This window comes from Pieris napi, chromosome 18, assembly GCF_905475465.1.
Source record: "Pieris napi chromosome 18, ilPieNapi1.2, whole genome shotgun sequence".
NCBI classification, from domain to species: Eukaryota; Metazoa; Arthropoda; class Insecta; order Lepidoptera; family Pieridae; genus Pieris; species Pieris napi.
In genome coordinates, this window is record NC_062251.1 from 4,148,912 (window position 1) to 4,221,000 (window position 72,089).

The following is a 72,089-nucleotide window of genomic DNA, read 5'->3' on the forward strand; positions in this document are numbered from 1 at the left end:
CCGCGAAAGTACAGGGAACGTTAGATAGGTATTTACATGGAGCAAAAAAGAACGATAAGCGTAAGATACAGTGGACAGACGAGGCTAGTAGGGCATTTGATTTGTGTAAAGAGAATTTAAAAAACGCCGCTACTTTATCGCATCCGATTGCAAACGCAGAATTAGCTTTAATGACCGACGCATCCGATTTCAGTATCGGCTCGGTGTTACAACAAAAGGAAAACAATACTTGGAGACCCCTAGGATACTTTTCTAAAAGGCTTACGGAATCCCAAAAGAAGTACTGCACATATGATAAGGAACTTTTGGCGATTTACTCAGGCATCGTTTATTTTAGAGACTTAATAGAAGGTAGGAATTTTACGGTGTATACAGACCATAAACCGTTAACATTCGCATTTAGTAAGTTAGGCTCAAACAAAGAATTACCTAGAAGGGCGCGACAGCTGTTATTTATTAGCGAATTTACAAATAACATTCAACACGTAATAGGTAGTGAGAACGCCGTTGCGGACGCATTGTCGAGGATAGAAGAGATAACATGTCCGAATCCGATACAATACGTAGACATCGCCCATGCGCAGGCCGATGACACTGAGTTAGCAAATTTATTGAGTACAAGTACCGGTAGTAGCATACAATTGAAACAAATGAACTTAAATAATTCCGATGATTTGATTTATTGCGAAACGTCTACTAAAAATATTCGTCCATACATTCCGAAAGAGTTTAGAAAGTCTATTTTTGATTATTTCCATGGGTTAGCGCATCCAGGGATAAAGGGATCGCGAACACTTATTTGTAAAAAAGCATTTTGGCCAAATATGAACAAGGATATAGGGATTTGGGCAAAGACATGTATTCAATGTCAAAAAAGTAAAATAGTGCGACACACGGTGTCTAAGTTAGGTACTTTCGAGGAAGGCGACCGTTTTGCACATTTGCATATCGATTTAATAGGACCACTACCCGTGACGGAACATGGCTATCGGTACTGCGTGACGATGATAGATCGGCGTACACGATGGCCTGAGATTTGTCCAGTTACAGATATGACGGCTGAGACTGTTGCAAAAGCAGTTTATGATAACTGGATCTGTAGGTACGGTTGCCCAATTTCTCTGACGTCAGACCAAGGCCGACAGTTTGAGAGCGAATTATTCATAGATTTAATGAAAATATTAGGCATTCGTAAAACACGCACTAGTCCTTATCATCCGCAGGCAAATGGTAAAATAGAAAGATGGCATAGGTCTTTAAAAGCGGCATTGATGGCGAGGTTAAATAATAACGCAGCTTGGTTCGCAGAATTACCTACGGTGATGCTAGGACTGCGAGCAGCGTGTCAGGCGGACAGCGGTTACATAAGCGCAGCGGAATTCACTCTAGGTCATTGTTTACGTTTACCTGGTGAATTTTGTAGCGATAGTATTACCAAAATAGAGAATCCACAAGCGTACATAATTAAATTGAGAGATATTTTAAATAGTATTAAACCTAAATCTAGAGATTTTAGTAATAAAAATATGTTTGTACATGCTGATTTAAGTTCCTGTTCACATGTTTTCTTGAGGATAGACGCAGTACGGAAACCTTTAGTACCACCTTATTGCGGACCCTACAAGGTATTGGAAAGGAATAAAAAGAATTTTAAGATTCTGATAAATGATAAAATTTCTTATGTTTCAATAGACCGTGTAAAGCCAGCGTATATCCTAGATGAGTTTAATAGCAACCAGGTTAGCGGAAACTTAGATCAGCATAAGCAGGTTAATGAACCTTTAAAAACGCGTAGTGGTAGAAGTGTTAAGCAACCCGTTAGGTTTATGTTTTGATTTGTAAGCAACATACTTAGTATTGCAAATTCCGCGATTGTTCAGCTAATTGCAAAACTAATTTGTATTTAGATTTAAAAGAAAAATATAGAATTCATTTATACTACGTATATAGTTATAACATTTACACTTTGTCATAGTTTTATTTAAAAGTTTCAGTAGTCAATTTTATTTTTATTTTTTTTTTTTTTTCATAAATTGCAACAATAATTATGAAATTCGTCAGTAGTCGGTTTATTTTGAGGCGAATGTAGGAGCTACAGCTCTCAAATAATGGTCGATTGTTCCTTCTCTTGGATCTGTAATTGCTTTGACAACATTGAGGACAAATGCCTTGACCTTCTTCGGAAGCTCTCCCTTAGTGGATTTGATCATGTGTATCCAGTCTACAGGATCCTTCGATCTGAGGACATCTTCCACTTCGTCCTGGTCGTCAGCTTCTTCATCCTGTTCCAGCTGATTCCCATCTGCTGTGTACACTTTGCTGAATGACACAACATTTGCATACACATATGCAAGACAGGCACTATTGGCGAAGATATCTGCAGCTCTTGCATCGGTCAAATGCCGAGCATTGCATGAGCGTTTTGATCTCATCATCGCTCCCACGAGATGCACCCACTCGAAGAAGTGTGGGTTCGCCGAGGCTGAATAAGCTGATTTCATTACTAACCCAAAATCTACATGGTATGGGAAGTAAGAGAAGTCATCTAGCAGCTCATCTTGGCTCGTCATCATTCGATCAATGTCCGTACCGATCTGCTCTATGAACACCCAGTCCATGAGGTCTGTGAGGCTCGACATTCCAAGATGTGATGTTATATAACCATACGACATCAGAGCTGCACAGTCCCGGTGGCGTGTACCTGTGGTACCGATCCTCAGGTTTGCCAAGGGGTTCTTGGGGAATCTATTAAAGAACATATCGTAGGATGCCACCAGAGCATTGAATGTTCGGTCGTTCTGCCACCCTAAGTAGATGTCTACCATTTCTCCTACTGACCCCGCCTCTTTACAGAGGGACCGCAACTGAGCATTAATCCGAGTAATCAGAGCCGTCTTGTACGCAGGGATACTTGTTCTTATAAGCCTGTAGATCCCCAGTACCGCTCCGGCCATCCAAGAATCATGTTCAGCGCCGACCTTGTCTACACCAGGAAAGTCTCTCTTGACGAGTTTTATCTTGGGTTCGATCAGGGAAATTGGAGAGATTTCGCTCCCTGATAGTCCTATGGATACTCCGTAGGAGCTCCAATCCTCTTGTAACGTATCCTTGATAGTGGATCCGTACAGGTACAGGAATGTACAGGCGACTCTAATATCTATTTTATTATCAATTATCGCCTTCCTGACCATTCCTCTAGCTAACTTAAGGTCATCTGTAACAAGCTCTATAGGGACCGGGGGTTTAGATTCAGGATTCGCCTCGAACCCATTGTGTGGATATTGTACATCAATCGTTGACTTGGGCGCTTTGGGCTCAACAACCCTTCTAGTTGAAACACGTACTAAGCTCATGATTAGAAATTCTATTTAAATCTGTGTTTGTGTTTATATGTATCTACTCATTTTTTTTTTAAGAAGGGGGTGTATGTAGTGGTGTAATTATTGTCTTTATAGAAATTTCGCAATTGTATAATTGTAATATTGTCTACGCATCATTATTTCGTAATTCCACTTGCACGTGGATCAATCAGTCGCCCTATAACCGCCATGTAAGTCAGAGGACAATAAAGCTAGTGAATTCTATTACGGTTTTCATTTGGTGTACCTCAAACACTAAAACCATTTCATGAAGAAGCCGCGCGTTTAGTTGCCCATATCGAGAAACGATTTCTTATCGTTGATCTGCCCAAACCACATTACGATGTGGCCAATAGACAATGAAACATTTCATGAAATGTAACCATTTCATCAAATTCTCGAACATTTCATGAATTGAGCTAATGTACGATATGGCCACGACATACACATACTTCACAGTTACCCTTTTTTTCAAGTATTTTTTTCATTTTTATTGGGCAAGATTTGGAAATGGCCAGGTGAGGGCCATTGCACTTGACACAACACAGGTTCTCTTTTTTATCGCAGTCTCTGAAATTATGCTCCCCAGCACATATCGAGCAACGTTGTTTACCATTACAAATTTTCGCAGGATTATTGAACTTAAAGCACCGGAAGCATTGCTGCAACGGCGGGACATATTCAAACACTCTTAAGGAAAATAGGTATTTTTAAGGAAGTGCCAGAGCATTCTGTCTATCACCATATTGAGACAGCAGGCCCGCCAGTGTATACGCGCGCAAGGAAGCTTCCACCTCACAGGTATGATTTAGTTAAAAAAGAATTCCAGCTGATGCAGGAGTTAGGGATATGCAGACCATCGAGTAGTCCGTGGGCCAGCCCACTACATGTAGTGCCTAAAAAGAACGGTGACATTCGACCTTGCGGGGACTATAGAATGCTTAATGCAATAACAAAACCGGACCGTTACCCGATACCTAGAGTTCAGGACTTTACCTATGGTTTACACAACAAAAAAGTTTTTTCAAAAATTGATATTTGTCGAGCGTATCATGTTATAAAAATTAGGCCGGAAGATATTGAAAAGACAGCGATTATTACCCCATTCGGACTTTTTGAGTTCCCAAGGATGACGTTTGGACTGCGTAATGCAGCACAAACATTCCAAAGGTTTATAAATAGTACGATATTAGCAGGCATAGAACATTTGAATAGTTTAGATGATAAGAATATAACCGGAGAATCATATGTATTCGGGTACCTTGATGACGTCATAATTGGATCAGATAACGAGCTAATACACCAAAAACATTTGCGACTGTTGTTCGAGCGTTTCAGTAAATATAGTATGTCAATTAACTTAGGAAAATGCGTTTTTGGTCAAACAAAAATAGATTTTTTAGGATACGAGGTCTCAGAAAAGGGTATTAGTCCGTTACATGACAAAGTTCAAGCTATCGAAAAGTACCCGAAGCCCGAAACTATTGTTGACCTTCGTAGGTTTCTCGGCATGTTAAACTTTTATAGGAATCACATACCGAATGCCGCGAAAGTACAGGGAACGTTAGATAGGTATTTACATGGAGCAAAAAAGAACGATAAGCGTAAGATACAGTGGACAGACGAGGCTAGTAGGGCATTTGATTTGTGTAAAGAGAATTTAAAAAACGCCGCTACTTTATCGCATCCGATTGCAAACGCAGAATTAGCTTTAATGACCGACGCATCCGATTTCAGTATCGGCTCGGTGTTACAACAAAAGGAAAACAATACTTGGAGACCCCTAGGATACTTTTCTAAAAGGCTTACGGAATCCCAAAAGAAGTACTGCACATATGATAAGGAACTTTTGGCGATTTACTCAGGCATCGTTTATTTTAGAGACTTAATAGAAGGTAGGAATTTTACGGTGTATACAGACCATAAACCGTTAACATTCGCATTTAGTAAGTTAGGCTCAAACAAAGAATTACCTAGAAGGGCGCGACAGCTGTTATTTATTAGCGAATTTACAAATAACATTCAACACGTAATAGGTAGTGAGAACGCCGTTGCGGACGCATTGTCGAGGATAGAAGAGATAACATGTCCGAATCCGATACAATACGTAGACATCGCCCATGCGCAGGCCGATGACACTGAGTTAGCAAATTTATTGAGTACAAGTACCGGTAGTAGCATACAATTGAAACAAATGAACTTAAATAATTCCGATGATTTGATTTATTGCGAAACGTCTACTAAAAATATTCGTCCATACATTCCGAAAGAGTTTAGAAAGTCTATTTTTGATTATTTCCATGGGTTAGCGCATCCAGGGATAAAGGGATCGCGAACACTTATTTGTAAAAAAGCATTTTGGCCAAATATGAACAAGGATATAGGGATTTGGGCAAAGACATGTATTCAATGTCAAAAAAGTAAAATAGTGCGACACACGGTGTCTAAGTTAGGTACTTTCGAGGAAGGCGACCGTTTTGCACATTTGCATATCGATTTAATAGGACCACTACCCGTGACGGAACATGGCTATCGGTACTGCGTGACGATGATAGATCGGCGTACACGATGGCCTGAGATTTGTCCAGTTACAGATATGACGGCTGAGACTGTTGCAAAAGCAGTTTATGATAACTGGATCTGTAGGTACGGTTGCCCAATTTCTCTGACGTCAGACCAAGGCCGACAGTTTGAGAGCGAATTATTCATAGATTTAATGAAAATATTAGGCATTCGTAAAACACGCACTAGTCCTTATCATCCGCAGGCAAATGGTAAAATAGAAAGATGGCATAGGTCTTTAAAAGCGGCATTGATGGCGAGGTTAAATAATAACGCAGCTTGGTTCGCAGAATTACCTACGGTGATGCTAGGACTGCGAGCAGCGTGTCAGGCGGACAGCGGTTACATAAGCGCAGCGGAATTCACTCTAGGTCATTGTTTACGTTTACCTGGTGAATTTTGTAGCGATAGTATTACCAAAAATAGAGAATCCACAAGCGTACATAATTAAATTGAGAGATATTTTAAATAGTATTAAACCTAAATCTAGAGATTTTAGTAATAAAAATATGTTTGTACATGCTGATTTAAGTTCCTGTTCACATGTTTTCTTGAGGATAGACGCAGTACGGAAACCTTTAGTACCACCTTATTGCGGACCCTACAAGGTATTGGAAAGGAATAAAAAGAATTTTAAGATTCTGATAAATGATAAAATTTCTTATGTTTCAATAGACCGTGTAAAGCCAGCGTATATCCTAGATGAGTTTAATAGCAACCAGGTTAGCGGAAACTTAGATCAGCATAAGCAGGTTAATGAACCTTTAAAAACGCGTAGTGGTAGAAGTGTTAAGCAACCCGTTAGGTTTATGTTTTGATTTGTAAGCAACATACTTAGTATTGCAAATTCCGCGATTGTTCAGCTAATTGCAAAACTAATTTGTATTTAGATTTAAAAGAAAAATATAGAATTCATTTATACTACGTATATAGTTATAACATTTACACTTTGTCATAGTTTTATTTAAAAGTTTCAGTAGTCAATTTTTTTTTTTTTTTTTTTTTTTTTTTTCTTAAATTGCAACAATAATTATGAAATTCGTCAGTAGTCGGTTTATTTTGAGGCGAATGTAGGAGCTACAGCTCTCAAATAATGGTCGATTGTTCCTTCTCTTGGATCTGTAATTGCTTTGACAACATTGAGGACAAATGCCTTGACCTTCTTCGGAAGCTCTCCCTTAGTGGATTTGATCATGTGTATCCAGTCTACAGGATCCTTCGATCTGAGGACATCTTCCACTTCGTCCTGGTCGTCAGCTTCTTCATCCTGTTCCAGCTGATTCCCATCTGCTGTGTACACTTTGCTGAATGACACAACATTTGCATACACATATGCAAGACAGGCACTATTGGCGAAGATATCTGCAGCTCTTGCATCGGTCAAATGCCGAGCATTGCATGAGCGTTTTGATCTCATCATCGCTCCCACGAGATGCACCCACTCGAAGAAGTGTGGGTTCGCCGAGGCTGAATAAGCTGATTTCATTACTAACCCAAAATCTACATGGTATGGGAAGTAAGAGAAGTCATCTAGCAGCTCATCTTGGCTCGTCATCATTCGATCAATGTCCGTACCGATCTGCTCTATGAACACCCAGTCCATGAGGTCTGTGAGGCTCGACATTCCAAGATGTGATGTTATATAACCATACGACATCAGAGCTGCACAGTCCCGGTGGCGTGTACCTGTGGTACCGATCCTCAGGTTTGCCAAGGGGTTCTTGGGGAATCTATTAAAGAACATATCGTAGGATGCCACCAGAGCATTGAATGTTCGGTCGTTCTGCCACCCTAAGTAGATGTCTACCATTTCTCCTACTGACCCCGCCTCTTTACAGAGGGACCGCAACTGAGCATTAATCCGAGTAATCAGAGCCGTCTTGTACGCAGGGATACTTGTTCTTATAAGCCTGTAGATCCCCAGTACCGCTCCGGCCATCCAAGAATCATGTTCAGCGCCGACCTTGTCTACACCAGGAAAGTCTCTCTTGACGAGTTTTATCTTGGGTTCGATCAGGGAAATTGGAGAGATTTCGCTCCCTGATAGTCCTATGGATACTCCGTAGGAGCTCCAATCCTCTTGTAACGTATCCTTGATAGTGGATCCGTACAGGTACAGGAATGTACAGGCGACTCTAATATCTATTTTATTATCAATTATCGCCTTCCTGACCATTCCTCTAGCTAACTTAAGGTCATCTGTAACAAGCTCTATAGGGACCGGGGGTTTAGATTCAGGATTCGCCTCGAACCCATTGTGTGGATATTGTACATCAATCGTTGACTTGGGCGCTTTGGGCTCAACAACCCTTCTAGTTGAAACACGTACTAAGCTCATGATTAGAAATTCTATTTAAATCTGTGTTTGTGTTTATATGTATCTACTCATTTTTTTTTTAAGAAGGGGGTGTATGTAGTGGTGTAATTATTGTCTTTATAGAAATTTCGCAATTGTATAATTGTAATATTGTCTACGCATCATTATTTCGTAATTCCACTTGCACGTGGATCAATCAGTCGCCCTATAACCGCCATGTAAGTCAGAGGACAATAAAGCTAGTGAATTCTATTACGGTTTTCATTTGGTGTACCTCAAACACTAAAACCATTTCATGAAGAAGCCGCGCGTTTAGTTGCCCATATCGAGAAACGATTTCTTATCGTTGATCTGCCCAAACCACATTACGATGTGGCCAATAGACAATGAAACATTTCATGAAATGTAACCATTTCATCAAATTCTCGAACATTTCATGAATTGAGCTAATGTACGATATGGCCACGACATACACATACTTCACAGTTACCCTTTTTTTCAAGTATTTTTTTCATTTTTATTGGGCAAGATTTGGAAATGGCCAGGTGAGGGCCATTGCACTTGACACAACACAGGTTCTCTTTTTTATCGCAGTCTCTGAAATTATGCTCCCCAGCACATATCGAGCAACGTTGTTTACCATTACAAATTTTCGCAGGATTATTGAACTTAAAGCACCGGAAGCATTGCTGCAACGGCGGGACATATTCAAACACTCTTAAGGAAAATAGGTCTTTCTGGATTGCCTTTTGTCTTGCACGAAGTAAAGAAAACTCATCATAGAATACCGTCCGGGCCGGGAGCCTTCCTGAGCTTGAGCCGCGCTGCTTGCCGCTTGACGGCGCTCGGCGAGAAGAACAGCACCTCTTCATCTGCCGGCGGAGGGGCGCCTAGCTGCTCGACGACGGCGTTCTCGACCTCTAACGCGCGTGCTAGGTCCGCCGCGGGGTTAGGGGAGAACTGCCGTTGCAGATGGTCTGCGAACAGCTCGGCGCGTCCCTCGGCGTCGTATAGCAGCGTGCCGTCCGGATGTCTTAACGGGCGGATGGGGCGCGCAGTTTAGCGCGCATGCGCGGACAGCGGGTCTGCTGCCAGCGTCTCCGCAGTGAGCGTTTTCGGCGAATGAGCGCCAGCAAACGAGGAGGCAGCTGCGAATATGTCGCCGGTAGAGGGCGCTCGGTGGTGGCCGCTTGGAGTGCATTCTGAAACATTAAGGTGATTGAAGTAGTAAATTCGTCAATTGACGCTGGGGTTTCAGGCGGGCAGCAGTCGTGCAGCAGTCGTCTACCCCGCAGGTTGGCTATCCGCGAATTCCACGCCGGGTGCTTCGCGTTTCAGTTGCCAGCAATGACGCATGGATGGGCGGCGGCGAGGAGCGCGCGGACATCGGCGGAAGCGTAGCGGTCGTACGGTGGGCCGTAGACCGCAAAGAAGCATGTAGGGCGACCTGCGAGCTGCAGCTCCACTCCCAGGGCCGAGCATTCGGTGACAGCCACGTCTGGCAGCAACCGGTGCGCTATGCGGCGCCTCACCATGACTGCTAGGCCACGGTAGGCGCGACCAATGACGTTGACGTGTTGTTGGCGGTAGACTTCGTACCCCGGAATGCGCAACCTGGCTTCAGCAGTGAGGTGCGTCTCGCTTACCAGGGCGACGTCGATGTCCTGAGAACTAAGTAAATGTTTTTTTTTTTTAAATAATATAAAAAAACACAATTAAAAAAAATAACAAAAATATGATTTTGTCTGAACTTATTTAATTCGAGTTATAAAGGATTTAATCTTTCTACTATTAATCAAATACAGTGGATTCCATTTATTACCTCAGTTGTAGCGGCCATTTAGCTCCAGCGACGTAAAATCCCTTGACATACTTTAGTATAAAATTCATATGGTTGTAGCGACTCTGGATGTAACGACGCATTCGTGTATAGCGACAGTTTATAAATCACATTCTTATCTATCGTTTACAATCACACAGATGGCCAGAAAATGTGGAGACTTTTACCTATTGTTTATAGTTTTTGGCTAAGTATGTATAGTCCATTGAATTGTTACATTTTGAGGGCCAAACTGAACATTTGTTAGAGGACGCAATTTTATTTATGGAATATGTAGGGGGGGTCAATACAAGCTTAAATCCCCAGTTTGTGGGGTTGGCGCCTTTGTTCCCGGCCGCCATCTTGGAAAAGGGTGCTTCGCGTTTCAGTTGCCAGCAATGACGCATGGATGGGCGGCGGCGAGGAGCGCGCGGACATCGGCGGAGGCGTAGCGGTCGAACGGTGGGCCGTAGACCGCAAAAAAGCCTGTAGGGCGACCTGCGAGCTGCAGCTCCACTCCCAGGGCCGAGCATTCGGTGACAGCCACGTCTGGCAGCAACCGGTGCGCTATGCGGCGCCTCACCATGACTGCTAGGCCACGGTAGGCGCGACCAATGACGTTGACGTGTTGTTGGCGGTAGACTTCGTACCCCGGAATGCGCAACCTGGCTTCAGCAGTGAGGTGCGTCTCGCTTACCAGGGCGACGTCGATGTCCTGAGAACTAAGTAAATTTTTTTTTAATAATATAAAAAAACACAATTAAAAAAAATAACAAAAATATGATTTTGTCTGAACTTATTTAATTCGAGTTATAAAGGATTTAATCTTCCTACTATTAATCAAATACAGTGGATTCCATTTATTACGACCTCAGTTGTAGCGGCCATTTAGCTCCAGCGACGTAAAATCCCTTGACATACTTTAGTATAAAATTCATATGGTTGTAGCGACTCTGAATGTAACGACGCATTCGTGTGTAGCGACAGTTTATAAATCACATTCTTATCTATCGTATACAATCACACAGATGGCCAGAAAATGTGGAGACCTTTACCTATTGTTTATAGTTATTGGCTAAGTATGTATAGTCCATTGAATTGTTACATTTTGAGGGCCAAACTGAACATTTGTTAGAGGTCGCAATTTTATTTATGGAATATGTAGGGGGGGTCAATACAAGCTTAAACCCCAAGTTTGTGGGGTTGGCGCCTTTGTCCCCCGGCCGCCATCTTGGAAAAGGGGTGAAAACACGTTTTTGGCTATATCTCTTAAATTTGTGGACACATATTTTGTAGCAAATCGCTATAGTAATATATTAAAAAAGTTATTTATTTACACAAATACAGTATTTACAATTTTCTTAACCTATAAAGTAATAGCTGGCACTTTCCTGGCTCAAAGAATAAGTCTCGCAATACAGCGAGGAAATGCTGCCAGCGTTAAAGGTACACTGCCACAGGGACCAAACTTTTTAAATTTGTTTTAATTTTCATTTTATTTATTTTTAATTATTTTTATATATTAAAATAGTAGTAAGAATTTTAATAATAAAGTATTAAAATAATATTAAGTAAAGTAAAAAAATAATTATAAATATCAATATATCAAAAAATACACTTTGGGTTGGTTTTGACGTCCGTTCCGTAAAACCACAGAATAAGTTAACTGAACTACTGTGCCATAGCATGATTATATTTCTTTAACTAAAGTTGAACAGGATATAATAAAAAGCTAACAATAATTTGTAATAATTTTATTAAGAATAACGTAAAATTTGGTTGTTACTTCAACGATAGTATCTCCTTTTAGATGCTGCGTCCAGTTGACCTCGCTTGATTGATCCAACATTTAAAGGAAAATTTAAAGGTACCGACGTTTATGCAAACATTCTTATTAAAGCGGGAAGATCTCGACTTTTCTGTTACTATTGATGTGAAATTGCTTCCTATTTTTTCTTATAACAAGTTTGTTTTCAAGGCAACGTCTCGTATGCCAGTATATACATACTTCACAGTTACCCTTTTTTTCAAGTATTTTTTTTCATTTTTATTGGGCAAGATTTGGAAATGGCCAGGTGAGGGCCATTGCAATTAAGAGCTAGTTCAGACATGGCGGAATCCGTGCGGATGCAAATCGCGCGGTTCTAAACGCAAGTGTTCAGACAGACGCGGATGTAAATGCGGAGTGCCGTAATCCGCATAGAGTGACAGCGTTCTAGTCCAATCATGGAAGTCGAAGAAGCAATATGTGTGTACTTGTTGCTCCGTAAAAAAGAAAGAAAGAAGAAACGGCAGTATTGGGTGCATCCAATATTACGTGATCGGCTCACCCATGGTCAGTTTCTGACTTTATATCCAAAATTAAGAAGTTTTGAACCAAAATTCTTTAATTATTTGAGAATGTCGATAAATTCATTTGATGAATTATTAGAAATGATCAGTGAACAAATTGCATCTAATGATACCCATATGAGGTCAAGCGTGGCCCCAGAAGAAAAACTCGTGATTACATTAAGGTAAGATATTTATTTTATACATCAGAATATATGTTTTGTACTATAGAAGACTGTGAGTCGTCAGTGCTATTGCATGATAAAGGCGATGGAGACTCTCCTGGTACGATTGTAGAATATCCTGTAAAATATCCTTGTGGGTTTGAATATTGTTGGTTTTGCCAAAATACTTCATTAGGCGTGTTCTGCTGGCTCGTGATATGAATAGGCGCTGGTAATTTCTGCCCTTTCTGTATTACCTGGAGTAATTCAATTTTAGTAGCCAAACGCTTATTTTCTGGAATTTTTTTTAACTCTTTATACAATGACATACAAAAAAGCTTATCATCATCATCTTGCTTTGACATACTTTCTTGTAATTGTCTCTGTATTTTATCCCTTGATTCAATGCTATTTTCTAATATGTCAGCCAATCGCTCTTCTGAAGTAATTTTAGTCTTCTTTCTTTTATTGGGTACTGGTTGTATTTCACGTGCATTAACAAAATTATCTTGGTTTTGGTCAATGTTTTGAATTCCTTCATTTTTGGCTTCATGTATGTTTGATGTCGTTTCTTTGTTTTCTACTGTCTTCTGAAGAAAAGAAAGCCGGTCAAAATACATGTATTTTGAACCTTTACATGCACCAGAACCAGAAGGAATTGATTTGCCTTTCTTGAATTCCTTATTATAAGCATCCCGTATATTCTTCCACTTTTTTTGTAAAGTTACACCTGGAACAGAAATCAGTATTTTTAACAAAATTGTAGACTTATAAATACAGGAGCGGTCAAATATTTGAAGACACTCAAAAATTTGAAAAATTTAAAATAAAATAATTGACACTCATTATTTTAAACTAGCTGGTGCCCGCGACTTATAATTAATAAATGAAAAGTTTGCAACTTTGTTAACAAAACGATACAGATCAAGATTATATTGTTTCAGATATCTGGGTACTGGTTGTTCCTTTGGAGAACTGCATTACAACTTTCGTCTTGGCAAATCTACAATTACAGGAATTGTCCGTGAAGTATGTGAAGCTCTGTGGGAAAAAGTCGCAAAAAATGTCATGCCTGAACCCAGCGAAGATATATGGAAGAAAATAGCTACAGATTTTGAAAAATATGCAAATTTCCCCAATTGCATTGGCGCCATAGATGGCAAGCATATAAGGATTACAAAACCCAATGATTCTGGATCTTTGTATTATAATTACAAAACTTTTTTTTCCATAGTGCTGTTGGCACTTTGTGATAGTAACTATTGTTTTTCTTTCATAGATATTGGATCATATGGAAAAAGTAGTGATTCTGCAATTTTTAAAAATTCGGTATTTTATAAAAGATTAATAGAAAAGTCATTACACATACCAAAACCTAAACCAATATCTAACACAGATCCTACGCCATTGCCATACGTCATAGTTGGCGATGAAGCGTTTGGTTTATCCGAAACTGTAATGCGACCCTATGCAGGTAGAGGGCTATCATACGAAAAAAATATATTTAATTACAGGTTATCAAGAGCTCGACGTTATATTGAATGCACTTTTGGAATTCTGGCAAACAAGTGGCGCATTTTTCATAGGCCTATAAACGTTAATATAGACTTTGCCGAAGACATAATAAAGGCCTGTTGTGTGCTACACAATTTTGTTAGAACTAGAGATGGTATACAGTTTGAAGATACTTTATATACTGGGCCAATGAGTAATCTTAATACATTACATGCAGGAAGGGGTACACCGTCATCATTAAATATTAGAGACAAATATGCTAATTACTTTGTAAATGAGGGTCGTGTAGAATGGCAAGACACAAAAATATAAAAACTTGAGAGGTGTCAAGGGACACCCGGATAGAACGAAGTTGACCTCACTGGAGGCGAGTACTAGAGGCGAGTAGCGAGGCGTGGTGTTTGCGTGCGTGAGAATCGTGAGATTTTTCCCGCGCCCGATACTTACCTCCAATCACAATAACAACATTTTTATATAGTTTAGTTATTTGGGGTGGACTGTCAATTACAAAATATGTAAACTACCCTGATAAATGTAAAATTAAATACATACTGACCAAAAAGAACCTTTTTTTCCAAAGAATCCTCATTTTCTCCAAAAATATCCACCAGCTCCTGCCAAGCTCCGTTTCTAATAATTTTATTGGAATATTCTGCACATTGGATGTCCCACAAAGCAGGTCTCTTTTCCACCTCATCGATGAATAGCTCGGTGTCGAAGCGATCCATTGTCACCGTCCGATACGCGCGGCTTCCGCAGAGCAACTGAACGCGCTCTAGGTACGTCAAGTAAATAGATCCGAGCGGCAACCGCGCGAATTCATTTTCTAGCGGTTGAGTGGCGGTAGCCGCGCGGTTTGTCAATCCGCGCGGACAGGTATGAACGAATTTATAGGCGCTAATGTAAATAAGATCCGCGCGGTCTAACCGCGCGATTTGCATCCGCACGGATTCCGCCATGTCTGAACTAGCTCTAACACAACACAGGTTCTCTTTTTTATCGCAGTCTCTGAAATTATACTCCCCAGCACATATCGAGCAACGTTGTTTACCATTACAAATTTTCGAAGGATGATTGAACATAAAGCACCGGAAGCATTGCTGCAACGGCGGGACATATTTAAACACCCTTAAGGAAAATAGGTATTTTTGGATTGCCTTTTGTCTTGCACGAAGTAAAGAAAACTCATCATATTCTCATGGGTTTCTTCTTGCTTTCCAACGAGAATGAGCTGTTCGTTTGTCACGTATTTTATGTATGAGCGACTTAGAATACCAGACTGGATATTTGTTAGGCACATACTGTTCAATTCCTCGGTGGAGAATTGAGTAAAATTTCTGGACAATTGTGTCAATGGTGTCACCTCTAAGTGACTCACTCCAATCTATGCCGTTCAGATATTCATTTATTTTACAGAAGTTAGCATTCGTGAAGTTTATCTTGTATCCTTTTTTAATTTACTACTAGGCGTGATAAATTCCGATATTTTGAGTTCCAGGCATGGATGGCTTGGGTCGTCTTTAACAAGATTATCAGACTTAGACACTTCAATGTATGTTTCACTAAATATTAGGGCTAGTACGTTGTCAGAGGAGTTTGTATGAAAATTGTACTGACTGAAGTCAAGATTACTGCATGATTCAACAAGATTTGAACCCGCATTTTGTAGATTTACAGTTCCACGCCTAAAGAAGGAGGGATCAAAGGTAGGAGACCAGCCTATGTGGGGTAAATTGAATAAATATTATATAGAAGGGAGTCTGTAAAGGCTGTAAGTCTTACAGACTGCAAATCGTCTGGTGGTATGTATACAATACATATATGTAGTTCGCGGTTTATTGCATTCTTTTGACGCGAGCGTTCTGGCGGGAATAGTCAACCAGGTACACTCAACACCGTCGCACGTCCACTCGGACATCTCTTGCGCATGCTGTGACTTTTTCGTGCATACCATAACACCGCCGCCCGATGTTTTAGTTGAATTTTTTAGAATTCCAAAAGGCCACTTTGACTATGCCGAGGTACCCGCCGGCAGGTTTCATTCGTTGTCTCGGGAAGATCATCAGTGGAGGCATACATAGGTTCCAGCAGCGTTAAAACATATTTCTACTGTAAAAGTCTGGCCGCGTTCTGCAGATGATAACGAGCCTACTTTAATGTCTAAATACTAAAAGGGCACTTGTCCCCTATTTATTTCTGAATGAAATTTTACAGGAGATAGAAATAACTGTATAGTTTTTGAAAGAATGAAGATACAAACTTGGTTTTTATGTATGCTATTGAGAACGTACATGACAACATAATCCATATTAAAAAGTTGCATATTTCTCTGTGAATGCTTAAAAACAGCCATAAAAATATCATGGACAAGTGACCTTTTAGTAATTAGGTATGTATTGTCATGGACATGTGCCCTTTTTACCACTTAAATACACACATCAGCAGAGATTGCAGTTGCACAAGGATGCTTGCCACGTTTATCTTGTGGAATTTCACCTTTCTCCAATAAATTGGCAATGCGGCAAATCCTTTTTTGGGTGACTTTATGAGCATTTATAAATGCTTTCTTGCATACTTTAATTCGCTTACGGTTTAGGAGCAAATAGTACTGAACAGTTTTTGATTTTAGCTTTCTGGTGGTTATCAAAGTGGACTCTCTACCTCTTTTAGACCTTTAGACCTAGGGAATGAATAAGGGACGACAATTTTTAATACAGTAGAACTCCAATTATTCGAATTAATGGGGACCGGGACCCATTCGGATAATCAAATATTCGGATAGTCGGATTTAAAAAAAAAAAAAAATTGCCATTGGAGAGAATAAAAGCTACGTTTTGATATTGCACAATTTTTTTATTGCCTTAAAAGATAAATAACCAAGCTTTTCTGCTAAGATTTTGGCTTTTTCACAAAGGATTGGACCTGAAATCGGATTTCCCATAGAACGTTGCTGCAAAAACCATTTAAACACGGCATCTTCCAAATTTTTGTTGGTTGCTGTCTTCATTGTTTTCCTGGAGGAACTTCCATCTTCATTTTCAAGCACCGAAACAAAGTTTAAAAGTGTTGACTTACTGTTTTTAATGTCAGAAATTGTTGCTTGTCCAACACCATAAAGGCGAGCACTCGCTTCACTAGTTTGTCGCTGAGCGACAAGAGCTATGAAAGATAACACTCGCTCGGCGATACTCGCCAAGCGATTAGAACTCACGCCGAACCACCGCCAACCAGTGGTCATTTCTCTACAGTGCGTATCTGAAAGTTTTTTTTTAATTTAATATGAATATCGAAAAATCATTTGAATTATCATTGTTATCTAGTTCAGACGACGATGATGATGAATTCTATGATAGGATTTGTGTAGTGGCTGCGGCAATTCTGAATAAACGTAAGGAAAAAATGAAGAAAAAAAAAAGAGTATGGATGGAAAATATTAATTATTTCAGAAAAGAATGCAGTGAATTCAAACTATTAACAAATTAACAAATCATGGCTTTCGCACATATTTTAGAATGACAAGAGACGAGTTTGAATATTTGCATAGTTTAATAGAAGATGACATTAAAAAAGAAAATACAAATTATAGAGAAGCTATTGGTACAAGAGAGCGTCTCGTCATTACATTAAGGTAAGGCTCCATCGCTTGGAGTGATTTCAGCGGCAGACATTGAATCTTGGATCTCTTCGTTTTGGCTACGAGTAGTATGTTCTCCAATTCCAATTTGCTGCACACCAGAACCGCTGGGTTCAGGTGAGGCAGAACCGTGTTCAGAAGAAAAATTTGTCTGACTCGTAGAAGGGCGAGAGTTGTAAGAATAATCGTTTGAGTAGTAACCGGTATATGAATAGTTTGTATTAGCAATATTGTCTTCAGCATCCATTACCAATTGAAACAACTTTCTTTTTATTGTTCTTTGATAATACTCCGGCATCTGCTTTGTACTATGATACATTGAATCAAAAAAAGCTTTTAAAGGATCACTTGATGTTAGTACTTCTTTACGTAACTCATCCCTCTGCGCAGTTCGTTTTGCTCGATTATCATCCATATCTTTTAAAAAATTTAACAAATCTTCGTCATTATGAATTATTTCATCCGTCTTTCTTTTTTTTGGAGCTGTTATCGTATCTGCTGAATCTCTACTAACATCTGTATTAGATGTTTCCTCGAAACTTGTCGAAATATCAGGATGTGGTGTAACATTTGTATCTCGTTCCGCATTTGTCATATATGGAAGCAAAAATTCCATGTGACTCATGTACTTCCAGGGTTTTATTTGTTTTTGTGACTGTCCACTTGTTGTCTTCTTGATTTTTTTTAATTTTTCACGGTGCGTGTCTCGCAAATTTTTCCATTTTAACTTTGCCTGTGTAACTGTAAATAAAACAAATAATTATAACACACCAGATCAAAATTAATTTTATGTTATTAACTAATATTATTTGGTATTTTTATTTATTTTCAGATATCTTATAACCGGAACTACATATACAGCATTGTCAAAAAGCTATAGAATAGGCCGTTCTGCGCTCTCCGAAATAATACCAGTAGTATGTGAATCTTTATGGATCAAGTTGCAGCCAAAAGTAATGAAGCTCCCTACTGAACCCGAATGGAAAGTTATAGCAAAAGACTTTTATGATTTGTGGAATTTCAATAATTGCCTTGGTGCAATTGATGGCAAGCACGTGGTAATTTTTTCGCCCCGTAAATCGGGATCACAGTACTTTAACTACAAAAAAACATTTTCGATTGTACTGTTAGCAATTGCTGATGCTCATGGAAGATTTAAACTCAAACTCAAACTCAAACTTTATTGCATTCCTTATGTACATAATTAATCAAAATAATGAATAAGGACCTTGGCTAGGCACAGCAATGTTTTAAAAGGGCATGCTTTATTATATTTCATTATATTCTTATACCCATTATATACCATTTATAATGATCGATGTTGGATTCACAGATAGTAATTTCTACAATGTGTTGCAAAACAATGGATTGAGATTACCCGCAGATGAACCCCTATATGAAGGAGGTTTGCCTCAGCCTTATGTTTTTATTGGTAACTGTGCATTTCCGTTGATGACACATTTATTAAAACCATATCCTGATCATGAAAGGTTGGATAAAGACCAGTTAATATTTAATTATAGACTGAGCAGAGCACGCCGAATGGTAGAAAGTGCGTTTGGTATGTTGGTGCACAAATGGCGTATCTTTTTTAGGCCATTAGATGTTAAAATAAGTACCGCCAAAAAAATTGTAAAGGCTGCGTGCGTTCTACATAACTATGTATTACAGAATGAAATCGAAAAGGCGCCTTCACAGTCAGTTTTTTCTGATAATATGTCAAGAAATTACTCCGAGGTATCTGAACAAAACTCCGCAGATTTTGAAGACGGCTTTTTTGTGAGAGAATATTTCATGGAATATTTTAATTCCGTTGGAACAGTTTCGTGGCAAAATAACCGTGTGCAAAATGTATTAGATTCTGATAGGATAACACATAACTTACATTAGACTCTGCAAAATGAATATTGATTTAACTATAGGTATATGTTGTGTTAGATGTATGTTAAATAAAAAACTTACCACTTTCTATATTTGTTTTCTTTAAAATGTCTTTCCAAGCTGCGTCCTTCACGTCTAATTGTTTATATGAAATCAGTTTTGTGTCCCAAAGACACGGATATTGTCGGACACATTCAATAAAAAACTCATCCATTTTTATTGGAAAATTGGGAACACGTGTATCGCGTATGAGGCCGCAAGACTGACTGGTGACTGTATGCTGGACTGCCGCGAGCGAGTGATGCGAGTAATCGCCCGCCTCACTCGCACACTCGCTTATAGCCGAGCTACACAAATATCGGAACTACGCACTCGCTCCCCGCGTCTCGCTAACTCGTTTCTAGTTCTAGCTCTACTCGTTACTCGTTAATCGTTGCCGGTGAGACAAGTGCCTAAGGCTACCGTACTAGGCGATGCTAGTCCTTTGTACGTTTGCTTCGTCTTACTACACAAGTAGATCCTACCGACTGCGCCAAATTTGTTATGAGGCAGTGACTAAAACTTGTTTTTTAAAACTAACAACTTTATTTAAAATTATGTTTACAATAAACTAACGTTGGAGTTGGAATATGGAATAGAAGTGACTTGAAAAGGATCGGGATTTGGTATTTAAAGGTTTGGGTAGGAGTAGGGATACATTAGGGGAACAAACAATGTCATTAGGTAATTAACTATAACTTATCACTACGTAAACAAATGGTTAAACTTATACAAGGCAAAGAAATAATAATTAGGTAAATAACAATTGAAAGATTAATAATATAGTGGGGACCACATAACACTCTATAATTTTCAGTTTGTCCGCTAACGATAGCACAACACGTTTTCTTTTCGAAGCCATGGTATAAAAACAATACAGTATTGTACACGCACAAACAAAAGTAAGCCGTAGCAAGTAGGGTTGCCAACTTTTTTTGACAAATAAAACGTATAACAGTGGTTTGGATAGGAAAAAAATAAAGTATTAGGAAGAAAAAAAAGTATATTTCAAATTTTATGTTTTTTTTGCTTTAAAAACGTATTTTTGTGTGCTTTTAGCACATGATAACAATTTCTTGTTATCTTTAAATGTTACAAAGCTTGTTTGACAATCAATATTTAAATTTAAATAGATAAACAATTCGTTTTTAATTAAATTTATTGATGCTCTATTTCTCTCTTCTCGCCACTTCAGATTCATTACAGAAAAAACTCTTTCAGTAAAAGCTGAAGTTGCAGGAACGGAGAGTAGGTAAGAAATAATTTTTTTTATATTTGGTAAGCTATCAGATGCATTTTTAAGTATATATTGCCATTTTTCTACTGTACTTTTCACTAAAAATTCTTTATCATCATTAGTGACTTTTCTTTGGATTTCTCTAAGTCTTATAGATTCGGAATACATATCGTCCATCTTAATATTTAATCTGTCTTGTAATTTGGCCTTTGTAATAACCATTTCAAAATGTTCAAATTTTACCTCATTTTTCAAAGACATGTTAGGAAGTATTGAAAGCCAGTTATCTTCGCTAAACTCAAACCATTTTATCATATATTTTAAGCTCATATCAATAAAAAGCGAAAAGTTACTGACAACTGTATTGAATGTTTCGGGTGATGACTTTTGAATTTTTTGTAATCTCATTTTTGATTCATAACCAAAGTACTTATCAGTTTTTCTTTGTTCTAATTCGTTTCTTAAATTATCCATAATATTATAGACATCTAGTATAGTTACATCATTTCCTTCCAGACGTTTTATCGTTTTATTAAAAATATTAAGCATGTGGCTTGTAAAGTGTAGATAAATTTCCACAACCTCCCTATCCTGATGATCACTTAGTTTTAATAATTCTTGTATAATTATTGCACAATTATCACCTAAACTTATAAAATAATTACATATTGGTTCCCAATTAAGTAAAAGGGTGTCAACGGCAGGAAGTAGTGATAACCACCGTGTACCAATATGACGTTTGATTTCGTGAAATTCACCATCAACCATAGTAACAAATTTTTTTAAATCATCTCGTCTACAAGCAGATACCGAAAAATGACTGTATATTTTCAAAACAATATTTTCTATGTCACAAATCAAGTAGCCCATAGCATGTTTCACTGTATTATGGATAATGTGTGCATGACAGTTGCCTTTTATAAGGTTTGGTACTTCTTTTTTAATATTTGTGTACAATGAGTGATGAATGCCAAAATTAGCATTGCAATTGTCTGCACTGAGACCTGATACTTGATTGAATGACAGGTTGTGGGAATCCATAGACTTCTTTATAGCTTCTAACATGCCATCAGCAGATTCATTAGAATTTTCGTAAAAATCGATCAGTTTATTTTGGATCCCTTCATTTATTGAAAAATATTGCACTACAAGAGGAAATAACTTAATATTTTTTTTATTTGATGCATCAGTCTGGAGACAGAAAAATACATCATCATGTAAATCATTTATTACACTTTCCACAGAATATGGACCTAACACTTCTATCACTAAAGCTTCCATTTTAGTTCTTCCCAAGCGTATTTTACTAGCTATTTTAGAATCTACAAATACAATTTTGTTTAATTTACTTAGACAATCCATGCTATTATAAGATAAATTATGCTTCACAGTGTGAAAAGTCAATGCTAATTCCGCTGCTATAATATTCTCATCATCACTAGATCCTTGACATCTTGATTTAGTATCTGATGTAAGGAAATTTTGTAATGCACCAGATGTTTTCTTCATTTCAGTTTTTATCTTATGCTTCTGAGTATTTTGATGTTGCTTAATCTGTAGAAAGAAAAAAACAAAAACTGGAACCTCCACCATATTAATCCATCACCATTTTCAAAATAATACTGAATCATGAATTCTTCAAATATTCTTCAATTGAATGACAAATATTAAAATGTCTATTAATATAATTTTATCCAAAAACAATAGGGATGTCTCCTGGGTTAAAACAACAAGATTCTAATTAGTCCGTCAGTTAGATTATAGAAAAATACTCGATACGTATTTTTTTATTTGTCCATACGAATAATATTGACAAAGATACAGCACATTCCTCTTCCCCTCGGACCGCGAAAGCGTTAAGACGTGTAAGCTTACGTAAAATATTTTATAAAAATTAAATATAATATCTTGTCCGCAAATTTGGTGAAGTACCAGGCGCCCATAACGCGCAAGAAGTCAATTAACTACGGGTGAGAAGGACAACAACAGTGAACGAAACAGTTTCGTGAGCTACGCTTTACTCTGCGTACGCGCCGATGCGACGCTAGAATAAAGCTGTGCGTGAGTCATATTAATTAATCGCTTAGTGCAATTTAAAGGCGAAAGCGGTAGCGGAGCAAAAAATAAGGGTCTGGCCCAAGTATAAATTCATATTCAATTTTGTGTTTTCCCAATTAGTGAATTTATAAGATGCCAAAAGTTCAACGCTCTCCTATGGCCAATAAATCACAAAGTGTTTCTGAGCCAAACGTCGACAAAATGGAAACTTTTCACACAGACCTTTACGGTGACAATGAACCACCGAGCTATGTTCAACAACGTCAAAAAAGGGCTAGAGAGCATGGATTTGAGGATGAATTATTAAGTTTTAAAAAAGAGATGAAAGATATGATTAAGTCATTGTTTGCGGAACAACAAAAAGAGCTTAAAAAAATAACGTCTGCCCAAGTAGAGATCAGAGAGAGTAATACCAACATAGAAAGTAGCCTTGCATTCCTCTCATCGCAACATGAAGACCTTAGGAAGAAAATAGAACAGCTTGAAGTACGTTTAAAGCAAGACAGAGAACAAATTATAATTTTAGAGGACAAGCTTGAGGAATTGCAGCGGGAACAACGTAAGGCTAATATTGAAATAAAAAATATGCCAAAACTACCCACAGAATCAAAGGAAGACTTAATAAACATGGTTGTAAGCTTATCAAAATCCCTGAATAGCGGTATTAAAAAAGATGATATCAAAGACATATACAGGCTAAAAGGGAAAAGAGATTCTAATAAAACGAATACTCCAATAATTGTTGAGTTATCATCCTCGATTCTTAAATCAGATTTACTAAAATCTTGTAAAACCTACAACATCAAAAATAAAGAAAAGCTACGAGCGAAGCATCTGGGAGCTACTAAAAATGAAGAAACTGCAGTGTTTATCTCCGAGCAGCTCACTGCGAAAGGCGCTAGACTACACTTTCTCGCTCGCGATCTAGCTAAATCAAAAGACTACAAGTTCTGTTGGACTTCTTACGGACGTGTTTACCTAAGAAAGAATGAAAACACCCCGGTAATTAAGGTCAAAAACGAATCACAGGTACACAGCCTCATGCAGGCATGACTCTTTAACTATTGTCCTTTTTTTGTAAAATTTTTTTCTTGTTATACCATTATTAAACAGTTTTTTCTAAAAAACAATAGTCACAAACCTTTACACTACATATACTATTTACACTCACGCACTGATACACTCACATATATTAAACACTATTCTAGTGCGATCTCACTTTATCTCATGGCTCATGGCTACAAACACGTCACAAGTGATTATAAACATTTATTCAATCTCGGCTTTACTGCGAATTTCTTATCCCAAGTAAATTATAATTTCTCGAAGTGTACGGAAAGTATCTGGTTACTCATTTATGGATAGTCAGACTACAATCATGTACGAATTAGATAACATACAAATAGCCCAATCTAATGTCCATACTATAAATGACTTTTCAAGACAGACAACCATACAAAAATCTGATTTCACGATAATATCACAAAATATAAGAAGCATTTACAATAATTTTGATGATCTTTTAATAACTTTATCTGAGTTCAAATTTCAAGCTGATGTAATAACACTGACCGAGGGATGGATCGATCCACACAAGCCTATACCCCAAATGGATAACTACACTCACTTCGTTACAAGCCGCCATCTAAATCGTAGTGATGGCGTAGTTGTCTACATAAAATGCAACCATAAAACTATCGTTCAAGAAATAAATTTAAAACATGCATCTTGCTTACAAGTCAAAGTAGGTAACTATACCATGTTGTGTATTTATCGCTCCCCGTCTAACCTTAACGCTGAAAATTTTATAGATTCATTAAATAGTCACTTAGTAACTTTACAAACTCAGAATAACATTATAATAACAGGAGACATCAACATAAATCTAATACAAAAATCCAGTGAAACATCTCAGGAGCGCTCGAACCGATTACATTACCTCAATATGCTAGCCATGCATGGCCTGCTCCCGGGTCATACACTGCCTACTCGAGATAGCAATTGCATAGATCATTTCATACTAAAACTTGATAGGTGCATAGGTACGTGTGCGTCTATTACCGTTATTGATTCTACAGTTACTGATCACAAAATGTTATTCTTAAAACTATCCTACCTCGCTAAGTCGAATTACAATACCTCGAAAATTAAATCTTCAATCAGCATGGAAGGCGCTTTAAGTTATTTAAAAAACAGCAACATAAATGATCTAATTTACTATAATAACCCTATAATCTTAACTAATAAATTAATATCTATTTTAAAGCAGTGTATTCAATCCAATACTATCACTAGAGCTATCCCGAATAAGGAACGCCTTATTAAACCATGGATTACCTTAGGAATTGTTAGATGTATTCGTAATAGAAATGCTATGCAAGCAAAACTCCGAGCTGATCCTCATAATGAAATTCTTAAAATTACATACAGGAGATATAGGAATTTCTGCAATAGTTTAATAAAGAAAGTCAAACGTAAATATGAAAAAGAAGACCTTGCTAAGAGTATAAAAAACCCGAAAACTTTGTGGAAGACAATAAATACCCTCACTTATCGTAACCAACCTAAAACGCAAAATCTAGAATTACTAAATTTAAATGTTTCTCCTCAAAATTCGGTTAATTTGGTAAACGATTATTTTTCAAACATTGGTAAAAACTTAGCTAAAGAGATAATTCCAGTTACGACGTTACATAATAGAACAGATGTGATTAGACCCAACTGTTCCCAGGTCTCGTCTTTTGTGCTTCTAGAAACTGACCCTCATGAAGTATACCTGACTATTGTGAGTCTCAAAACTGACAGTGCTCCTGGCTGGGATGGTATAAGCACCAAGTTTCTTAAATATACTAGGGAGCTAGTTGTGCCCATAATTACTCATTTGGTTAATCTCTGCTTCCGACAGGGAGTGTTTCCACCTGCGCTAAAACAAGCAATTATTACACCTGTGTACAAGAATGGTAACAGAGAAGATGTTTCAAATTATCGCCCAATCTCCGTTCTCACTGCCATATCAAAAGTACTTGAAAAATTAATTAATAAAAGACTAATTACCTACCTCCAGAAGTATAGTCTACTTTCAGACTCACAATTCGGTTTTAGACAGGGTCTGTCAACCGAAGATGCAGTTACCTCACTATCTTGTCATATTGTTAATGAAGTTGATAAAGGTAATAAATGTATCACAGTTTTTATCGACTTAAAAAAGGCATTTGATACGGTTTCTGTCCCTATTCTGGTGCAGAGACTAGAGAACATTGGTATTAGGGGTATTCCACTCACATTGTTCGCTGATTACCTCAGTGAACGAAAGCAAGCAGTTAAAATAGGTCAATACATCAGCGAACAATCTGACGTCACATATGGGGTCCCACAAGGTAGTGTTCTGGGGCCGACCTTATTCTTAATCTACATAAACAGCTTATGCGATTTAAGAATTGATAGTGGGAAAGTCTACTCCTACGCGGATGACACTGCTGTTGTCTTCACTGGGAAAACTATTGACTCGGTGCGTCGACATACAGAAATAGGGCTTTCCAAAATAGATAACTGGTTAAGAGAAAACTTATTATCATTAAACGTAAGTAAAACTAACTACATTTTCTTCACTAAATACAATAGCGCCCAACCTCAAACAGATCTAGAAATAAAAATACATAACTGTAGCACCAGAGTAAACTGTACATGTAAAACTATAAATAAAGTTCATCACACTAAATATCTAGGAGTGGTAGTTGATCAAAGAATGTCATGGCATGAGCACCTAGAACAAGTTATAAGTAGGATTCGAAAGCTTATTTGGACATTTAAAACTCTAAGGCACATCGCTGACAAACATCTACTAATACAGATATACACATCGCTGGCTCAGTCAATTTTAGTGTACTGTATCCCAGTTTGGGGGGGTGCTACAAAGATGAAGTTCCTGGAACTGGAGAGGGCACAAAGAATTTTACTAAAAGTAATGATGTTTAAGCCTTATAGATTTTCCACCTCTGATCTTTATGCCTCTTGTGGTGTCTTATCGGTCAGGCAACTGTACATTTTTTGCACTACCTTAAGATTGCACAAGTCTCTTAAATATGATGGTCGCAAACTGAGCAAAAGACGCAAATATACTGTTGCTCCTGTTGAGAGATCTAAATCAGTTTTTGCTATGAGACAATTTCAATGCCAAGCTGCTAAACTTTATAATAAATTAAATAAAATATTAAATATATACACATTGAATAAACATGAATGTAAAACGTCGCTACTTAACATCCTAGAAACATTTAGCTATGAAGACACTGAAGCCTTTGTAGGTAATCATGAATCATAATACACTAGTAAATAGTCAACTTCTACAATCAGTCATGAAAATTCATTCTCATAAACACACAAACACACACACACACATACACATACACACATATATCATTATTCACATTTTAACCTTAGATTATGTTTAGTAAATTGTAAAATTGTAATACTTAGCTTAGCTATACGTGTTAAATTAAATTATAATTAGTTAGTACACCTATGTAATGGAAGAGCGGGTTCTCCTAACACAAGTGCTTATGCGCTTAAAAGGAGGTCCCAATCACTTATCAGCTATTGTAAAATCTTTGAGATAACGAATAAAGATTTTTAATTTTTTTTTAATTTTTTTAACATTCAAATTCAGGAGTAGGGGCTCGTGACGTCACTCTTTCGTAAAAATTTTACGAAATAATGACGTAGCGCGAACTTTCGCCGCTCTGTAACTTTGTTATTTTAAGTTTTAGAAGCAAAAGAAAAAATACGTATCTACTATTTTCTGGCGTTCTAAAAGATGGACTAATTATTATTTTTTAGTCATCATCCCTATTATGTGAATGAGAATATAAACATTTCAGAATTCTGACAATTAGTATGAAAAATATATATATTTTTTATATTATTATAATAACAAGTAATAAGATTATTTTTAAAATAACTCATAGAATTTGAAACATTGAAACTAATTTCCCATGCTCATGCTTAAAAAATAATGTATAAATTGTCAATACAAACTAAATTTCAAAAATACATGCAACTATAACTGTTTTTAAAACTTTTCAGTACAAAGTCCTATCATATACAAACTGGTGACTTTTTTCTGTAAAGATGTAAGAAAACCTAATGAATTAGGTTAGGTAAGTAAGTTAAAAAATGTAAATAAAATAACTATACGAAAGGAGAGGCAACGTAGCTTTAACAATATTTGAACACATTTACAAATTTTCATACCTGTCCAATGCCAGCTGAACTGATTGTAAAATTCACGCCGCAGATAATACATTTTGCATTACTTTTATTTTGAAGATCACTTGTTAGCCAGTTGTATTGTTTTTCCCACTCAGGTTTATATTTTTGTAAAACTTTTGTTATTTTAGCTTTTTTAGGAGTCACTGGTGTGTCGCTATCAGAATTACTCGTCATTTTCAGCATTAATATTTACTCCTCATTTTCAGCATTAATATTTACTTTAAAATGCATTCTTCACTTATAAACAAAACTAACGGACCAGTTTTGTACAATTTCGTCGATAATGAAAGACATCTGTGACAAATGTCACAACTGACATCTAACATTTCGTTCAGTAATTACAAATTGTTTCCATTATCCGTTTTAAATATTTCGTTCAGCAATTATGAATCGTTAAGTACCCATAATGAGTATTTTGTTTTACGCACCACAGTAAAGGTTGACAATAAAGTATTTTTGCATACTTTATTTGTATGTAAAAGTATAAAGTATAATTACCAAAAATAAAGTAGGATACGTTATTATATAGTATGGTTGGCAACCCTAGTAGCAAGGTCAATAGCACACTGGCTAATCAAAACAAACAATGACAGGTGCGCCGTGACTGCAATGCGCCGGAACTTGTCTTAACTTGCCGTTGTGCCTACACACGCGGGGGGAAGTCAGTGTAGGCACATTTTTTTATTTTTTTTTTTTCGTGGGGAAATGCGTTACGCATACCCTCCCGCGGCACGGTTGACCTTGGTGGGGAAGGGTTATGTGGGACTCGCACAACAGTGCATACCCACTAAAACCCCACGGCGCCACCAGCAATCGCCCGGGGCAGGACACGGTAACAGCGTAGCCTTGTCCGCATCCAGCCACGCGATCAGCCGTTAGTATCACGGTCCTCTACGGCCATGAATGATGTGGAATGGACCTTGGCACAGCAAGGGCCATTCACATCGGCCAATTCACCCTGTTTATAAAGCTGGGGGAGGTCGGGCACGATGCTTGCAGGGATGCGTCAGCATCCCTTCTTTTCGACGCATGAACCCCTGTTCCCCCGCTGGAGCAACTGCGTGCCCAGGATTACACACGGGGTTGCACGGTGCAACGGCGGCGCTGTGGTCTCCTACGGCGACGCGGGTGGGCTGCAGGATCATCCTCCCTGGCCCTCTCCGCCTCTTCCTTTTGGTGCATGACGGCTTCACAGAATCTCTGGAAGATTTCCCACATGCCGTCACTGTCCGAGTTTGTAACTGCTACTCTCACAATGTTATCGAGAGTAGCGTCCTCGCCCTGTAGCACGCCCAGTAGAGGCCTCCTTTCCACCTCCCATGCTAGGCAATCCTTTAAGGTGTGGAGCGCATCATCAACTACACCAGCGTCACAATGGTGGCAGGTTGGTGCCTCCTCACGCCCGACTACCTTGTGCAAATAGCTGCCGAAACAGCCGTGTCCGGACAATATCTGCACGAGTCGGTAGCTGAGGCGGCCCCACCGCCTCCTCACCCATTTGTCGAGATGTGGTCTGAACGCGTTGATGGTGTAGAACCCAGCGCTCGCAGTAGCTAGTTCTTCCGCCCACTGTCTTATTGCTTCGTTTTCTTCGGAAATTTTCCACGACTTGATTGATCCGAGCGCTGGGTCATTACCATTGTGCCTGGCTTCGGCCCTCCTCCAATAAACTTCGCTTAAGGCATCCGCTTCGAGGTGCCAGGGTGTGGTGCCGGCTATAACACACGCTGCGTCATACGAAACCGTGCGGTACGCCCTCGCGACCCTAATTGCGATTACTCTCTGCGACTGCCTGAGGATGGTTTTGTTGTACCGGTTCAGCTTATCCGCCCATATTGGGCACCCGTACAATGCCTTCGCTCGCACTACATTAGCGTATAGGCGGCGACACTCTCCACCCGGCCCGCCAAGGTTTGGCATTATGCGTGAGAGCATACCTGCTGTGGAGTCAGTGTAGGCACAACGGCAAGTTAAGACAAGTCAAGTCAAGACTTGACGCGCAAACACTGGCTTCGCGGGGGGAAGAATAATAGCGCACTTCGGATAATCGGCGATTCGGATAGTCGGAGTTCGAATAATTGGAGTTCTACTGTATCATGTAAGAGGTCACTCTAAGACTTCACTAGTATTCTATACAAATTTTCCTCCGTAGCACCTTCTGCTGTTTTTTTATCATCGGAGCTGAATATTTTGCAAAGATGCCAAAACTTACTTACAATTTTATTTTCCTCGACGTGATAATATCTGACAATTTTACAACTAGCCTGACATCTGTGGATTCATCAGACATAACACTGAATTTTGTTAGTTTTTCAGCTGGAGACGATTTTTATCTTTCACCAATTACTTCGGTAGCTGTCATAGCTGTAGTTTTTGATCTTTTCATTTTACCATTTAGTAAATCTGACATATGATGTGCAGCTTGAAATGCAATTTTATGCTCAGCTAGAAAAGCAGCCAGCTTGTTTTCAGTCGCTATGACAACTTGATTTTTGGGCACAACTCTTTTAGTCACATAAGCAGACATGATATTACGCTGTTTTGTTTTGCTTGGTATTGCAGTCGTGGCTTTTATATGCTTTTGCCTTGAAGAGTGTATCTTCAAAACTCCGTATTCTGATACCATTTCGACGTCACAAACAGTGCACCTGGCTTTAAATAGGATTTTACCGGGGCATAACGTCTAAAAACGTTTAACGTCTAAAAGTCTAGTTTATGTGTGTGTGCGTATGTGCATTTGTGAGTGTATGTGTGTGTGAGTGTACGGGTCAGTGTGAGTGCGTGTGTGAGTGAGCTAAATTGTTACTAGTGTGGGCGAGAAAAACGTTCCATTTATAAAATTAAATTAGGGGTCGTAATAGATTTTCTGTGGTTTGGTAAGTAAGCGATTTGAGATATTCAGTTACTTCTTTTTTTACAATTGTATTTTGTGAGATGATAGATTTGAAGGTCTTTTTAGAAGATTTTAATTTAAATTGCAATTTGATTTATATCGTTTCTAAAATTCAATAATAACAGTACGTGTGCACGTCTACACCATACGGCGGTCCGTAACTTATTACGAAGTGTCAATTATGCAAATTAAGTATAAGATATTAAAACTAAATAACATAACACAAAACTATTCTATACAATTGGAAATTTTCCTACGAACGAAAAGTAAAAAAAAAAATTTGTCAACTGTGTTTGAAATAAATTTAAACAGGTATGGAAAAAGAACGATGAGAATTTCTAATTACCGTCTAAATCGTAAATCTAAGTACCGTCTTTCCTTACTGAGCACTCCAAGCTTTTTGGAGGCACTTTATTTATGATTTCATAATGTACTAAATAATCATGAACAATTACTATGTTATCTTTTCCTCAGGCGACAAATCTGTAGACTTTTTGGTTGACTTAAAAGGGGTCTTAATTCATCACACAAAGCTTGAGCTAACCTTTGAGAGCCGATACCGTTGTATAAATTCCGAATCATCTAGATTTAAAAAAGAATCACTTTGTCGTCGTATCTTCGGAGTTGTTTTATTCTGTATTTCCTCATTTTCCAATTCAATAAACTCAAAAATAAGAGTTATACCTGTCATCTAAGAAATTATAATAAAATTAATATTTTTATGAGTATTCCCTTTTTCTTCTTCAAATTTAAGAGCCGGGCTCTTGTCTGTGGATTAATCGCCAATCAGTGCGGTTCTGCTTCAGTGTCTTGACCGCCTGGTATGTCACGACCTCAGCTTTTTCCTTGATCTGGTGTATGTAAACTATTCTCGGCACGACCAAAAAGGGCAGTCTTCGCAGCCCATAGACACTCATTTTTAGTGGGTGCGTTGCCGGCCTTTGCGGGAGGAGTACACTCGCTTTTTAAACATGTGGAGGTCGCATTTCTGAGGGATGACCCCCACCGGGAGTCGATTCCACAGTTCGCTGGTCTTAAAGAAGTTGTCGTGTCGCACCAGTGTCCAATCATCTTCCCTCTCCGGTTTACTATGGTACTCAGCCGATTTCGTTTTTCTCCGACCATACGCAGCAAGAACCGAAAAGAAGACCAATGAACAGGTCATTGGTCTTCTTTTCGGTTAACATAATCTTTTTTTAGTTGATGGGATAACAAAACTATCCATAATAAATTAAAGTATGTATTATTTATAATAAAAATACCATATATTTAGAAGTTCTTTTCTTCCGTAACCAAAACATACACATTTCTGTTTGATATTTAAATTGAAATAATTCCGAAAAAATACGCTATAACAAAACTTCGGAGTTGTATTAATACATGTTTTAATTTAGTAAAATAGTCATTTGTTTTTTTTTTACAATAAGTGAAGAGTATATACAGGGTGTCCCAAAAGTCGACGTCAAGACGAAATATTCTCATAGGTAATGCCACACCAGTTATCAGAAAAATTTAAAAAAAAAATTAAGTCATGTATTTTTGAAGTTATGGAAATTTTCCTTTTATTCCAGAAAATGTACACCATGTGACAGTTTTTTCATTCCTGTTGTTACAAATATTTACTTTTTGCAAAAATTTTTTCTCTTACGTCATCCCGAATAGTGCTTTATGTAACCTATGATCCTAAACCCTGTGCCGATCACTCCAACTTGTAGGAAAATTTCATTTTATACCGTACCAAGTTTTCAAAATTAATTTTCGCACTAGTTCAATTGATCGTCCTGAAAAAAAAATGTACTACTCCAGTTTGGCAAGCAGCTTTAAAAGTTTGCGCATTTAATAAGAATTCTAACGTGGTATAACACTTACTTCATTATTTCTTAGATCGGCCATAAAAAATTTTTTTGTTAAACAATGTCTGTTTTTAAAAATTTCTCTGGAATTACAAAAAACGATTCTAGTGTACCCAAAGCGTTCCTAATAACCACAGCGTGGTTTAAAAAAGATGGAGAGAGACATTCCATAAAATGTGAGCGAGACAGATAGTGACGCTTATGGTATACGGACGCAAGTAAGTAAAATAGACAGTTTCTTTTTTATGATTAGATTTATTACTTTTTTTATAAAAGATGATCAAATTGCCGTCCTTCAGCTGCAATACCGGCTCGACATTAAAAGATCGTGAAATGAAGCGGGCAAATCGTCCATTATTCACAAATTCTACTGCTTCCGCTATTCTCTGTCTAAGCTCTTCTACATTTTGAATCGACTTGGAATAGACTTTTTCCTTTACTGCTCCCCAGTAAAAAAAATCAAGAGGATTTGAATCGGGTGAGCGGGCGGGCCACGAGATTGTACCACCCCACCCTATCCATCTGTCTGGATACTCCTCGTTAAGGTGGTTTCGAACTAAGCGGCTGTAATGCGCTGGACAACCATCTTGCTGGAACCACATATCTTGTAAAATAGTAAGCGGCACGTCCTCCAGCAAATTGGGCAAATGATTTTGTAAGAAATCTAAATAAATTTCAGCATTTAAAACTTCTGGTAATTCAAAAGGCCCTATGACTTTTCCGTTCAAAATTCCAGTCCACATGTAACTTTGAAACGGTACTGTGATCTGTCTGATCTCATCAATCGTGGATTTTCGACGTGCCACTCGTGCAGATTGTGTAGGTTCATGTAGCCGTTTTTTTTTAAAAGTTGATTCATCCGACCATAAAATTTTTCTAAGAATTGTGGGTCTTCTCGGTGTTTTTGAATTATTGTTTGGCAAAAAGCAACCCGAGGTTCATAATCTCGAGGTAATAAGGATTGTACTCGCTGTACATGAAATGGATGGAACTAATTTTTATGTAGTATTCGGTGAGCTGCACTTTTGGGCACACCTGTGCTGGCCTCAATTCCACGTACCGAACAACTTGGGTCCTCATCAACTGCTTCAAGGACAACTGCCTCGTAGGGTAGTGAAATTCTACCTTCACCGTGCTCTTGGTTTGGCAGTCGGCCCTCAGAGAATAGTAGACGGTGCACATTGGTAAAAACTCTGTGATCCGGATAGCGATCTGCATTAGGGTATCTCTCGCGATACCGTCTAGCGGCTTCACTGGCATTACATAAACATTCCCCATAAATGAGGTGCATGTTAGCATATTCCTGTGTAGTGTACGTAGCCATGGTATGGTACAAATACACAATAACACGTAAGTCCAGGGAAAAGTAAAGGTCGTCGTAGATCTCAAATGTAAAATCCAAATCACAAGCAAACAAGTCCGTAAACGAAGCCAAAGTAGTTAGAACACAAAATAACACCAGCGAATACGAAAAGATGCGTAGTAAACGAAGGAGCGTAGCAGCAAGTAGCGTCACTATCTGTCTCGCTCACACTTTACGCCATCTTATTTAAACCACGCTGTTGTTATTAGGAACGCTTTGGGTACACTAGAATCGTTTTTTGTAATTCCAGAGAAATTTTTAAAAACAGACATTGTTTAACAAAAAAATTTTTTATGGCCGATCTAAGAAATAATGAAGTAAGTGTTATACCACGTTAGAATTCTTATTAAATGCGCAAACTTTTAAAGCTGCTTGCCAAACTGGAGTAGTACATTTTTTTTTCAGGACGATCAATTGAACTAGTGCGAAAATTAATTTTGAAAACTTGGTACGGTATAAAATGAAATTTTCCTACAAGTTGGAGTGATCGGCACAGGGTTTAGGATCATAGGTTACATAAAGCACTATTCGGGATGACGTAAGAGAAAAAAAATTTGCAAAAAGTAAATATTTGTAACAACAGGAATGAAAAAACTGTCACATGGTGTACATTTTCTGGAATAAAAGGAAAATTTCCATAACTTCAAAAATACATGACTTAATTTTTTTTTTTAATTTTTCTGATAACTGGTGTGGCATTACCTATGAGAATATTTCGTCTTGACGTCGACTTTTGGGACACCCTGTATACAAATTGAAACAGTCTTTATAACTCAAAATTTAAGAATTGTTCAATACAATACATACATGATTGAAGACACATTTGCTCTACAGTGTACGGGAACTTAGTCTACTTAGAAAATTTGTAAAAAAAGTGAATTAAAACAGCATTCTGTGGTACTATTTCCTGTTTATTTTTAATAAAAACCTATGAAACTTAATAAATCCTTTACTTACAACTAACTGTTATCTTCTGGGTCAATATCTACATCAAGTAAGGTAGAATCTATGTCACCAATCACCATTAAAAATTTTGTCATAGAAATCACACTGCACTTGTGAAGACAAAAAACTTTTCAGCCTTTGTAAGCCTCTTTGGTGGTTTAAAAGCCCATTAGCATTCCATGCCATTATTTTTAAGACATCATTGCTTTTAAGACGTTTAGAAGCTGCTATTTTGGTGCTGCTTTCTAGTTTTTGAGATGTCAATAATGAAGGTATGGTGTTAATCTTTATCATCTATGCCTGTGTTAGATGTCTCATTTTGTTGTGTTGAGGATAGAGTCTTGGGACCTTTAGTTACCTCAGCAAAAGATACAGTATTGGAAACTAATTTTGCTGGTTTTACAGATTTGTCCGTTTCAGTCTTTGATTATAAGACGTTTCTCATTTTCTGCAATTCTTTTGCTACTACACAGCCTCTGTAATTAGCTGGGTGTGACTCACCACAGTAAATGCACTTTGGTTTCGCGTCTTGTGGCTTGTTACAGGCTACTGTGAGGTGCTTTGCAGTACATTTTACATACCTCGGCTCCTTGGAGCAGTTTTTCTGTGTGTGCCCATAAGCCTGACACCTCTTGCATTGGGGAATCAATTTCGGTGATTTCAGTGGCTGTATTTTAATTTTGCAGCCTAGTATCGATTTTATTTCATAAATATTTTTTATGTTTTCCTGATGATGGAAAGAGAGAATGAACATCTTAAGCGGTTCCTTGTTTTTCCAGCTATATTTGACGGCTGCGTCTAAAATTTTAAATCCTTGGAGGATGGGGCTTCAACTATCCTTTCAGGCTTGCAAGAAGCATGCAGACTAGCCATTACTCTTATTGGCCTGCTCTGCTTGTTTTCGTATGAGAACAGGGACTGATCAAGAGTTCTGACCGCTCTAGGCTATTTACCAGGATGCGCCCCCGCCAGGTGACAGGTGTATTACGGTCGGTCTAAACCAACCATGGACGTGGTCATCTAGTATGTGATGTTGCTTCGACTTAAGTGATTTTAAAATATTTACACTTCTGTTGTTATCTTCAAAAAAGACGAGAGGAATCATAAAAGTGTTGTTCCAGTGTAAAAAAAGCAGCTGACTCGTCACTACTTTCCGCGGCAGCTGATCCCACGAGTTGGAGAGAATGCGCTGCACAAGGAACAAAAGTAGCCAGAGGATTTACAGCTTTAATTCTTGACTGAAGACCTTTGTATTGACCAGACATGTTGCTAGCATTATCATAACTTTGGCCACGACAGTCTATAATATCAAGTTCCAAAGTTTTATTAATGGTCGTAAGAACAGCCTCCTCCATGTCTTCACCTTTATGACCGCAATTGGGTAAAAATGTAACAAAGCGTTCGACAGGTTCTCCGTCAGGCAAAATATAACGAATAAGAAATGTCAACTGATCGTTGTGTGAAATATCTGGAGTAGAATCAATGCTTATCGAATAATATTTTGCTTTTTTTATTTCTCCTACAATCGAAAGTCGAACTTCGTCAGCCAGCAGTAAAATAAATTCATCGATTATAGAGGATGACAAGTAGGATGAAGAACCGCTACCTATTTGCCCAAATCTTACCAAATGTTCAGCCATGAAAGGATCAAATTTAGATATAAGCTCAATACAGCCAAGAAAATTTCCGTTTAGTGCAGATCCAATAACTTCATTTTGACCGTGAAATGGAAGCCCACGAGAAGCTAAAAACTTTATTGTTTCTATTACACGTAGTAATACATTTCGCCAATAAGTTATTTCTTCATTATATTGTTTGACTATTTGGGTATCCATTCTTTGTAAAAAATTTCCTCTTGATACATATTGTCCCAAACATTTACGATGATCCGGAGAATTGTCATGATCAGTTATTAGGTTAGCATTTTTCCAGTCATTAAATCCACTTTTGGCAAATACGGATGTTCCTCCATATAACTTGCAAGGACCACAAAACACGTGAATTCACACTGTGGATTCTGAATACACTAACCAGCTTCTCTTCACAATTTCGCCATTAACAAGCTTCATTTCGAACATGTTTTTAGATAAAAACCTTTTTGATTTTTATACTGCCTTTCTGATCTGGAAAAATCTATTTCTTCGTTTTGTTGCAGTCCTTTTTTAGCAATATAATCTCGAAATTCATTGTTTACTTGCCATCGTGCAGGGTCACTTGACGGAATGCTTGACGGGGGCTTTTCTTCTGTTATAATTTCGTTTTCATAGTAGATCATCGGCCTTATTGCTACTGTAGGGCTAGTGTTGGACGGAGAAACGTATACAGTACAGTTCGCGGTGGAGGGACCAGGGCAAGAAATCGCTGAAGATACTGCACTATTCGTCATCGTTTCGTTCCTGCAGAGCTCGTAAAAAATGTTATGAGTTTACGAGTATTTTTTAAAATGTTTTCTAGCTTCTTTTCTTTTTCTTTTGCTTTTTTTCTGTATTCTGCTCCACTTGGCTTTTTTACTATCAAACTATTCTCATTACCACTAATAGTCTTAAAAAAATACAGTAACACATACGAAAGGACAATAAATATCACCTATAACGAATATACGCGAGCTATGTTATGACGAACGAACTATTAGACAAATGTAACGCAGAAAAGTATATATAAACTACAAAAATGTTAACCACCGGGGAGTCCCCGTGCATCGTTGATGCGTTTCACCGGGCGCAGCAAGCTGTGCTATTGCCATCTCACTCGCTCTACCACCAATCGATTTGAATGACAAGACAGTGTTTGTTTTACGCGCGCTTTTTAAATTTCAACATCTATTGTTAAAATCAGGTACTCCCAAGCTTTTTCAGTTCACAGTTCATTTAGTGTTTTGTCTCGGTATAGTTGAATTATGCAGGGGATGATGCTCGCAAAGACACGATTTCAGCGCACCAGCGCCCCCCTAGATCGTCGCGCCCTAGGCTTCAGCCTAATTAGCCTAAGGGTTAATCAGGCCCTGTATGAGAACCACGAAGCATCTTCTTCTTTAAGATGTTTTGTGATACCTCTGTAGGTTGCTTCACTATTGGTGTTAATCCAATTCAAAGGTGGTGATATGAATGAATATTTGTCTCACGCCTTCTTCTTATATACTAAGGATGCGACGTCCGCGGGGTAGGATGGTGGTGGTGACTGGTATCATCTTAATAATGGTCCATTATTTTTAATGACTTATTGTTTTATTCCAAGGTGTCATTACCCGGAGTTGTTTATCTTTATGAGAGGTATCGGGATTCTCAAGAATGGGATCATTATTGTTTCTTTTAAAAAGAACTCTTGTGACTTGGGTGGCTTTTTACATGCGAAACCATTCTTCACCAGGCCATTTCCCTGTCATCCTGAGACACAGGGCGTGATAAGTTGAACTTGATAGTAAGTTCATATCCCAATTTCCTAACATCCTTTTTAGTCAGGCGAAAATATATGTCAGCACATCTAACTAAATATATAATAATTATTATTAAGCCTTTATTGCTGACACCCAGTACAATATAATAACATTTATTTAAGTTACATAGAAAACTTAATTCTAATACATAAATAAAACTTATAATACGGCACTTGACCCGTTTTAGGTAGTCAGCGTGTCATGTGACACATAGACCTCTTCCAGTTGTAAGAAAAACAAACTATAAACAACAGTATCGATTGATTTAAAAGACATCAGATCGCCTGGTAACAACATTTGTATCTGGAAGCTAATTTCGTCAACATCAACATTTATGGCTGCCAAAATCGCCCTATGACTGAGCCAGTTATGATTCAAGTAATTATTCTGTACCGGAAAAATACTCTGAATCAATTCATTTTTATTATGAAGAACAGTGCAAAAAATTTCTGGCAGTTTAATGCATTGCGTATTTGGTTGCAGCATATTTTACTACTACTTACTATTTTACCGTGCCCAATATCTAGTAATTGTTCGGAAAATATTTGTGCTGATGGATCATTTTGCAATTGTACCCGCGCATGTTTATGGTCAATCGTAGTGTTTTAACATGTGCATTGTGCATTAATCTCATCCGAGATAGTAGAGCGAGGTATAACCGTTAAGGTCTGTCGGAAATCACCAGACAAAAGTAAGATAGCTAGATATTTGTGAGCCATTATGCACTCATCCCAAATTATTATAGAACTCTTCCGCAATACTGCAGTTATTTCACTCTTCTTTTTTATGTTACACATTGCATTTGGTTTATTATGAATGTCCAATGGCAGCTTAAATGTTGAATGTGCCGTTCGCCCACCATCCAGCAAAGTAGCCGCAATGCCTGACGATGCAACTGCCACACACAATTATAGAGTGGGTGACAGATCAGTTTCTAGGATTGTAGAAAACGTCTGCGAAGCAGTCATTTACAACCAATTTACATGTGTTTGCCGACTAAAAGAGAATGGAAAGAATTCTTGTCTGGATCGATTAAGACTTCGGTGTCTGGGTGGAACCGGACACATGTTATACCTATGTGTCTACGTGTTATGGTAGTGTTTTGAAGTGCGAGAAGTAATAAGCTGTGTGGTCTCACACATTGTGTAAGAGACAGTGACCCACTGTGTGTGTGTATTAGTCCTGATTGGGAATTAGTTATTGCTTTTGAGATGATTAATTGGCGACCTGGTGGAACCGGGGATACATTACGCCATTCAAGGGCGTGGCGGAATAAGCTGTGTTGGGTATACACATTTGTATAAGGGAAGACCCATAGTGTGTGTGTCATTTGCGGCTGGGTGGAATTGGTGGTTATATTGTTTAGACAGTAAGCTTTAATTTTTTTTTTTTGGGTATTGGGTCTTACATTAATTTTAGTGTAATACTGTAAGACATTACTGGACGGGCAAGGCCAGGTCTCCATAAGGGGCCTGGACCAATTTTTTGTCGGCAAAATGGCTGAGTGTAATAGGAAGTGTAGGTCTCGCTCTGAATCCCGAAGGCGAGAATTTTTGCGTGACCCGTCGCCCTCCACTGTTGTGGTGAAGGCGAGTAAGAAGAAGGTGCGAAACACGCAGTTGGCCTTGAAGAGGCTGAGCGGGAGATGGTGGAACAAGTGGCTCGTTCCACTTTGGAACGCCAATTGCGGAGTGCACGTCGGGAGGTTAGGCGCAAAGAAAAGGTGGATGTCTCCGAGGCCGCCTCAGGTGCTGCCTTAGAGGCTGAGAGGGCCAATGATATAAACGACGTAGTTTTTAAAGAGGTGCCTGAACTGAGGGAACGGATTCGGGTTCGCCGCATTGTGGAAATTAAGGCGAAGTCGAATAACTTGACTTTGTTCGAGACCTCAAGGTCGCAGCAAAAGAGCTGGGTGAAATAGTGGAAACCCTTGCTAAGCGGTGCTTGGAGGGTGATGAGGGACGGCGTCTCGAAAGAGATAATATCCGGCTGAGGGCACAAGTGTCAGACCTTGAGTCAGAAATTGGTGCCCTCAGACGGGACTTTACCGAGCGTACATCCCGCGCTGTAGAACAAGAAAGGGAAATGGTGGCTCTGAGATTGGAGGTGTCGGGAGGTATAAACAAGCAGTCAGATGAATTAGCGGGTTTATCGGTGAATGGAATCCGCGAAATTATGGCGGAAATTATCAGAAATAAAAGGGGAGTTGTTGGCCGACATCATACGGGCGGTGGGAGGCATGATGAATGCTAAGCTCGATGAAATTGGAGATCGCCTCCTCCCGAAGCCGACCATTCGTCCTCCACTAGCGGCTTCGCGGGTGGTAGATGTGGGTCACTTTGGCGGAGTCGAGGAGTCTGCTGCGCGGAGGGGGACATATGAGGTAGGCAATGTTGCTATGGAGGGGGTGACTGAGAATTGGTCGACGGTGATGGGGAAAAAGGGAAAGGGAAAGAAATTAAAGGCGGTCCCCGCATCTAAACCCTCTTGTGGGACATCTGGTGTGGCGTCCTCTGCAACGCCCCTGGTGGTGGCCGTGCCACCTGATCCTTTGAAGCTGCCAGTTGGAGGACAATCCCAAGCACAACCTGGTCTGAGGCAACAGGGTTTTCGGGGTGCAAAGTATGGGCAGGTTGAACGCAGTACTGCGCGGGTGCTCGTGGAGCCTACCACTGCCGCAGTTGTTTTAACGTTGAGGAATGAGGCGGCAGAGAGGGGCCACACGTACGCCGCCCTTTTGTCCAGAGCTAAGCAGGACATCAGCCTATCAGGTTTGGGCATTGAAAGTGTGAGCATGCGTACAACTGCTACAGGGGCGCGGATGCTAGATATCCCGGGTTCCCAGAGGGGGGGAAAGGCCGACCGCCTTGCGGAGTGCCTTCGGGAGGTGCTGGCGGACGTGGCTCGGGTGGAGAGACCTGTCAAATGTGCGGATCTTTACATGCGAGACCTCGACGACAGCGTAACCGTTGAGGAGGTGGTGAAAGCCGTGTGGCACCTAAGGGTGGTAGCTCTTCTCACCAAATGATGCCTGGGTAAATTCTTGGGCGTGGCAATAGTAGTACTTAGGCTGCCAATACGGGAGGGAACGACTGGGAGCTAGACAGTAATAATAATAATAATTTTATTTATTTATTTACAGCCTTATATCAGAAATACATGGAAACATCAACCTCGCCTAACGCAATAGAGCACCCTCACAAACAACAACTGTCAACAAAAACAGCTCGGTTAAATGCATTCGACATGATGAGGAATAGAAGTAATTCCTTACCTTCTGCCAATGTGCCAACCGTTCAGAATCTATAGGATATTGCCATCAGCCACCGGAACAAAACATTAAACAGACGAGAACTAATAGATAAAAGAAACAAAACATTCCCCAATCCGACTTGTCATCGTGGGGAATCAGACTACAACCCTCCACCAAATAGAGAAAAAGATCATGGTATGAAACAAACACTCAAAATCTGCAATTATAATGTAAAATCGCTAGGATCAATAGAACGATTCCTTGAATTGACTAATGCTCTAAAAAATATTAACTGGGACATTATAGGCCTTGCAGAAGTCCGAAAAATGGGATGTAAGATAGAAGAGCACAGCGACCTTATATTTTGCTATATTGGCGAAACTAAAGGACTACATGGAGTGGGATTCCTTATCAAGAAAATGTATAAAAATAACATCATCAACTTTATAGGAATCTCTGAAAGAGTAGCACTTCTACAAATGAAGTTTGATTGCTTCTCTTTTTCAATAATCCAAGCATATGCACCGACAGAGAGATCAACAGAAGAAGAAATTGAAAATTTTTACAAAGACATTGAATTTGCTCACACAAAGACAGAAGGGAAGGTCATTGTCATGGGAGATTTCAACGCGAAAATAGGATGTCCAAAAACAAACTACTATCCAGTAATGGGTAAATTTGGTTACGGAGTGCGGAATGATAGAGGGGAACGGCTCTTAATTTATGCTCATCAATACAAACTATCCATAATGAACTCATTTTTCAAAAAGAAAGCAAGCTCTAGATGGACATGGTTATCACCCGACCACAAAACTAAAAATGAAATAGATTTTATTATGATAACCCACAACAAACTTATAACTAATATTGAGGTACTTAACAAAGTTGAATTCTCTTCCGATCATAGATTAGTGAGAGCAACATTACTTTTGAGTAGTCCAGTAAAGAGCAGAAAAACCTATACAACACCAGCTAATATCCCCAAGACAGAAACAGAAATAAAGTGCTACATCGGAAATCTACAAAAACATACAGAAAATATAAAAACAGACAGCATTGATATCCAAACATACTACAATATCCTGGAAAAAGGCATAACAGAGAGCTTAAAATACAAAACCAATATGTATCCCCACCAACACAATATCTTCTCAAAAGACACAATGGAACTTTTAAAAAGGCGCACGGAACTACTACACACAAAGAACAAAACTAAAGATATGAAAACAGAACTAAGCAGAATATACAAAGAGACTAATAGATCAATCCGTAAGGACTACAACAACCACAGATACGAGATTATTACAAGGAACATTAAACATTTTAGAAGTGCCAAAAAAGCATACAAAGAACTAACTACACACAAGTCCTGGATTCAAAAACTTGAAAATAACTCACTAAAAACAAAATCCAGAAAAGATGTAATAAATCACGCTACTAACTTCTACAAAAACTTATATAGTAAACAAAATAACCCCGAAATCATATCGCAAACAACCCATACGAACACGACAGATCACATCAGACAAATTGAATACTCCGAAGTTTATGATCATATGAAAAAGCTGAAAGCCGAGAAGAGTCCCGGACCAGACGGAATATGCAATGAGGCACTTAAAATAGGAGCACCCATTTTAACATATCATTTTACGCGATTGTTCAATAAGATACTAGATGAAGAAAAGGTACCAAAACAGTGGTGTACATCGGATATAATCCTTCTCTTCAAGAAAGGAAATCCCTTAGATATAGGGAATTACAGGCCCATAAGTCTGCTGGCAAGTATTTATAAACTATTTTCATCCATAATCTTAAAGAGAATATCTGACGATATTGATAAGCAGCAACCAAAAGAACAGGCAGGATTCAGATCAAGCTTCAGCACAATGGACCACATACAGACATTAGAACAAGTCATAGAAAAATACAGAGAATACAATAGACCTCTGTATGTGGCGTTCATTGACTATAGCAAAGCTTTTGATAGCATTAGTCACTGTGCAATCTGGAACGCTTTACAATATTCAAATATCAACCAGAAATACATCAATGTTTTGAAATATATCTATACAAAAAGCACGAGCAGAGTTAAATTAGAAACTAGAGGTGACGAAATAAACATAGAACGCGGAGTTAGACAAGGTGATCCTCTTTCCCCGAAGCTGTTTATAGCAGTCCTTGAAACTATCTTCCAAAAACTAGACTGGAAGAACAGCGGAGTGTACATAAACGGACAATACTTAAACAATCTGAGGTTCGCAGATGATATTGCTGTTATTGCTGAGACTGCAAAAGACTTAGACGAAATGATGAGATCACTGGACTGCGAAAGTTCCAAAATCGGCCTTGAAATGAATGTAAATAAAACGAAGATACTAACGAACAATCGGGAGCGCCAGATAGTGATAAAAGGTAATAATATAGAATACGTCAGGCAATACATATACTTGGGCAAACAAATTTCCTTCAAAACTTCAAATAACGAAGAAGAAGTGACAAGGAGAATCAACACAACTTGGAAGAAATTCTGGGCATTAAAAGAAATCTTAAAAGGCAATTACAGCTCACACATGAAAAGGACAATATTTGATACATGCCTGTTACCTTGCTTGCTGTATGGCTGCCAAACTTGGACCTTTACAAATAAAATAAAACAAAAAATTAAAAGTAACCAAACAGCAATGGAAAGGAGTATGCTGAAAATTAGGAGAATACAAAAAATTAGGAGCGAAGAAATTCGTCAAAAAACCAAATTAACTGATGCTCTCAGGCACGCACTCTTACTCAAATGGAGATGGGCTGGACACATCTCACGATACCGAGACAGAAGATGGACCATTGAAACCACACGATGGAAAGGACCCATGGGGAAGAGAAATGTTGGTCGACAATTAAGACGGTGGGCTGATGATATAACACACGTCGCAGGAAACGACTGGATACAAATAGGCAGAGACAGGGAGTCATGGAAAAGGATGGAGGAGGCCTTTACCCAACAGGGATCCAAACCTTGTACATAAATAATAATACTAACGGTAATTATAAGTAACCATTTTAAATTTAAGCAATTAAGTACTAACAACATTGTAAAACATAAGCAAGTTTTGGAATAAATGGCTTTATTATTATTATTATTATTATCAGAAATACAAAATATATACATTATAACTGTTATTTTTCTTAATCTACGATAACTGATTCTGTGTGCCTACGGGCAAAGGCCTCCCCCATTGTCCTCCATTTTTCCTTATTGTATACCAATCTCGTCCAGGTCTTAGTCTTTCCTGCCATTTCCATGATTTCATCGGCCCACCTTTTAAATTGCCTACCTCTGTTTCTTTTATGGCCTCTTGGTTGCCATAGTGTTACAATTTTGCTCCATTTATCTGCTCCTCTTATGGTATGTCCAGCCCATTTCCATTTTAGTACTTTTGTTTTATACACAACGTCAGCTAACCCTGTTTTATCTCTTAATTTCTTGTTACTAATTTTATCAATTCTTCTTTTCTTTATTATGCTTCTTTCCATGGCTCTCTGGGTTACACTTAATCTTTCACATTGTGCTTTGGTAAGTGCCCATGTTTGACAACCGTATGTAAAAGAATTGGTAGGATGCATATGTTGAAAAGTTTTCTCTTGATGTGCATGCTTGTTTGACTATTTTTCATAACTTCTTTCAGGGACCAATATCTCTTCCATGCATTTCCAATTCTTCTGTCTATTTCCTTTGTAGTTGAATCATGGTTGGATATCAGTTGACCTAAATAAAGATATTCTGATACATAATCTATTGTGTTGTCATCTATTTTTATTACTCTATCATTCCTGCCATTGGTCATGGCTTTAGTTTTTTGGATGTTCATTAAGAGTTCAACTTCTTTGCTAGCTGTATTCAGTTCTATGAGCATGTCTGTCTTCTTTGGTATAAAAGAGGAACAGCGCATAGAGCCTTCAATCGATAGTTATAAAAAAAGTACTTGAAGAAAACATGAATCTTCATCTTAACTCGAATGAAAATAATAAAGCTTATCGACTAGGCATAAGAAAAGGCAACGAACCGCGTCCTATCCTTGTAATGTTTACAATAAACTGGAGAAGAAACGAAGTACTTAGGAACAAAAAGAAATTAGATTCTGATATCTATATCAAGGAGGACCTTAGCAAGGTAACCTTGGAAAAGAGGAAACAACTTCTGCCTCAACTAAAGGAGGAACGAGCAATGGGAAAAATTTGTTACTTTTTCAAGGATAAAATAGTCGTGGAAGAACCGAAAGAGGACAAAAGAGATAAGAGAAAAAGAGACTCCACTAACTCCCCAAGCAAATCTCCAACTTACACACGTACTGCGGGCCCAAAGGAGATTAATAAAACTTGCATGCTAAACTACGTAGCACGTGGTAGATCACTGTCACTAGCTTCACCTTCAGCATCAAAAAACGCTCAACAGACGCCGACAACAACAGGAAACCCAACCCAACAATAGAAAATCAAAACAAAAATAACAACAATATTTATATAACAAATAAACCAAATCAAACAAATAGACAAGCGGCGAATCGTTTGATTGTCCGAGTCAGACATGTTTATTATATAGTTAAGGGCTTTGCTTAATTTTATTTGATTATCTGTTAAATTATTCAATACCTTAGTTTGTTGTATGCTATATTCTTTAGAAAGTGAAATATATTGATTAAAACTAGAACTTAATTCTTTCTTTATCGATTTTGAAATATATATAATAACAGCTGTCTCATATCTCAGAGCGTTGTTATGACCAAGATTCCTAGAAATAAATGTATTAAGAGTTTCCAATGAATTAACGATGCCTCGTTTAACTCTGCAGTCCAGTTCGAATCATTTTAACTGCAACATAACTTTAATTAATTTATGAATCATGTACCTAGTCAGTTTGTCTCTTTAAACGTAATTAGTAAAGCTTTAAACAATTGTTGGGTCGTTGAGGTGAAAACTTGTGTCTATTAGAATTTTAACCGTTCGGTGGTCTAAATAGTTTTAGTTAATTTTTCTTGCAATATACACCTTATATATGTTAACGTAAAATTGTAAACATCGTTAGATTGTAATCTATCTCGCGAGATTATAAACTGTCGAAAGATTGTGAACCTCAGCTTACTGCTTACAATTTAACGTATTATTATTCGGTAGATTGTACTACACTAACTTAGTTATCATTCAAACTTCTTTGGTCAATTACAGATTAATTTTACTTTCCAACAATTTCATATAACTACCGAATAATAATACGTTAAATTGTAAGCAGTTCGTTGAGGTTCACAATCTTTCGACAGTTTATAATCTCGCGAGATAGATTACAATCTAACGGTGTTTACAATTTTACGGTGACATATATAAGCTCAGAGGTTCCTCTAAATCTTTTAAATAGGTTTTTAAAGCAAGGCTGTATAAAGAGCGTTTAGCTTGGATGGTGGTCTCTTATTTACCTACTGCTCTTAAAATGTTATCGAATAATGCATCTTGTGCAATATAACGATCTTGGAAAGCTTCGCCTTCCATTCTATCTTCTAAAATTTCTCCTTAAAAAAAACTAAATCTTAACTTATGTTGCCATCTCTCAGCTCTATGCGAGGGGCAACTCTTGGGGCTTCGATTCCCCGGTTTTTCCTAGGATGGAAAATTTTGGATTATTTGGGAATGCACAGGAATGTAACAACCAATCGTTAAGAAATGTGTAGCTTACATATGCATATAAGACAATAGTTTGTATTTCAATTGCAAGAGGCTAAATAAAACTTCTATTTGTTTCTCTGTAAGTAAAGAATGCAATTTTATTTATCGAGTAGGTTACACACTGATACAATCCATACAAGACTAACACAATCTCACCTGTAAGTAAAGAAACGACAATAAAAGTTTATTGTTATCACCTCTCGATGCATATAGCTTAACTAAGTATGAAATTAATTAACAAATAAGATTAAAATACAATTCAACGATCTCAGCATATTTGTCCTTTACATCTTTGACAATGGCAGCTAGCTTAACGTGACACGACGCGGCTCACTCACGAACTAGCAGTGCGCGCGAATATTCAAATTAAAGAGATCATTCTCTTTACATGCATTTCGACGATGGTGGCACCTTTTGTCATCGATTTCTGGATGCGCCGTGTGTGGTCCGCTGTCCTCGGTTCTTGTGAATCGTCGATTAAAACTTGAAAGTTTATTAGTCCGCGTACTCTACGCAGTCGATCTACGGAGTATTTTACTTAGTACGCGCACTGACTCGAAGATCCTACCGACTGCGCCAATTGAGGGCTAGCGGCGAATCCCATAAAAAAACAAAATGTGTTGAATTACTTTAATTAATTATTACTTTTATAATAATGAACTTAACTAAATATAACTATTTAATCGGCCCGATATTAGGTGCACGAAAAATATATTATATTATAATAAACAAACAATTAGATTTAAAAAAAAAAGAAACATTTATTAATTTTAAACACACTTATAATGTCTAATATTTATCTTTAAACATAAACAACAATAAAATACGATACGCATGGATGTGGAGTGATGCACCCGTCCGTTCGCGGCAAGGTCCCGAGAGAAAAAGGTATGTACAACGGCTCGCTGTGTGCACATCAAAATGGCGGCTTGTAACACGAAGCTAAACACGAATGTCTATGGACAAATGCCTCTCTTGCGCCTGTCAGCTTACAATATAATAAACTTAACTAGTTGAGAATTGACCGGTCCGATATGAGGTATCCGATCAAAAGCTTCTGATCTCTATTGTCCATTTCCTTTTATAACGGTGTTGCGTAAGAGGGGTACTGGTATTGGGTATGCGGGGCAAAGGGAGTGCAATGGATATGTAACAAACAAATAAACAAAATCAAACAATAATAATAATTAAGCCTCTTTTATTCCTTGAAAAATTTACAAAAAGTTACAATATATACACACACAAATAAAATATATACATACATCATATATATATATATTTATTTTTTTTGTTTTTCCAAGGACCTCTTTTTAATGATTATAGTAAACTTTTAACACACTACAAAATAACTTTCAGTAATACAAACTTAAGTATAATAAAAACTAATTCAAACCCAGCCTCACATAGAGCTAATCAATAACATCTACTTTATTTTGTAGACAAATATATTTATCTTAATATATTTCCTAATTAGTTTGTAAAAAGTAATAGTTATGAACGATAAATTTAAAAAAGCTTAATAAGTACTTAAACCATCATGTATGTAATGATGGTATTTCATACTTGTGTAAAGCAGAATAATGTTTTTATCCAAAACCTTAATGTTATATCAATATTAATAAAAATATAGGAACCGAAATTGTACTGTGTTATCATTTATTATAAATTTAAGGATAGTCGAAATTCAATAATTTGAAAATGTCTACACTATTGTGTCTTTCTATATCCAAGGGCCTTGTTGTATGATACAAATGTAATATTCTTCTTCTTCAAAGGCAGAATGTATTTTTCTACCAGGAATTTTGAACATTTGGATCTCTGAAATTATTAGATTTATAATTTTAGTATAGTAGAAAAATACAAATATATTACAAAATTTACCTATCTTAACTTATTCATCGTTTTCTGTTCGACTTATCTCTGCTGGAGACAAGACATGATCAAGACTGCATCGAAAAATTGGTTCTAGGATAAAAATGATATTTTGAATGCTAAAATAATCAAAATGTTTACCTTAGATCATCTATTTACTAGACTCTTCGTTCATCTCAGCAGCATATTTTCTAGGTTTCGTCAATACCATATAATTTCTTGGGTATTGGAAAAAAGCGATAGTAACCAACGCCGAGAAACCAATTGGTCGTTTCGTGCCTACATTTTCTTCGCCATCTATAGATATTATATTAAGTATTTTTTAATGGTTTACATCATTTATTTCTTGAAATAGAGGTTTAAACTTTTAACCCTAGATCACTAAACTTTTTTTTTTCAAACTCTGTCACTAAACATTAGTCCTACAAACTAACAAAATAAAACCGCAATATTTATCAAAACTAGAGTATTTATTTAGAAAAAGTCTACTTAAAATATGGAATGTCTTTTAAATTACCACATAATAAAACAAAAGGTTAAAAAAAATTATTCTTGGCAGTCGGCACACACTGGAACCGTATGTTCCCCGCAAATCGCCGTCTTGCAGCGGCTGCAAACATATTTAGTCATCCTGTGTTTTTTGTAAGGACAAAAAGAACATATTTTACGCTTATTTTGTTGCGCTTGAGAGGTACTAGGAGTAGCATCTTCAATTTTTAAAATATCTTTAATACTAGCTTTTATATCCCTCCTCAAAGTGACAGTGTTATACCGCTCTCGTAACCATGGCTCTATGAGCTTATCGGCTAAACTTTGGACGAAACTCCTACGTCTCATTGGTTTTTGCCGTTCTCTGACCATGTTCGACACATAGATGACATATGAATTAATTAGGCACAGGTTCAAGACATTATAAAACACGCATTGAGGCCATCTATTGGTTTTGCGATTGACACATATAGCTGAGCACATTTGGTCGACAGTGTCGACAGCACCTTTGGTACTATTATAAAAATGTATAATTTCAGGCTTTTTCGAAGTGGAGTTAATGTCTGGCTGACTGTGTACTGTCGAAAGAAGAAATACTGTCTTGTTAGATTTTGGTTTATACGAGACCAGAGTCTTCTCACCATCAAATGCAAACATCGAAGTATGAATCTTTCTTGATTTTTTGTTTTTCATCTCAGGTGGAATCTCTCGCTTATTACTACGTATTGTCCCAACAAGTGTGAGTTTATACGGGTCCTGAAGTAATTCTGAAGCAAGTGGCACTGAAGTGAACCAGTTGTCCATCGTAATATTTCTGTTTGTCCCATAGACAGGCTCACAGAGTTGTTTCACAAAATGTGTGGCAAGAGGCATATTATCGCAATTGGTTCCTTTACCCAAATAAGGCGTAGCATTGTATACGTACTTTGAATTAGAATCTGCAACCATTACAATTTTTATGCCGTACTTGTTAGGCTTATTGGGTATATAAATTCGAAATGGGCAGCGCCCTCTGAACCCAACTAATTGCTCATCGATTGTCAGATAGGAACTTGGCTTGTACCATTGTTTGCAATGACCAATGAATTTCTCCCAGAATTCTCTTATAGGTGCAAATTTATCGGATGCTCTTCTGTCTTGTCTGGTAGCTTTGTCATCAAATCGAAGGCATTTAAGCAAGAAATCAAATCTCTCAGCGCTCATGCAGGCTTTGAAAATGTTACCACTCCTTCTGTCATCAAACAATATTCTCGTGGGTAAATGATTACTTTTTATAGCAGCTGATTGCATAAGAAGACCCAGTAAAGCTTTTAGTTCAATAGCTGAAGTTGGAGAAATAGTATGAGTGAGTTCCTTGTACTTCACCTTTTTTATTTCAATCTCTGCATTTGTGTAAATAACAAGTTGGTCAATCATTTCATCAGATAAATACAAATGAAATATTGGAAGTGGTTCTACCAAATCTCTTGCATCACTGTTAGGTCCGGGTACAAAATGAATAATGTTTCGAGCCGATGCACGAGTGTTTGAAGAGCGTGGAGTAGTTGCCCACTTATGTTTGTTTTTTCCATAAATGTATGGTCTCTCAGGTTGTATTACCAGATCCTGGTGAGAAGCTATGGGTGGACAAGGCTGCAAACACTCCAAAGAATCATCATCAGAATCTAGGATTCTGTTTCTGTTACGGCTTCTCCGGGAAACATTTAGATCTTCATCAGAAGAACTCGACGAATCATCTTCAATTTCGTCGGTATCCTCGACTAAGTCCTCCTCTAAGTTGTCATCAGGTTCGGAGTCCGAAGGCACACCAGATGGTCCAAAAAATGGTGAATCGTCATCGTCATTATCTGACTCGTTCAAAATCTGCAATATTTTATCTTGATCTCGTATCAAATCCATCTGTAACAGAAAATACTGCTAAAACAAAATGTTCAAAATCTCATAAAAAAATAAAAAATGATAATAAGTTCATAAAATAAATATTGCTCGTAGTATCACACATATTTATTATTCATTTACATTAATCAGTAATTAGTTATTATAGATAAAATCGTAAATAAAAAGAAATATTTCATAACTTACCTTTCTTCACTTTTGTGGCGCAATTACTAAACATTAGCCTGAGAGACTACTATTGCGTAATATCTCCGGAAGTAGGAAGCGTGCGTACGCAATGCGAGTTCACGGGTCACTGATTGGCCGAATTAGGAAGGTACTGAGCGGCTGAGGGGGGTGCGGTAACGGGAACATACATAAACAGCGAATGCGTCAGAGTCGTGTAGCCTGTGAGACTAATGTTTAGTGATCTAGGGTTAAAGTGGAAAGTTTCTGTAAAAATAACAAAGTTCTATTTCATGAAGCCTAATGTTTATATATATTTTTTTTTCGTTAAATAATGATGTATTGATAAATATTATTTTATAAACTTACCCCAAGATACATATAGATTGTCCTATGTTAGAATATTTTCACATAAAACAAGTTTTAACTTCGCTAAAAATGGCTAACTCACTGGTAAATCACGATTTCAGCTAGGGAAGAGCAACTTTTAATTTGAAGTAAAAAATGTACATTTTAATGAGATGAGATGTCAAATGGTATTATCAGAATACCAAATAACAACAATTTTGGAGCGTAAGTGTAGGACTGCCAAATTTTAGTTCCAAATGTGAACAACTCACTTGAGCGACGCTTTTGTCGCGGTTATTGTTTATCAGACTACCAAATTGTAACATGACACCTTCACGAACGATTTGACAGCAAAAATCCGCTGTGAGAGTGTGTGAAGTGAGTTACAGAATCGCAGGAAGCAAATAATTTGTAAGCTTAATTAATTGGATGTAAGCTTATCGGTCTATAGTTACCAATGTCTGTAGGATCACCTTTTTTTATATAAAAGGATTATATCTGACTCTGCCCATGCATTAGGTATAGCTTTTACCTCAAGTATTTTTTTAAAGAGTGTTGTTATAATTGGCGTTAATAACAATTTACCTTGGATTATGGCTTCGTTAGGTATTCCATCTGGACCACAAGACTTTTCTGTTTTTAGCTTGTTTATCTTTCTTAGCTGAACAATGAAAAACTAAATTTAGTTGATTCTACGGTATTTCTGGGCATTACAATAGACCAAAAACTTCAATGGAGTCAGCATATCACTAAACTTTCTGACAAGCTTAGTTCTGCGGCATACGCTATTAGGAAAATTAGGCAACTCACAGACGAGGAAACTGCCAGAATAGTATATTTTAGTTACTTTCACAGCGTTATGTCGTATGGAATTCTTTTATGGGGCAAAGCAGCAGATATACAATCTATTTTTATGTTGCAAAAACGTGCTATTAGGTCAATTTATTGCTTGAAACCAGGCACTTCACTTAGAAATTTGTTCAAGAAAATCGATATTTTGACGGTACCTTCCCAATATATTTACAACTGTATCATTTTTGTGCGTAGTAATATTAGTTCTCTTTTAAAGAACAGCGACATTCATAATAGGAATACAAGAAATAAGGGAAAACTTTTCCAGCCGTCTTACAGGTTGCAGAAAATAAATACTTCATTTATGGGCCTAAGTATACGCTGCTATAATATGATTCCTAGTGAAATATTGGAACTGCCTTTAAACAGATTCAAAACACATATAAAAAAAACCTTAATGTGTAAAGGTTACAACACAGTCAATGACTACCTGGAAGATAAAAATGCTTGGCAATAGTTCTAATTATGTATGAATATGTGTGTAATGGTGAATGTGGTAAATCACAGAACAGATTTTTTTTTTACTTATGTAACTTTAATGACGTTGTGGTTTATGACATTTTCCTTTGAATAATTGTAATGTAAAGGGAGGGCAAAACTTGCTGAGTTCCTTGCCCGTTCTTCTCAGAACAAGGCCTCCTGGTAGTTTTGCGAACGGATGGCGTAGTCCTGCTCTTTCGTGAATTTTGTAAACGTTGTTGACATTCATAAGCATGCTCTAAGAAGCATCTAAATTGAATAAACGTATTTTGATTGATTAGGATTTCAAGGGTATCAAATTTTTTAACTATTTTTGGTGAAGTAGGAAAACTGTGAATATTTGCATAATGATCGAATGTATTTCGTTCCTCATATAGTTTTTGGAAGTACTTCGTAGCAATATCAACTATCTTGTTTCTAGAAAACTATTTTTTGTCAATTTAAGTAATTGATTTTCCAGTGTCTGTAGTCTATGTGCCTTATATTCCCTTTTTATATTCTTGTTTACGGATTTATAAAAAAGGCTAAGTTGTTCCTTTTCTCCTCGTGACAATGTTTTTTTATGTTGCAATTCACTCCTTTTTTTAACATATTTCTTGTATTATCTGAGATAATACGTCTTCGTTGAGTTTTTATCGTTTTTGCTGAATTTAGGCTTTTTAAAATAATTTGTTTTAATTTTTCGTAACAGGTCTCGACGTCATCCCAAATATTGAAACTGGTGTATTGTAGATTGTATTCTAAGCTGTCTAGTAACAAACCTTTTCATTACATAATCTGGATACAAAAGTTTTATTCGCACTATACTCAATCCTACGCAGTTTTATTTTTTCCAATGTGAAAGTGCTTCTAATTAAGTTGTGATCACTTGGAAAATTAAGATTAAATATCCTTCAATATTAGTCAATTTATTTTTTCTATTTGACAGTATGTATGGGTCTTAGTCTTTTTGGGGGAAAGCCATGTCCATATTTTTAGTATCTTTTATAAAAATACTTTTATATTAATAAAGGTGAAGTTATTTTGTTGGACAAAATTAACAAGACTTTCTCCTCTTTTATTCCTAGTACCATAAGGGGAGCTAGACAGTACGTCAGCAATACTCCTTGAGAGTGGAATCTAGCCTTTATAAATTATTAACTGAAATCACATTAGCTAATAAGAAAAAGGTGGAACTGTCCGGTAAAATATCCGCTATGAAAGAATTGGCGTTACACTGTTACATAATGGGCCTTACCCCTAAAATATCTAATTTTGTTAGGATGAAAAACCCTCAGTCTTAATGAGGCCACTAACCGGGCAATTTCAGAGGAAAAAATGCAAATGTTACTAGAAACTAAAGCGTCTCAGACCAACAAACAAAATCCTAAATCCTATTCTGTACGTGAAGGACGCCCTGTTCATAATTTGAATTAATAGCCGGCTCCCATTAGTCGATACTGTAAGTTCCCGGGACACGTAATTGAAAATTGTAAGAAACGCGAATATAACAATAACCGCATTCGTAATAATCTCAACCGTGCTAGCGGGGCCAGTAATAGCAACAACAACTTCCAACGCCCCGCTACAAGTCGTGCAATTCAATTTCCTCGCCAGAACAGGGTTCATCATCTGGCAGCAATGTTTTGCCACAAATCAGGTGTTATTGTTGTTGGTATGCATTCATCATGTAGCGTTTCCCATATTACTTTACACACTTCGTCCACGATCTTACTGATTGTTGCGATTCCCATCCTAAATGAATACTGCAAATCTGTATATGTTCGACCCGTAGCAAGAAATCTGAAAAAAAAAAATATTTCAGGAAAACTGGTCCAACAAAGGTGTAAAAAAGCCCTGGATGCGTATTTTATACGCTGTGCTGCACCAAAATACAAAAAGTACATCTATTATGACGAACTAAGCTTCCTAGCTCCAACAATTGAGAATGAAGTTGATGAATCACTGAATGAAAACATACCCTTCCCTGCTCTTCCCTCACCCTCAGTAAATATAGATAATACGGCATCATTGGATAGTAATCTTCAGAGAATACTCAAGATTCTGATATGTTAACGCAGCAAGTTTTTTCAAACACTACAGGGCGAGCAGAATGGACCTAGGTGTTGATTCAGCATCAACACAAAGACCTTGGCTGGAAAAGAGAAAAAAAAGGGCCCCTGAAAACAAATCCAGAAAGTTCTCCATTTGAAAGAGAATTAATAACTTTATTAAGTAATCAAACACCAGATCTTGCCCCGGATGACCTGGCTTTTTTCGCTTCTTTAGGTCCAATTTTAAAAAGTTTTATGTAAGACAAAAGCTTGAGTTTAGATCGCGAGTGTTGCGCGAAGCCAAGGATATTCGAAATTGCAACAGATCAAATAGCTCAAATAGCTCTTACTCCTATGGCGCAAGGTTTACACTCGACTCGTATGCATCATAATACAATTATCAGACTCCAGGTTACCCAGGGTACGAAACCAATGATGCGAATCCAGGTTACCCGGGTTATCAAACAGCTACACGTACTGATAAATAATAATAATATTATGTGAAATTACTAATAATACTTTGTATTTTTCTTTCTCTTACCTATAATATGAAACATAATAATAAAAATGTTTTTTTCTTACCTATTTTTTCTATCATGCCATGAGAACCATAGTGGCCTAATTCAATGGATTGTATGATGTTCAACGATGGAAGTATTTTGAGTACCATAGAAAATAAAAACAGTATTTTTTTAATCAACTAGCACTCTTCAGGATACATAATTTTTATTAATTTTATGTTTTAATTGACATATTAATGTCGGGCGAAATACAGATAGGCCACTTTGGCAGTTGGTTTTTATAAAAAGGTGAGAAAAAAATGGTTGTTAGGCCAATTGTTTATTATAAAACACTTAAAAAAGAAGTGACATCAACAAAAATCACAATAATGGTATTCTTAGTCATTATCAATATCATCCTCAACATCTATGACATTTCTTACCGCATTATCTTTGATACTGGTATAAAAGCTGTGATACACTGGAGGTATAAAAGGCAATAGATATAATAAATTCTTTTTTTTCTCACAACTGATGGATTTTCCATCAGGGTATAAAGGATCCAGCTTAATACCATTCAAATCTGTAGAGCCCCTTTTCTTTAAATCTTGATTTTCAAATAAAACATCTTCATTATTAGAATATTTAAAAAATAATGTAAATTGATGCATTTTATTAAACAAAAGCCACTGCATGCTGAGTCTTTCGGTAGTTATCTTCCTGTTGGTAATGTTATTACTCCAGTTTCTTTGTTGAAATAAAGTCATCCCTTGTCATTTTTATGACATCAAATGGGTTGCTGTCCCTAGCTGCCTTAGTAGTCCTAATATTTGGGCAACAATATACTGGCAAAGAGTAGCCATTTTAATATTTCTATTTTGACCACCGCACTGGTCTGAGTACATAATTAACTTTTTAGTCTTGACTTTCTCTTTGATGAAACGCAACAACTCCTGAGGGCCCCTAGAAGCTATTGTTTCATCCCAAACATACATTGTTACTTCATCATTATGAGCATTATGAATTCCCAGGCAGTAAGGCCAAAGCTGCCTTTTATTATAGCAAATTCCTGTGGAAATAACAGGTGTTGGTAAAGTTTTCATGAGATCAAATACTATAACTGTAAAATCAGAATCATTTGCAGCTCTATTCTTATCTATGTTAAAATTATTTCTTGCAGATTCAGCTTTTAAGAGATGTAGTTTCCTTTGAGAATCAAGTTCATCCTTTTTGACAGACGTTTTTTCAGCTTCTATTTTCATTTTAAAATTATTACATTTTTTACAGGAATCAGTAATTGGTGCATGAAAAGATAGGTTGTATTGCTGATTAAAAACTTTTATAAGATAAAATTTGACACTTGTTCAGAAGGTGGCGTTTCTTCTTTATATAAAGAAAACAGTTTAGACAAGCCCAAGTCAGGTGCTAAATACATTCGGTTTGTGCTCTTGTGTAGGGTATAATGTGACTCATATTTAGGAAATTTATTGATAAAGGTTTTAACTTCATTCCTTTTGCTATTCGTGATAAGAGCCAACCCCCCAAATGCAAATATCATTTATACCGTCTATAAAACATAAGTTCAATCTATTATTACCTCGACCTGGATCTAGAATCTCTTGCAGAGGGCCTGCTTTTGACGACTCAGCTCTGCAATCTCTTTTGACAATTTCTCGATCATTGAATTGGGGACCGCGCCCGTGGCGGCCACTTGTGGCGCTGGTGGTACAACGTCGTGCACTTTATCAGCCAGATCTGCGAGTGCTGAAAGTGACGACTCTGGCTGCGATGCTACGACTATTTTACGGTCACGGTCTTTATGAAATCGTCCGGTATGCTTGGGCCAACTAGATGTTGCAGGTGCCGAAGAAACGCCGATGGTCGCCTGTCTCCTAATTCCTCATGCATCAGCAATTGGATTAGTTCTTTTTCACACGACGCTGATAATCTTTTAATAAGCTCGCTTTTCAGATTTTCGTATTTGCCACTTGCTGTAGGATGAATTAAAATGTCTTTCACGTCAGCAGCGTAACGGTTTTCGAGTTGGCCACTGACGTAATTATATTTGACACCTGAGAGTGCAAAACTTCCTTCTATTTGCGCAAACCAGACTGCAGGTTCTTCTGACCAGAATGGCGGAAATCGTTCCCCCACACGACAAATGTCGGAGGGTGTAAATGTCTTTTCTTTGAAATGCTATCTGCTTTCGTCGCTTTGTTGGTCGCTGTTAGGCATTTTTAAATCTAGTTTTCACTAGCTTACGGTTTTAATGGTGCTCCGTGATATGTACGAGTACATCACGTCGGGGTCACCAATGTAGGAGATGTAGGTGTTGTGTGTGTTTTCCCTTCGTAATGGTGTGTTATCTTCAGGGAACACAATTAAACAACCCTTTCTAGTATAATTAAAATAATACAAAGAACCACTGTTTGGTGGTGCTAAAATAATAACATGCTTTCCATCTATAGAAGCTACACAATTAGGAAAATTCCATTTATTCCAAAATTCTTCTATATATTTTTCCCATTGTGCCATGCCAGGCGTCGGGATACTTTCTCGCAGTACATTTTTAATTACAGCATCACAAACTTCTAACACGGCACGTCTCACAGTACTGATTCCCAAGCGATAATTAAAAGCAATGGTTGTAAATGAATCGCCTGTTGCTAAGTACCTGCAAACAAAATATCAATATTAATCGTGTAATCATTTTTTACAGCTGCAGCTTGCAAACAAAGATGGCAAGGGCTAAGGCATGCATACAGACGAGCATTCAATAAGAAATAAGGCAAAAGTGGACAAGCAGCGAAAAACATTAAAAAATGGAAGTATGAAGATGAAATGGCTTTTGTTGCTTCTTTCTTTGCCGAGAGAAAATCTTTAGAATCCGTTGAGCTGACAAGTGACGATGAACTGTCACAGCCGAATAGCGATACAGGAACTGAAATTCAGAACCATCACTTCAACAATGAGATCGATAATACTGTTGATATTGCTGCTGCAGAAAATATTACGGCCACCGAAATTCAGAACGAAGATGACATTACTGCCAGTAATAAATCCTCACAACCACTACTCAGTCAAGCAAAAAAGGCCAAGACAATAAAGAGAGGTAACATTCAACCACCACAAATAGCATCCGCTGTATTGATGTCGAAATTGTTAGAAGCGCAAAATAAATCTCCACGACAAGACGATGAATTAGACCGATTTTTTTTGCACATATCAGATACAGTAAAGAAGTTTTCTCCTTACTTACAAGCCATCGCAAAAAACAAAATATTCAGTTTAGTTTCCGAAATGGAGTTACAGCAGCTCGCACCACCTAACTTTGCTACAGCTACACCACCGTATGCCTATGCTTCATCTCCAGCATCGACTTCTTCGAGCGTACAAGCGAGTGCTACACCCATGCCTCCGTCTCCTGAGCTTTGGAAGACTACCGAGTGGAATAATAATAATAAAGCATAAAGCTTTACCATGAATACTAGATCAAAAGTTTCATTAAATATTAATAATAAACAAATTGTTTTTTACTTACCGTAAACACACAGCGAGCTTTTCTTTAGGTAGCAGGCATTCTCTAAAGTTTGTGTTTTTTTTGACACTGTCATTTTCAATTTTTTTCAGCAAATCGTTAAATTTGAATGTACACATTCGGAAGTACTGAAAAAACTTTTCTTCGTCATCAACTAAGTGCCTGAATAATGTCCAATATTCTCCTTCCGTTTTGCGTTTTTAGAATTGTGAATCCAGTAGAGTCGAGTGTTTTTTAGGCATTCCTCTTCCTCTTCATCCAAAATGATAGCAATCATTGCCAGTTGTTCAATCGTTAGTTTCCTTATAGCCATAAGTAATTACTTCAATATTTCACCACATTAACGCGTCTACGCAACGCTGATATTTGTACGAGAATGAACCGATGCCTTACGAGTGTATTGAAAAGATTTCTGCCGTGTCACATACGGGCATCATACAGATTAAATACGGGTTGTAAACGGGTTCAAAACGCTGTCGGCCCGCTTCAGTGGGCGAAATAGAGCGTACCGGATTGCTTTAAAAAATATGTGATTTTGAATCTTCCTTTCAATGTTCTGGACGCCCAGAACTATCATAACGAGATTTGAAGTGTATCACCTGGTGGTGATACACTTTGACCCATTGTCTGACACTGCTCGAATAATGGTTTATTCGAGCAGTGTCAGACAATGGGTCCAATATTAAGTGTGCTATAGAGAAATGTTTGGGTTGGAAACATTTCAATTGCTATGCGCATTGCATTAATTTAGTAGTTACTAAGGCTTTAGAAAATAATAGTATTTCTAATATCATACAAAATGCAAAAAACGTTGTGTCACATTTAAAAAAAAGTACGGTTGCGTGGGAAAAATTAAAACGCTACTTAGATCAAGCTGGTAAACCGATAATGAGGCCTCTTCAAGATGTTCCTACCAGGTGGAACTCTACATACTATATGTTAGAGCGCTTATTACTATTGAAAGAGGAACTTAATAGCGCAATTTAAAATTTAAACACAAATATTCCAGTATTGTCAGCGAACGATTGGTCAATTATAGAAAAACTGGTCCTTGTTTTAAAGCCCTGTGAGGAAGTTACAAAAGAGATTAGCGGCGATAGATATGTGACTGGCAGTTCGGTTATCCCCATAACTATAGCTATTAAATCGGCGTTAGGTGCTATACTAGATTCTTCCGAGCCTTCACCAGATGACGTAGAAATGGTGAGGCAGGATATTCTAAATGGACTACAAATACGTTTTTCTTCGCTAGAATATAGCCGCACTTTTACGACATGCATGTTTCTGGACCCTCGTTACAAACTTTATTTCGAAAACGAAAGTACAGCAGAATCCACAAAAAAACATGTTAACAGAACAGAATATTTCAGAATCCTCTTCGGGGTCCGGATCGGAAAACACCATTTGGGCCCACTATTACAAAAAAATGCAAAATATTAGGCCTAGTGATACCGCATTTTCTAGAGCTGTGGTTGAAGTGCAACGTTACCTAGACGATACAGTAATATCAAAGTCTCGTTCGCCTTTAGAAAGGTGGAAGGCTAACAAGAATTCATATCCTGACGCTGGGGGTAGAGCTAGAATTGGGTGGTCAGCCCACAGACGTGTTGGCCACCTACGCTCCCCCTGGCATCAACTTCATTCCGGCCGATTTGGAGGCCGCGCTCAACCAGAGGCCAACGATCCTCGCGGGCGACTGGTATGCCAAGCACGTCAGCTGGCACTCTCACTCCAACAGCTCGCGAGGGATCCGGCTTCTGCAGTACGCCGAGGCACGCGGTTACCACGTGTGCGGACCAGACGCCGGCCGCCACCCACAACCCGAGAGTGGATGCTCACAGGCCGGATACCATCGACCTGGTGGTGCACAACCGGCCTGGCCTCTACCTGGCGCAGGAGGTATTGATGGACGAATACCAATCGAACCACCAGCCCGTGCTGTGCATCATCGCGGGGGCACCATCCCCGCCCGTACGCACCTGCAAGGTCACCGATTGGAACGCCTTCGAGTCCATCATGCGCCAACGCCATGCGACAACAGGCGCCGTTGACGACATGGCGGAGACCATGACACAGCAACTCCAGATGGCTCTGGCGGAAGCTACAACAACGCGACCGCTAGAGGTCATACGCCCGGACCTCGTTCCCTACGTGCAAAGGCTGATCCAGCAGAAGCTAAGAGTACCAACCCTATTGATATATGCTTTGCTAGCACTAAGCCGAATGTAGGTCGTGCGTCAGCAACGGCCAATACTTAGTAAGTAAATCTGAATGTATAAATTCATGAAGAAATAGATATTAAGTTGATTATTGTTTAGTTCTTAATTAAGTGCTGTCACTCTGTTGATTTAAATAAATTATTTTTAAACCAAAAGTCCGTTGCCGTTCCTTTACTCGCGCTCAGGAGGCAGTGGCAGCGCAATCGCTGCCCCGTGCTGAAGGCGCATCTGAACCGCCTCGCCGAACATGTCAAAGCCGAGCTGGCGACACACGCGCGGCGCACGTGGGAGCACACACTAGGAGAGGCAACCACAGAGCCTACTCGCCTCTTCCAACTATGCCGCCGTCTCTATCGGACTTCAGAGCCGTAGCGTCCCCTGTACGACAGCAACGGCGCCATCACCTACGATGACATCGATCGGGCTGAAATTCTCGCCGAACACCGCAACATCCCCTGCGCGCGTGGCTGAGGTGGAGAGCACTGTCGAGGCCCGGCTGACGAGCCTGATCCCACCTGACGAAGCCCAGATTCTCTTTTCGCCATCACAAGTGCGAAAGACGATCCGACGACTGCCGCTCAAGAAGGTCCCAGGACCGGACGGCATGACCCACCAGGCGCTGCACCATCTGCCTATGAGGTGGATAGTCGCACTGGCGCGCCTTTTCACGGGGATCCTCCGGACTCTATAGAAAGATCTCGATTGTCCACTTCATATTCTCAGCCATCCACTCCATATTTTAACACATCTAAATATATTTATATTCTGAAGAAAATGCATCGATTCATACTCACAATACCCACGCAGTCAAACACTAACACTTCAACTTTTGGTCAAGAATCAGGACAGAATATTTTTTCTCAAGCTTGGAATAATGCCTAATGTCTATGCTGAAATAAATAAAAAACATGAAAGATATTCAAAATTGTTTTACTCACTTTAATAAAATCCTTTAGTGTAGTAGCTATTTCACTACAAACAACTGGAACAAACTGTGAAATCGTCGATTTTCCTACTCTGTACAATGCTTCTAGAGATACAAATGAATCACAGCTAAAAATCTTAGAGTTATTTCCAATTTGGTTATTGCCGGGATGGCATTTCGCATGTAAGTATCATTCTTTGTTATTTTGTCCCCAATTTTTCCAAACAATTCATCAAATTTCTCTGGAGCATTCTCAAATGGTTTCTGTAACCATCATGATCTTCTTGAAGCATTTCTTTAAGGAAAAGATGAAAATCACCCTTATCATTATCGATGTTTAAGTAAGAGTGTGTTACGGTAATTTTGAAATTATACTCCGATTATTCATTCCCAAAGCTGAAAATAAAATAAACAATAACACTCATATACTTTAAAGTCGATCAGAATCTAGTCCTCTCAAAACAAGAATTATATATATAAACAAAAAAAGATTGTGTGGTTTTATGAAACCACGGTAAAAGTGAAACTAGTAATAGTATATATTGTATAAATGTTGTCTTTTTTAGACAGAAGGTGGAGCACCGGAGTACGTACCCCCAGATGAGATCCTTGACCACGTGTCCTCATTACTAGGAAGTACTGCGAAAGGGTTTACAGTCGAGTTTGGTGGTGACGCAGAACCAGCTGAGTTCTGGGGTGATGCAGAATCAGCTGAGGTCATCAGTGACACTGGGGCTTTGCATGAACTTAATAAGGTTGTGGGAATAGAGGGTTGTCCGGTAGAGGTGCCAGCTTTCTCGATAGATAGTACTACATTGTCTATAACTAATGATTTGAAACAAAATCCAAAATACATATGGTCCTACGTTAATAACTTAAAACATAATAGTTGTTCTGTACCAAACCAAGTCCTTTGGGGTTCTAAACAGGCGAATGGTGGCCAAGAAATATGCGATTTATTCTCAGAATACTTTCAATCAGTATATCAGCTACAACCCTCATTAACAACATCTTCAGATATAGATCCTTCTTCTCCATTAACTGAAGGTCTAGTCCCTGGGTGTTATCCCTCGTTGCATAATATGATCCTGGAAGTATCTGAAGTTCGCGCCGCCATTAGGAAGTTAGACGCAAACAAAGGTATAGGGTTAGATAATATACCTAATATTGTGCTAAAGAAATGTGCCGATTCCCCTACGCATGATTTATAACGAGTCTTTGCGTCAAGGTGTGTTTCCTACCGTATGGAAAGCTGCTCGGGTAACACCTATTCACAAAGGCGGAGATAGAAACGTTGTTCAGAACTATAGACCAGTTTCAATATTACCAGCACCTGGAAAAGTGTTTGAGTCTCTTATTCAGCAGAGAATTTTTTGGCATGTAAAACAGAATATACACCCAGAGCAACATGGTTTCAAGCCAAAGAAATCGACCACTACGAATTTGCTTGGTTTCACTGAGGACATAGCGAAGGGAATCGACAACGGACAGGAAATCCATGCAATATATTATTCAACGAAACAAAAAATACTTGATGCTAAGTTAAATAATATTTTGCTACAAAATAAGATATTAGAGTTAGAGAGCTAGAGTCTTAATATTTAGGTATTTTATTTTATTTAGTTCTTAGTTTAATATTAATGTTTTTTATTTCTTTTATATCTTTTTTAATTTCAAACTTAATAATAATAAGGGCATAATTTCGGTCAAAAGTAACTCCACTGCAGGTTTATTTAACCTTTAGTGTTTGAGGTACACCAAATGAAAACCATAAAAGAATTCACTATCTTTATTGTCCTCTGACTTACATGGCGGTTATAGGGCGACTGATTGATCCACGTGCAAGTGGAATTACGAAATAATGATGCGTAGACAATATTACAAATACAATTGCGAAATTTCTATATAGCCAATAATTACACCACTACATACACCCCCTTCTTAAAAAAAAATGAGTTGATACATATAAACACAAAAAAAAAAATTGACTACTGAAACTTTTAAATAAAACTATGACAAAGTGTAAATGTTATAACTATATACGTAGTATAAATGAATTCTATATTTTTCTTTTAAATCTAAATACAAATTAGTTTTGCAATTAGCTGAACAATCGCGGAATTTGCAATACTAAGTATGTTGCTTACAAATCAAAACATAAACCTAACGGGTTGCTTAATACTTCTACCACTACGCGTAGTTTTTAAAGGTTCATTAACCTGCTTATGCTGATCTAAGTTTCCGCTAACCTGGTTGCTATTAAACTCATCTAGGATATACGCTGGCTTTACACGGTCTATTGAAACATAAGAAATTTTATCATTTATCGCAATCTTAAAATTCTTTTTATTCCTTTCCAATACCTTGTAGGGTCCGCAATAAGGTGGTACTAAAGGTTTCCGTACTGCGTCTATTCTCAAGAAAACATGTGAACAGGAACCTAAATCAGCATGTACAAACATATTTTTATTACTAAAATCTCTAGATTTAGGTTTAATACTATTTAAAATATCTCTCAATCTAATTATGTACGCTTGCGGATTCTCTATTTTACTAATACTATCGCTACAAAATTCACCAGGTAAACGTAAACAATGACCTAGAGCGAATTCCGCTGCGCTTATGTAACCGCTGTCCGCCTGACACGCTGCTCGCAGTCCTAGCATCACCGTAGGTAATTCTGCGAACCAAGCTGCGTTATTGGTTAACCTCGCCATCAATGCCGCTTTTAAAGACCTATGCCATCTTTCTATTTTACCATTTGCCTGCGGATGATAGGGACTAGTACGTGTTTTACGAATGCCTAATATTTTCATTAAATCTATGAATAATTCGCTCTCAAACTGTCGGCCTTGGTCTGACGTCAGAAAAATTGGACAACCGTACCTACAGATCCAGTTATCATAAACTGCTTTTGCAACAGTCTCAGCCGTCACATCTGTAACTGGACAAATCTCAGGCCATCGTGTACGCCGGTCTATCATCGTCACGCAGTACCGATAGCCATGTTCCGTCACAGGTAGTGGTCCTATTAAATCGATATGCAAATGTGCAAAACGGTCGCCTTCCTCGAAAGTACCTAACTTAGACACCGTGTGTCGCACTATTTTACTTTTTTGACATTGAATACATGTCTTTGCCCAAATCCCTATATCCTTGTTCATATTTGGCCAAAATGCTTTTTTACATATAAGTGATCGCGAACCCTTTACCCCTGGATGCGCTAACCCATGGAAATAATCAAATATAGACTTTCTAAACTCTTTCGGAATGTATGGCCTAATATTTTTAGTAGACGTTTCGCAATAAATCAAATCATCGGAATTATTTAAGTTCATTTGTTTCAATTGTATGCTACTAGCGGTACTTGTACTCAATAAATTTGCTAACTCAGCGTCATCGGCCTGCGCATGGGCGATGTCTACGTATTGTATCGGGTTCGGACATGTTATCTCTTCTATCCTCGACAATGCGTCCGCAACTGCGTTCTCACTACCTATTACGTGTTGAATGTTATTTGTAAATTCGCTAATAAATAACAGCTGTCGCGCCCTTCTAGGTAATTCTTTGTTTGAACTTAACTTTATTTTATTTTATTATAGCCTCTATTCGGACATGCCAGTATTTTTCTTTATTTTTCGTATATTGTACTTTTCTTCCACTTTTGCTTGTCCGTTTGCCAGATGGCAAAGGCCTCCTCCAACCTTCTCCATTCTGGCCTTTCTATGGCCACTCTACCCCATGTTGTTCCCGCGACTTGTATAATGTCGTCGTCCCACCTTTTTTGTGGTCTACCTCTCTTTCTCTTTCCATCTCTTGGGTACCATTGTGTGATTATTTTACTCCATTTGTCCTTTCCCCTGATCATGTGGCCTGCCCATTTCCACTTTTGTCTTCTTATTTTCAAAGTTATGTCCTGTACCTTAGTCTTTCCTCTGATGTTACTACTCCTTACTTTGTCTTTTCTTTTGATCCCAGTCATGCTCCTTTCCATGGCATGTTGACATACGGAGAGTTTATTTGTTACGTTTTTTGTTAAAGCCCATGTTTCGCTCCCGTAAGCCAGCACTGGCAGGATGCATGTGTTAAATAATTTGCTTTTCGTTGAATTGTGTAGGCTCTTGTCTTTCATCACTTCTTTTAGGCTCCAATATTTTTTCCAGCTGTTTGCAACTCTTCTTTCGACTTCTTTGTTTCCGTTATCGTCTGGAGACATCAGTTGACCGAGGTATAAATATTCTTCCACGTAGGGGATTTGGTTCTGCTCCACTATTACAGGGTCTTTGTTGCCATTGGTCATGATTTTTGTTTTTTCCGGGTTTAGCTTCAATCCGGCCTTTGCACTTTCCGATGCTGGTCATTTATCATCTTGTTTAGATCAGTTGGTGTTTTTGCAAATAATACGATATCATCAGCGAATCGTAGGTGAGTTAGCGCGCGGCCATTAATAGTTATGCCCATGTCCCTCCATTCCAGATTCCCGAAGATCATTTCTATTACGGCCAGAAAGAGTGTTGGTGAAAGGGGGTCACCCTGTCTTACGCCTTTTTGTATTTGAAATTTATTTCCTTCTTTTTCTAGGCGGATACAAGCCGAACTTAACTTACTAAATGCAAATGTTAACGGTTTATGGTCTGTATACACCGTAAAATTCCTACCTTCTATTAAGTCTCTAAAATAAACGATGCCTGAGTAAATCGCCAAAAGTTCCTTGTCATATGTGCAGTACTTCTTTTGGGATTCCGTAAGCCTTTTTGAAAAGTATCCTAGGGGTCTCCAAGTGTTGTTTTCCTTTTGTTGTAACACCGAGCCGATACTGAAATCGGATGCGTCGGTCATTAAAGCTAATTCTGCATTTGCAATCGGATGCGATAAAGTGGCGGCGTTCTTTAAATTCTCCTTACACAAATCAAATGCCCTACTAGCCTCGTCTGTCTACTGTATCTTACGCTTATCGTTCTTTTTTGCTCCGTGTAAATACCTATCTAACGTTCCTTGTACTTTCGCGGCGTTCGGTATGTGGTTTCTATAGAAGTTTAACATGCCGAGAAACCTACGAAGGTCCACAATAGTTTCTGGTTTCGGGTACATTTCAATAGCTTGAACTTTGTCGTGTAACGGACTAATACCTTTTTCTGAGACCTCGTATCCTAAAAAATCTATTTTTGTTTGACCAAAAACACATTTTCCTAAGTTAATTGACATACTATATTTACTGAAACGCTCGAACAACAGTCGCAAATATTTTTGGTGTATTAGCTCGTTATCTGATCCAATTATGACGTCATCAAGGTACCCGAATACATATGATTCTCCGGTTATATTCTTATCATCTAAACTATTTAAATGTTCTATGCCTGCTAATATCGTACTATTTATAAACCTTTGGAATGTTTGGGCTGCGTTACGCAGTCCAAACGTCATCCTTGGGAACTCAAAAAGTCCGAATGGTGTAATAATCGCTGTCTTTTCAATATCTTCCGGCCTAATTTTTATAACATGATACGCTCGACAAATATAAATTTTTGAAAAAACTTTTTTGTTATGTAAACCATAGGTAAAGTCCTGAACTCTAGGTATCGGGTAACGGTCCGGTTTTGTTATTGCATTAAGCATTCTATAGTCCCCGCAAGGTCGAATGTCACCGTTCTTTTTAGGCACTACATGAAGTGGGCTGGCCCACGGACTACTCGATGGTCTGCCAAGATACCAGCCGAAGATTTGAAAGAGGTCTGTCTAGCGTCTAATATATCAAACGTCCCATTTATCACCATGCTTGACTCCGTAATGGTGAGCGACTCGATAGAATTTTTGTGGGCAAGAGCACTTTTTGAAAAATCAACAACACTGGAACACAAGAGGGGAAATATGACAGTGTGTCCTGATCCAAGGGAAGGGAGAGACGTTGCGATATACAATAAGCGAGGTGTTTCTCGAATATGCAAGATGGGAAATCAAGTAGTGAATTTCAAGTATGGAGATATGAGAGGGAAGTATGTTTATAATGGCCAGACTCTGATAGAGATAGTCAGCACTTATACGACTGTTAAGGATTTAACATCTGTGCTCAAAGAAATTGCAAAACACATCAATTATAGGTTTCAAGAAACTAGGGACATGAGAGAACAAAACAATGACAGAACAATTGAGAAGATGATAGATGTAGCACCATACAAATTCTTAGATTGCAGGATAACACAATTCTCTACTATTGGCACATTGAGACCTGGGGGCCTACCATGAGCTCTTATTGCGAGCCTATTGACAACCTACAACTGAGTTGCATCGCTAATTCGTACCATGACATCGAAAAAACGAGACAGTTTATGTTCCCACGTGACCTTAGCGATTATCAGATTTCGTTCGTTCAATTTGTATGAAAATCCGTACCATGACCGCTCGGCTGAACCGAAATTTGACAGTTGCGCCTTCCAACTATGACAGAATAAGCGATTCTAAAAAAGTTACTTTTTGTTCAACTTTTTTGTATCGAAATGTCCAAATAATAGTTTAGAACCTATAAAATTCAATATTTGTATTAAACTTGTTAATAAAGTTAAAATAATAAGATTTATCTACTATGGCTAACATATGAAAAAAAATATAATTTTTATATTTTGGGGTATTTTGAGTTTAGAGAGTGTGATAATAAATAAATTATTAAAATATCGACGGAGATGAGAAACAAGACGGCAATGCCCTTCTACCGACTTCGAAGATATTGATTTTATAATTTATTATAGATTAACTACTTTGACTCATTGAAGATTTCAGTGTACCTACAAATAATTGCACATGGTTCAATAATATTTTAATTAATTATTTAGGCATGTCTAACAAAAACATAATTCCCCAATATATCATATTTACAATAAATAATAATGCCATATCACTAGTAGATATTTATTATAGTTAAATTTTTCCTCATTATGTTCATGAACTGTATTATTCTCCTCTGCTTTTTCTTTAAAAAAACAGAGGTGTTTCTCAAATTTATAATGTGTAAATAATAAGCCATTTGAAAGTATTACAATAACAGTATTTATTTAGTTAGGATGACTCCATCAAGATAGAAAAATCTTGTCTTGTCTTGTCTTGAATCAGGCAATGTTCAATTGGATATAAACATATATTCATTTATATATTTTCTTCTCTCAATTCAGCGAGTTTGTCAGGTTTAAGCTGTAAAGACAATAGAATTATTTATATTATATGAATTAGTTAACGTATAAATTGAATTTGTAAAATATTAAGGAATCAATTTTTATCATTATTTACTTGATGATTTTCGAGTAATAGGTTGATTGTAATATCTTATGCAAAGAGTTTAATATCAGCAATTCACTTCGATATAGATATTTATTTTTAATAAACCAATTTTTGAACAATACTTACCCCATCATATTATTTTATAAGTTAAACAATTTGTAAAACTATATTTATGAAACCGAAATTTTGTAAACACCAAATATATTGAAAGCTCCTATCAAAATTTGAAGGAAACGTTTAAAAATAATAAGTGTCAACTGCACAGCACCAGAAAACTTTAAATTTAAAATATATCAAAAGAATAGTTTTATATTAAATAAATATATATTAAGACATAATAGCTTATTATAATTGATGAATTATTTAAAATAATTTTATATTTTATTTATTTTTATAGTGTTCGCGTTGTCGTATAACACTATTTAAATAATAGAACTTGTGTGATCTTAAAGATGAATATAATTTTCGTAAAAATAAACCGTGGCGTCGGCAGCGAGTTGTACGTGTGTCACCTAAGAAATCGTGGGCCGTACTGGTGGCGGAGCGCGCTGTGGAATGCGCGTGCCTCGCCCCCCGTCTGCCGCGGAGAACAATAGACACGGTCTATACGTAAAAGTTGGTAAGTGCATTTTTTGTAATTTAATATATAATTTATTTTGGTAATTTTATTTCAGCTACCAATGACGACGAGGACGCCACATCACTCCCCTGCCGAGACCGTTTCACGGTCGATAGTAGTCCGGAAACTTAACTAATCTTCCACTTCTAGTCTTTTTTTTAGGTGGCGGTGCATCGTGATTGGTGTGGAGCGGCAGTGCTGACATCGGTGGACGAATGGTCGTGTCGTATTCTCTGTTTTCTTTCGTAAGGTAAGCTGGTTTTATTCTGTCTATTGTTACTGTAACTTCTTTGCCTTTTATGTCTAATGAAAATGTTTTTGTATTTCTTTTCAGAACTTTATATGGGCCGGTATATGGTGATTCAAGCGATCGTTTTGCGGGACCACGGCGAAGAAAAACAAACTGTGCAGTATGTATGTCATTCGGCAAATAGAATGTTTTACTGTTGTGGTTCGATGCAGGAGTTGGGGTTAATGCTGCCATATGATTTCTCAAGCGAGCTGTATAGTCTGCTGGATTTAGGTTCTGGTCAAGCGAAGTTGAGAAAAATTGTCCCGGTAGTCGTAGTGGTTCTCCATATACTAGCTCGACGGCTGATGCCTGCAGATCTTCTTTCCAGGCAGCTCTTATTCCTAGTAGCACTAGGGGAAGTGTTTCAGTCCACTGTGGGTTGTTGTGACAGATGATGGCTGCTTTTAGTTGGCGATGTAATCTCTCCACCATTCCATTGCATTGCGGATGGTATGAGGTGGTGGGACGATGTTCTGCGCCGATCAGGTTGGTGATGCTTTGGAAAAGTTGTGATTGAAATTGTAAGCCTCTGTCTGTTGTTACAGTTTGTGGACATCCATGACGAGATACCCAGTTGGTAATGAACGCGGAAGCACAAGTTTCTGCTGTAATATCCGCTAGTGGATAGCCATCAGGCCAACGTGTGAAGCGGTCTATTGCTGTCAGGCAGTATCTGAAGCCATTAGAGTATGGTAATGGGCCTATAATGTCCAGGTGTACGTGGGCGAAACGTTCTGGTGGTACTGGAAAGGTTGTAAATGGTGCGTTAGTATGTCTGTTGACTTTACTTCGTTGGCAGTCTACACATTCCTTTGCCCAAGTTTTGCAATCGCGTCTTACTCCGGGCCACACAAATCTTTGAGCTACCATTTTAGCAGTAGTAGGGCCGCTGGGATGGCTGAGTTGATGAATGGTTTCAAAAACGCGTTTGCGATAGGCAGGTGTTATGTATGGTCTAG

The 72,089-nt window shown here is 37.9% G+C and overlaps 5 protein-coding genes, 2 long non-coding RNA genes and 1 pseudogene across 7 annotated transcripts; 3 read left to right on the forward strand and 5 right to left on the reverse strand.

Moving 5' to 3' along the window:
- The first annotated feature begins 12,145 nt into the window (after nt 1-12,145).
- On the forward strand, nt 12,146-14,389 carry LOC125058360 (protein ALP1-like). Its single transcript, XM_047662438.1, has 2 exons — nt 12,146-12,573; nt 13,497-14,389. The coding sequence occupies exons 1-2, from the start codon at nt 12,284-12,286 to the stop codon at nt 14,377-14,379; spliced, it is 1,173 nt and encodes a 390-aa protein (XP_047518394.1). The 5' UTR covers nt 12,146-12,283; the 3' UTR covers nt 14,380-14,389.
- On the reverse strand, nt 12,564-15,036 carry LOC125058365. The gene is made up of 2 exons (XM_047662442.1): nt 14,624-15,036; nt 12,564-13,282 (listed from the first exon to the last, which is right to left on the reverse strand). Exons 1-2 carry the CDS (start codon nt 15,024-15,026, stop codon nt 12,588-12,590), a joined length of 1,098 nt encoding a protein of 365 aa, XP_047518398.1. The 5' UTR covers nt 15,027-15,036; the 3' UTR covers nt 12,564-12,587.
- Nucleotides 15,037-17,190: 2,154 nt separating this feature from the next.
- Nucleotides 17,191-19,670, forward strand: LOC125058373 (protein ALP1-like). The gene is made up of 3 exons (XM_047662451.1): nt 17,191-17,695; nt 18,534-18,854; nt 19,006-19,670. The coding sequence occupies exons 1-3, from the start codon at nt 17,580-17,582 to the stop codon at nt 19,589-19,591; spliced, it is 1,023 nt and encodes a 340-aa protein (XP_047518407.1). The 5' UTR covers nt 17,191-17,579; the 3' UTR covers nt 19,592-19,670.
- Nucleotides 19,671-20,604: 934 nt separating this feature from the next.
- LOC125058333 lies at nt 20,605-30,962 on the reverse strand. Its single transcript, XM_047662408.1, has 2 exons — nt 28,167-30,962; nt 20,605-22,412 (listed from the first exon to the last, which is right to left on the reverse strand). The coding sequence occupies exons 1-2, from the start codon at nt 28,365-28,367 to the stop codon at nt 20,637-20,639; spliced, it is 1,977 nt and encodes a 658-aa protein (XP_047518364.1). The 5' UTR covers nt 28,368-30,962; the 3' UTR covers nt 20,605-20,636.
- An 18,392-nt stretch (nt 30,963-49,354) lies between these two features.
- On the reverse strand, nt 49,355-49,799 carry LOC125058403. The gene is made up of 2 exons (XR_007118378.1): nt 49,647-49,799; nt 49,355-49,451 (listed from the first exon to the last, which is right to left on the reverse strand). It is a non-coding gene; the product is annotated as an uncharacterized LOC125058403 (long non-coding RNA).
- Nucleotides 49,800-49,956: 157 nt separating this feature from the next.
- On the reverse strand, nt 49,957-52,306 carry LOC125058335 (piggyBac transposable element-derived protein 4-like). The gene is made up of 2 exons (XM_047662410.1): nt 52,077-52,306; nt 49,957-51,893 (listed from the first exon to the last, which is right to left on the reverse strand). Exon 2 carries the CDS (start codon nt 51,891-51,893, stop codon nt 50,052-50,054), a length of 1,842 nt encoding a protein of 613 aa, XP_047518366.1. The 5' UTR covers nt 52,077-52,306; the 3' UTR covers nt 49,957-50,051.
- A 6,123-nt stretch (nt 52,307-58,429) lies between these two features.
- Nucleotides 58,430-59,794, forward strand: LOC125058864 (annotated as a pseudogene).
- A 10,045-nt stretch (nt 59,795-69,839) lies between these two features.
- Nucleotides 69,840-70,406, reverse strand: LOC125058410. Its single transcript, XR_007118387.1, has 2 exons — nt 70,346-70,406; nt 69,840-70,132 (listed from the first exon to the last, which is right to left on the reverse strand). It is a non-coding gene; the product is annotated as an uncharacterized LOC125058410 (long non-coding RNA).
- Nucleotides 70,407-72,089: the final 1,683 nt, after the last annotated feature.

Coding starts and splice junctions, on each gene's coding strand:
- LOC125058360 (XM_047662438.1), top strand. CDS start 12,284: ATGGAAGTCGAAGAAGCAATATGTGTGTACTTGTTGCTCCGTAAAAAA. Junction 12,574..13,496: donor AAACTCGTGATTACATTAAG/GTAAGATATTTA, acceptor ATATTGTTTCAG/ATATCTGGGTACTGGTTGTT.
- LOC125058365 (XM_047662442.1), bottom strand. CDS start 15,026: ATGGCGGAATCCGTGCGGATGCAAATCGCGCGGTTAGACCGCGCGGAT. Junction 13,283..14,623: donor GGAAAAAAAGGTTCTTTTTG/GTCAGTATGTAT, acceptor TTTCTGTTCCAG/GTGTAACTTTACAAAAAAAG.
- LOC125058373 (XM_047662451.1), top strand. CDS start 17,580: ATGACAAGAGACGAGTTTGAATATTTGCATAGTTTAATAGAAGATGAC. Junction 17,696..18,533: donor CGTCTCGTCATTACATTAAG/GTAAGGCTCCAT, acceptor ATTTATTTTCAG/ATATCTTATAACCGGAACTA. Junction 18,855..19,005: donor ATTGCTGATGCTCATGGAAG/ATTTAAACTCAA, acceptor CCATTATATACC/ATTTATAATGATCGATGTTG.
- LOC125058333 (XM_047662408.1), bottom strand. CDS start 28,367: ATGCTGAAAATGACGAGTAATTCTGATAGCGACACACCAGTGACTCCT. Junction 22,413..28,166: donor GTTCAGCTGGCATTGGACAG/GTATGAAAATTT, acceptor TTCTTTCTACAG/ATTAAGCAACATCAAAATAC.
- LOC125058335 (XM_047662410.1), bottom strand. CDS start 51,893: ATGGATTTGATACGAGATCAAGATAAAATATTGCAGATTTTGAACGAG.